At 45.4% G+C, this 72,089-nt stretch overlaps 1 protein-coding gene across 1 annotated transcript; it reads left to right on the top strand.

Annotated features, from left to right (window-relative positions):
- Nucleotides 1-36,874: 36,874 nt before the first annotated feature.
- Nucleotides 36,875-47,362, top strand: LOC125945690 (uncharacterized). The gene is made up of 4 exons (XM_049667932.1): nucleotides 36,875-36,952; nucleotides 38,062-38,278; nucleotides 43,801-43,992; nucleotides 47,172-47,362. The coding sequence occupies exons 1-4, from the start codon at nucleotides 36,875-36,877 to the stop codon at nucleotides 47,360-47,362; spliced, it is 678 nt and encodes a 225-aa protein (XP_049523889.1).
- Nucleotides 47,363-72,089: the final 24,727 nt, after the last annotated feature.

Below are 72,089 nucleotides of genomic sequence, written 5' to 3'. Positions count from 1 at the left end.
AGATCACAGGGTGAGGCCTTCGTCCTGCAGTGGACATAAATATATGCTGATGATGATGATATTCCCTTACATCATACGGAGCTGCGTTCCATATATGTTATATGGGAATATCATCATCGTGATCATCAGCTTTGATAAGGGTTTATGGCGGTCGAATCAGGTTTTATAACATTGATAATGACGCCGGGCTGCCTGGAGATGAGCAAGTGGCACAATGCTGACCCATATTAGAAAACTCCCAGAAGAGTACCAGCGTAAATTATTCTACGTCAATCTTTAACCCCTGTATTCAGAAATGCAAATTACCTTGAAACCCACACTTGACTTTATTTAAAGGACGCCTGTCGTGAACGCACCAACGGAATCGCAATGAGCGTCTTGGGAACGTTCGCGCCAGGCCTCATTTACGTCAAGTCAAGCATGGGCTTCAAGCTAAGACGCATTTTATTGCGATAGCAATTATATGGACACTCAAAAGCAGATTTCTGCCGTCGGCGTCGCCGTCGCCGTCGGCGTCGCCGTCGCCGTCGCCGTCGCCGTCGCCGTGAGGTTCCGTATGACGTCAATGGAGATGAAATCGTGGCCGCGCGCCGCCGAACGCTGTATGTGCGAGTGAAAGGGCGCGAGGGACGCGCTCTTTCACGGGGAGTGAACGCACGGCGGAGAACAAACGCGCGTTCTGCGCCGTGCTTCCTTAAGGGCTGCAGAAGTAGGCGTCTCTTTCCTCCTTTACAATCACCATATATGTAGAGCAAACGCGCCTTCTTCAGACGCGCGAGAGGCCGTGGGGGAGGGGGAAGGAAGGGACGCGACGTTTAGCTGCGGCACCAAGTGCCTATTTATATGAGAGGCTCCAGCAACAGTCACCAACGCCGCACGCATTTTGAGCTAACGCGGGCAAAACGCCGATGGCGTCGACAACAGTTCTGCGTGTTGTTGCTCCCAAAGCCGCTCACCTTACTTCGTATGACATTGCTGTGTTGCTATCGCATTCATTGCTTCGCCCTTAGGGCGAAACTGTGACATTTTTCTGAATACGGGGTAATTCTCAACTTTCGGTACTCATCAAGAGCTTCAATGCCATAGCTTCCGCTTTATATATCTACCCAATATTTGTTCACTCTCGCCTAAAGGATACAATGGAAGTACGAAATATATCATTATTACATCCCTCTGGTATAATACTCTACAGTGGTAATGAATATATTTAGGCCTAATTCAGGAGAATAGCCAAAGCAGTTGTAGTGGCTATTCAGGATAACAGGTAAGGTGTGAGTAGAAGCATTTGGCTCCATCGACACTACTTTCTGCAGAATTTTGGTTGTCCGTGCGAAGCTGCCAAGTATGCATGTTCTCCAATTTCGCCTGTGAAGTTGAAACCGTCCAAAATTACCTGTCTCAATTACTTGGCGTTTTCAGTCCAGAGTTCATCATACAAATAAACATTAAGAGGCATCTTTAACCCGCGCCAACTCCAGAATGCCTTGTATATGCTACTGACTTCATATTTAGCATGCAGACCACAATGAGGTAAATTTAAGATCGCGGAAAATTTTGAAACTGGTTCACTATCTGTACTCAACCGGAGGAAAAAAAAACTTCATTAAAAATGACCGAAGATTACAATACTCCCTAAGGCAAAAGTTGAGGGCAGCTGTATACGTGTTTTAATTTCGTGATATATTGGACGCAAATAAATTGAGGCCGATATTACCGCACCGACTGGCAGTGGGCAATTGCCATCGGCGCCTTTGCAAGAGGAGGGGCAGTACGGGAGCGCTAGCATGATGAGCGGCATCGGAGCCACCTGTGGAAGAAGACGACGACGAAGGCGAGAGAAGTGGCACGGCGATGCTCAGCCGAGGAACGGGTGCCTAAGAGCTGCGCCCTAAAATGCAACAGCGTGACATTGGTCTAAGAAAAGCTGACGAACAGACGAGGGCAAGCGCTTCTACGTTTCTGTTCTGCAGTTTCACCACGTCCAATGTCACGCTGTTAAATTTTGAATGATTACATTTATTTTACCCTCTCATCCGTTCGGATTTACATAGGAGAACGGGCTTGTCAGCCACACAACATAAATGTACATAAATATTGCCGCCAGCATTGCGAGAGCAAAAACGACCGCCACATCCTAACTGTGTTTCAAAGAACCACCACACCGCAAGCGTCAAGCAAAGCACCGCAAGACAACGCTGGGCCGGTACCGACCGACCGGTGGCTCGTGCGCGAAAATCGTACGACTGGCACGCGACAGGAGGCGACAAAGAGGAAAACGAGGTTCGAAAAGGTGAAGCTCGAGGGACGCTGTAGTTGAGTGTACAACCTATAGTTGACGGGCACAAGTTCGCCCAGAATAAATTAGCTTTTATAGAAACGGCTGTCGTAACTGTTGGTTACAATATTCAACCTTATCTGCTAAAAATCGCAATATGAGACATTAGAATGTAAACAATATTAATACTTGTGTGACGCAGCATAATTATTGATATACAAACTGTTAACAACGCTAACGTGCTGAACCAGCTAACCCAATATTTGACGGTAGTAAACCAAAACTTACTTTTGCATTTTTTTAGTTGGCATACAGTGTTTGGTACACAACACATGGGATATTCAAAATGACGCACAAAAGTGTTTACTGTAAATATAGCAAATATAATATTAATGGAAAATGAAACAAAACGGTATAGCTGTCATGTGAGTCAGCATAAAGCACCTAGTTCTGGATGCCATCCAATCAGTAGAAAAATATGTCACATAGCAATCACTAAACACGTAACGATAATTAACTCGTTTACAAAATAAAATCAGCCAATAAAAAGCAAACAATTAGGATACATAGAGAAATACACTTTTGCATTTCATTTTTAGACATAGAGACTTTTGTTCACTCTATATTTATGGAAGTTATTAGGTTGTTTCGGTTATGTGCGTTTTCCCATATGGTTCCTACAGGTCAATTTTTCTATTCAACTATATTTGAATAATGAACTTACCCTCATCAGACAACCACAAAATCAATTCTGCCCTTCTAAGGAAGACCCATATGTTACATTACATAATCCCATACATAGGTTTGTACGGGAACATACAAGCTTTCGTACAGAATCCCATGTGGACATGTACGATGGTGCAGTGTGCGGTGAAGATATTGTTATTCCACCGGCACTCATAGTGTCACCTGGAATGTAGCCGCTGCTGCGGCTTACCGCTGGTGGATACAAGGAACAATTCACATCTCTACCTAAATGTCACTTAAAGAAAACGCAAGGTGTGACTTTTTAGACAATCTTCTTATGATGGACTTCTTTGCGACTGTTCAGTCGTTGAATTATACATTCTCTTTATTTAGCAATACTTCCGATCTCACAAGAGATCACAACAGGAAGGGCATACATATAAGTTCAAAACAAGTACAATCAAATCATTTATGCAATGCAAAATGCTGAAACAATCAATACATGAAGATCAGTAGTAACAATGCGACAAATCACGACAAGACTAGAAATTACGACAGTTACAATGGTAGGGTGTGCAATGATGCAACCAGCTTATGAAACACAAAATTGGGATACAGGTTATAAAAGAAATTGCACAAACTGCTCAGCCTGTTCATCCATTTCCACCATAGTTAGGAACATATATAAAGATGAAGCGTTAATAATGCAAGGACTAAGTTGGATACTGGATGCGGTATACAAGTAGCGATTCGACTTACTGACTTTTTTCTCGGAGCAGCTTGCTCTAGAGGAATGCGCACGAATACGAAACCATTACTACTTCTGTCCTGCTACCAGTGGCGCAACGAAGGGGGGGGGGGGGGGGGGGGGGGTTCGGAGGTTGTAACCCCCCCCTTACGCCCACCCTATCGCCAACGTGTCAATAATAAGTGAATGGGCGCACACATGAATCAATGTGCCGAAGCATGAGTGACCGCGACTACACCGACAAGACACGAATGTTGGAAGCTGAACGTTTCGTGACGGTTCACAGAGTAAGCGAGGGACTAGCGATAATACGTCTTTGCTACAAGCTACCGCAAAGTACAGAACATTTACATTCCAAGTTTTGTGCACAGCAAGAACAAATCTATCGCAGCAGAGCACACCCTCGAGCGATTAGGCTGAAAATAAACAATCAGATAGTGGCCGCACCTGGGAACCAAGGAACTTTGCAGAGTCAGAAACATGACAAGGCGCTGGTTCAAAATGATTGTCAAATAAAGAACGAAGAGCGCACCGATCCTGATATAATTCATAGGCGGAAGGATTGTACAGCTTGAAATACATTTCTTGCCCTGCTTTTAGTACAAGCACCGTATACGCTGCTCGCTCCATTTGGACAAGGCGTAATGAGCTCTGAAAGCACTTGCATGTCCTCTAGCTAAAGCTGTGGCCTAAGCTTCGTGTCGTGCACACAGTCGCCGTCTGGGATATGCGTCGAAACGGAGGTTTGCTGCGCCGCACTGGCGTCAAGCGCTTGCATTGTAAACGCGGAGGCAGCTGAGACCAGCAATGCACGCGTCACCACGTGATCAAACATGGCAGCGCTCACGGGAGTGCCGCAAAAAGGGTCAATACAGTCATCTGTACGATCCTTACCATGCGCATGATAGCCTTAGTTGCTTACGTGCCATTAAACCATCAACAACAACAACAAAATCTTTACCAAGGTTCCGGTGATCGACTTCGTACTCTGCAGTGTTTTGCAGAGAAACAACATACAGCTCGTGGATATCTTCACTTCAACTAATGTGCGCCTTGAAATGCGTCACGCCTTTCTTACAGCTAAGCTTCCCTTGCCTTTCCCCCAGGTGTTTGACACGTCTTCTCGGTAGGTTCCTCGTCGAATAACGCGGGCCGATCCCGGAGTCAGTGTAAGACTAAACCGGGGCAATCCTGGAGACAGTGGAATCCACTGTCGAATGAGTCACATGGTGTGGTCACGTGGTCTAGATACTTTTTGTCGCGCCAATTCCTTCCCACGCATGTGTGACGTGCTTCTCCTTCTTTTTTCCATTAGGTGTCTTATATAAATTGCTGCTCAACGGTATTCCGCAGTAGTTAAATAACGCTAAGACTGTCTTTGACAGTATATTCTGACAAATAAAGACGTAACAATATTACGGATGCTTTCTGGCACAACTTTTTCGCGAGAAAATCGTGGAGAGCTGGTGAGCTCAACGACAGTGGGCACGCTTGTCGTAGCCTGCACTATCATATGCAGTAGTACTGGATCAGTAGCTTTGCATCAATGAGAAATTAAGGGTATGGGGCATATTGGTTTCTTAAAGCTACATTTCTTAATCGTATCGAGAAAGGTAAATTCGCACGTATCGAATGCGAAATGCAAAATTTGGTTTAATGGAATAATTTCTCGCCGTTGTCGAGAATTGTCAAATTTCCAAAAAAGAATACGGCGGCTAGTTTTTCATGGCGTTCCTGTAGCAAGGATAAAGGCACTGCGCAGCTGTATTTTCCCTTTTTCGATGGTTTTGCTAAGGTTTTGCTATACATAGTTTTCACGGATGTCATATCCGGGCCGTATGGGATAGGTGGCCGCCATTGCGGAGAACTACTGCCGTGGCGCCGGCCTTTGCTGCGTGTGCTGGGGGGCCATACTTTCGCGTTATGCGTGTTCTAACGACAAAGCGTCGCAATGCCGCGATGTGTGCCATGATCGGCTGCAGTGCGAGAAGCAAGTCTGCCGCACAGAAAACGAGCATGGAGCCAGGAACCGGGCTGTGCTGCTTGCTGAAAGTGATAACTCGGCAATGCGAGCGCACGAAAGTGTTGTCGGAGGAACGTCGGCGTCTCTGGCTCGCTCGCATAAACAGGAAAGGTGCAAAGAACCTGGATTACGTCCGTGTGTGCGGTCGCCATTTCGGTTCAACTATTCATTTGCTGTGTTTCTTAAAATGTGTACACAGAGCCCACATATATAGTCCCGTTTGTTTAATTTTAACCGATTATCGGAACAGCGAGAAGCTCTGTCTGGCACCTTGCTGCCCACCATGCCCGAGTAACGCTGGTTTTCACAGTGAAAAAAGGAGTGAAACGCTATCGCAGTGGGCTCTACTTTTTATGCCTACATTTACCCAGAGTTGCAGAAGGCCGTATTTAGTTAAGCGAATAGCGGAATAAGGTATTTTGCGTCGTACATAATGCCCGGCAGCGTCGAGCATTTGCAGCAGTGCACAGTGCCGTAACGAACAGCTAACGACCTAGTTCATGCAAATGGGTACCGTGTTAACCACGTTATTCCAGTGGTACAGACTTACAAAAATATTTTTTTAAATGTTTGTAACCTTACCTCGCTCAACACGATGACGCGCTGGAGGGTAGCCGAGGTTGCTGTCATGCCGCTTACTCGGCCACTTGTGAAGTATTTGTGAGCCTCAAGAGACTTGTATGTTTTCATTTCAGTAAGCGATACGTGGTTCGTCGACAGCACCAAATAATTTAAAATGTCAGCATGCGTCGTAACCGGCAGCAAGTCGACGTCAGTCGTACGTGTCGATCCCGCCGCACAACGTGTACGGATCAACACTGTAGCACATGTTGATTTTTGCTTCGTAACGAGCATGCGTCGGGTCCACCAGCTCGACAAAATATGATGGGTAGGATTCCTTCCACCTGGCCATCAGTGAACACGCGATAGTTCGCAAATCGCAAAATCAACGCCGACAGACTGCACAGACGGCGCTCAAACACACGCGCGCATCGGTTACAGTGATCCAACATGGCGGACGACCGCTACCAGACGGCGCTGTGACGTCACGTGAAAACTATGCATAGTTTTGCTAGGTTATGCTATATCAAGTTTTCGCTCAGTTCGGCGAGCCATATCAAGCTTTGACGCTGATATTATAATGGTTGGCCTACATAAAGCTAGACAATGTTTATCCCTCTTTCACCCTTCTAATACATGCTTCATCCCCGAATTTACCCATGTTTTATCACTGTATACCCACAAGCTAAACTAGGCTTCAACTCTGCAACGCAACTGCAAAGTTCCTTCGCCACATGGCTGTGCGCAGCTTCTTCCTCAGGAGTGTGCACTTTTTGGCTCTACCCATGGCGACACCAAGCTCGAATCCGCCACACGGAGGTCAGCCTTTATATACAGCTACTCGTGTAGCCACCTTATTTTACTACTAAGTGGTTCGTTTGGAAAAGGAAAGGATTGGCGCTATCTTCTGCAGCCCTTGAGGGAGCACTGCTCAATCCTTATTTTTTGTTAGATGCGAAGCAGCTTATGGTCGGGGCTATGTCACTCTCTCTCTTCCTCCATCCGCCGTGCGGCGTCCACACCCCTACTGTGCATGCGCATCCTCCTCCCCCTCCTCTCCTCTCCTTGTCTCATCTCCGCTTCTTGCTCCTACCCCTCCTCTCCTCTGCTTGTCTCATCCCCTCTCCTCTCGCCATTCCTCCTCTCCTCTCCTCCTCTCCTCTCCTCTCCGGATTGCGCATCGAATCCGGATTGCGCTCCGGTAGGCGCCCCAGAGGCACCGGCAACAGTCACCAACGCCGCGCGGGTTCTGTGCGAACGCGGGCAAAACGCCGACGGCGTCGACGACAGTTCTGCGTGTTGCTGGTGCTGCTGCATGTCCAAGTTTATACAGCTGATAAAACTACCTTGAGTCGACCCCATGGCTGCTTCGCATACTACTCAGGGTTCTGCTACGGGAAGATGGTGTAATTTTCTTTAACAGCGAAGCTGTTCTAGCCAACCTTAGGGAGCCTACATGCAACGCTGTTTTAAAACGGCGTTGCGTGTAGGCTCTCTAGCCAACCGTAAAAAGTGGCGCCTGCTGTCGCAAAACCTCGCCGAGCTATAACGTGACTGCATCGCCTAGCAACCACCTCGCGGAGCAGCGTGTGCCTCGCCTCCTCTACGTGCCGTGCACATGTTGCCTTGACTTGGGACGTTAAGGAGAAGGAAGGACAGTATGCGCGCGGCGTGCGCAATGCTCGGGAGAGGGAAAGTGAAAATGAGAGCAAGATAGAGAAAGAAAGAAATTGTAGCAGCACCAACGAGGCAACGCGCAGAGCAGCTTCCGAGGCCCTCCGCGTTGCCTCGCAGCGCTTGCGCCGAAGCAGTAGTGATGACGTCACCTCGCGTCCCCTAGTAACCGCCGGCGCAGGTGCGCGCTCGCTAATCCCGACACATACACGGCTCCTGCCTGCATGCCTGCGTTTGTGGCATGCCAGGAACGCTGTCGCTCGTCGGCGCCGACGCGTCCAGCGCTAGTCACGCGAAATGTCGCGAAAGGGAAGGTACAGTCAACCACAAAAGTATGCGGACCACGCGAGCGCGTGCCAGACTGCCTATCCGCGCCACCTAGCGGTACGCCACCTAGCGGCGACAGGGGCGCTCTCCCGGATATGAGCCCTCTTGGTACTCGCCTGCCTGTTAATTTTTTATTCCCGTGCATGACATTGTTAGTTCGTTGTGTTGACGCAGAGCGCTGTCTGCGATAAGACCGCCACATATCTGGCTTGATAGCAGTATCGGAGCAATCACTGCAACCTTTGTCGACTGGTGTGCCAGTGGGTAGATAAGTTTCACGAAGCGCTGCGACGATTTTTTTTACGCGACGTTTACTGGCGCACTTTGGTTGGCAGCATCTTGGTCCAATGAGTGTTGCTGCTTCTGCGTCTTGAGAGAAAGGGTAGGGAGGTGTTTCACTGTCATCAAAAATAAAGAAAAAGCGGATGCATAGAAAATTTTCTTTCACACATAGGCGCATCTTCGCATCAGTCGCTGAAAACGTAGTAGACTTGCTTCAGGCCACGTGGTGATTGCCTATTTGGAAAGATGCCGCTGCGTGTTCCACTTGACGAAAGAAGGCACATTGTGCGTTTATTTATAGAGGGAATACCTCAGCGCGAAATCTGCCGCCGAACCAACAGGAGCCGGACTGCCGTGAATAGGATTATTCAAGCTTTCCGCGACGATGACAGATTCACAGATATGGAGCGCAGTGGGCGTCCAAGGGCCACGACTGAGGAAGAGGACCGCCTGATTACGGCCGCCATCGTGGCTGATCCTTTTCAAAGTGCAGAGGATATCCGAGAAGCGCTCTCGCTCACGGTATCGTCTGAGACTGTAAGAAGAAGGCTGAGTGAGCTTGGCCTGCAGTCTTTCGTAGCAGCACAGAAGCCCTGCCTCTCAGACAGCCAGCTACAAGAACGACTCATGTTCGCTACAGCAATGAAAGATTGGACAACAGAGAAATGGGGCGATGTCATCTTTAGCGACGAGTCAACTTTTTCCACGCGCTGGGACCAACGGAAGCGGGTTTGGCGTCCACTAAACTGCAGGTGTGTTTACAGTGTATTGGCAGTTAATTCACGAAGCTAATTCTGCATCACAACATGTTTCACGTAAAATGAGCTTTTGGACATTACGAGATTTTTCTGTAGTGGTATTATGTTGAAAACATTAACGATTGTTTCATAGTACTACTTACTCTGAAGCTAATTAAAAGCTGCCAGTGGGTCTTTCAGTACTATCTAATGATGTTTGCACGTTTTCTATTGCAACTCTATAACAGCATTATAAAGTTCATACGCAAGAGGAATCACAACATTTTTAGACGCGCCGCTGGAACCCAATTGTATGCTATTTCTTGCAGATATCTGCCTAATTACACACAGAGTGTTCTATCCAGTGGACGGTGTTCCGTGAGCGTGTGGGGAGCAATCAGCAAAGATGGCCTTGGTCCCCTTGTGCGTCTGGAAGGGCCCTTCACTGCGTCACGGTACTGCGACGTCATCACTAGACACCTCGTTCCGTATGCGCTGGACGGTCCCTTCAGCGACGGCTGCTATTTTTTTCAACACGACCGCAGCCCGATCCATAAAGCACGTATCGTCCAGTCATTGCTAGATGAACATGCTGTTTGCCAGCTTGAGTGGCCTCCATGTGGCGCCGACTTGAATCCCATAGAAAATGTCTGGGGCATGTTGAAGAAACGGCTGTCCACACGAGCCAACCGCGGCCGCACGGCCGATACGCTGTGGCAAGCGATTGCACAAGAATGGGAAAGCCTGCGCGGTCGACCGGAGATTACTGAATCTTTGTACGAGTCGATGCCCACACGCATCAATAAGGTGCTAGAAAACGGCGGACATTTCACTTCCTACTAGATCATTGAGAGACCAATGTTTCATGACACTTCTGTAAATGTCTTGTGAATAAATTCATCCCCTTCAGACACGAATTATGATGCACTGTCTGCAAATGCGTCAAATGCGCATGGCATCATTTCAAGACGCTCACTATTACATTCCAAGAAAGAAGACGAAGCAATGTGCTGTTTTGTGCGAGTTTCAGTAAAAAAATTAATTAGCGTATAACTCATTATCTAATTATTCTGAAATCCGTCAGCTTCAATGCTTGCATAAAAAGAATCAACTATTAGGCCCGAAACGCATGCACACTTGCTTTTTCGGTTGTATTCGTGTCGACCGGAGAAAAAAAATACTCTTGACGTTGGTCTTGGAACGCGGCACGTCGAACGATTGTCTAACATGGTAGTGTCTCCAGCAAAGTGATCATCTGCAGCAATACGCAGGACAATGAAGTTAACTGACCGCTAGTTAGTCCCATCAGGAAGCGGACACGAATGTGCACACTGAGTTTTAGGTCATTTGAAGAAACACGTGGCGTGGGACGCGCCTCCGAAGTTCGAGTCCCCAAACGAGGACGCCGTGTCGCAAAGGGTTATAAGAAGAGTCATCGCACCCGATTATTTCTTATTTTTCTAAATGTAACCACTATAGCAGCGCGGTGGTTCGGGCTTTGCGCAGCAAAACCTGGGCGCAGGCGATCAAATCCCGGCCGCTACTGTCACTTAGCGATGGGGGAGGAACGGAAAAATTCTGCCTACTGACTAAGCATCTGTGTCCCATGGCTGCCTCACCGCTCACTCACGCACTCACGAAAAAAAAAAAAAACAGCGTGGCTACGCGAAAATAGAACTGATAACAGCCGAAGAATACGCTGTCTCATTACTTGTACTGATATTCTGCTCTCAAAATATAAGCAAGTAGCCCTGGCTAACAAAGAGCGCGTCACGTTGAAAGAGATAGGTAGAAAATATTTGCGCACAGTGCGAAAATAGACAGGCCATAGATTTAAGGAGGGATGCGTCTTCAACGTAGCGCTGCTGTCGATCGCTGGTGACGTAGCGGAAGTGTCGCGAAGAGGCTCTTGGCCACGCGCTCGCGTGGTCCGCAAACTTTTGTGGTTGACTGTACCTCCGAAAATGATCGCTCGAGAACACCTTCCCTACTTGCGTAGTTAAGTTAAACCAAGTCAAGACCTCGCAGCAACCAAGTTAATACCTAGCCGTAGCAGCCAGTAAGACTTGAGGATTGACAATTTCGCTGTGCCTAAGCTTTGCACGACTGAGTGAAAACACTTGCCGCTTTTTTTTTTTGGCACGGCGACACGAGTAGCTATTGGCGGAGTCGATCACGTGGTGTGCAATGACGTCACGGCTTGGCGCGGCAGAGAAGAGTTCGGCGCAGCTAGGTATAGCTAGGTAGGCGATGCGTGACATCACGCAAGTTGCATCCGGTTGTCATGGCGACGAACTCATCGCTCGGGGAAGGTTCTTTTTTTTTTTGGATTCAGCAGACAGATTGCGCCCGGCTTAAACAGCTCCGCTGTTAAAAGTATAAAGCGCAAAGTTTATTGCTCTGTTCCTCTGTGTCAAAAACCAAATATCGCAGTTCTATCAGCACTACCTGCTATAGATTGCATAAACGGGCAATTTTTATGAATTAGCTGGCAGCTACCGCACTGTGATTAGGCAAATCAGTCAACTGCAGATTATAGCCAGCGGCTCAGGCGCGAACATGCAACAGCCCAGTCGCAGAGTTCTTATGCATCTTCTGTGTGATGAATTCTTTTCTTGTGGTATACAATAAGGAGCAGAGTTTTTCTCGGGCGTGAAAGGCTCTGTGTCTCTCATGCTGACCCTGGAACGATGGTTCGCATACGATGCGTTCCAGTCACTAGCCGAATGTTCCATACCCGCCATCTAAATGTGGAAAAAGGACTCGGAGGTAAGCGAAGTGAATGCAAACATCTGCCAAACTGCGTCTCCAGAACTGTGCCATACTATATTATGAATGTTGTTCTTTAATCGGAGCATTGATAATTGCTACGGACGATGTCAGGGCGCGCATTGCATAGATCATTTGTTGGGGTCTTAAGTTCTTGGAAGCTTTACCGCTAACAGGAACAATTCGAACACACAGGAGAAGCTGAAATGCCTTGCTTAGGCCAAAGCTGATGCAAATCGAATCAAACATTATGTGTTTAAGAAAAACGTTGAAGTTGTGGCAGTGTAGCAGCTGGTTCTAAATAATTTTTTATTGTCCTGCGATAAATTTTGGGACTTTGGATGACCTTCCGTGAATAATTACCAGGTCATATGGCGATCTATTATCTAAATTACACTAAATTATCTAGACTGAACAGTCGTCTGTTGTTTAACTTACGTTTACTTGTTCATTTTACTTATTGCGTCTTGCTTTTTGAAATTCACTACTTAAAGCTTTTCGATCTTTTTTGTGTGTGTTTGCTTGCCAAAACTTTGCTATTCTTTTTATAAGTAATGCCTTTCGCTATATTTCTCGCATCTGTAAAGCTGAGATCATTTTGCAACACTCTGCTGTAACACTTCATGCTGCTTTAATTGAATCAGTATATTACTATCTGGCTTGTTTGTCTTCTGCTATAGTTTATGAAATGTTGGTATACCACGTGATCTATGTACCGCTCTTGTAATGACCTCGGGGTCATTACGGCACAATCAATACAACGAAATGAACTCAAGCTGCAAGGGTGAGGTGTGTAGGCCATCAGTAAATATCGGAAATGCCAATAAATTGATTTATAGGACAGTGCAATTAAATTAAATACCTTACGTAAGTAATATGCTAAATCAGCTAAATCACTGAAGTTTTATGCGTAAGCCGGGAATTTAATATGGATAACCAGTTTATACACGCTTTGACTTCCACCTTGAGAACATTGTGGTATCTATATTGTGTGCGAATATTCAGTTAAAAAATTGTTTCCTTTATATTTAAGAATGTTTCGCATTGGAGAGCAGAAATAAAATGAGGAATGAAAGCAGTGCTTTGCATTAAGGAATATCTTCAAATAAAAATGTCAAATCTCCTTAGCAGTTGTTAAGGAAGCAAAACATAAGGCCGACGTTATTTCGATTAGTATCTAAAAACGCAACTTCGTTCTTAACGAAAGCTTTGTACGAAATGAAAGGGTAAACTTTCAGCTTAAACTCTGCAGTCGCGATTTGAAGAACTCAAGAGTCTGAGGGAAAATGATGTCAACGTAGAGTGCATCTTGTTTCGTCAACACCAGAACTCGGCTCCACATAGTGATGTTCTCGTTAATCATTTCAAGCTGACACAGCCAGATCTTCTCCAGTGCATGCTGGAAATAAAATTCGACAAAGGAAAGATAGACGTGAATGGATTCTACTGGTCCAAGAAGCAACGGGAAATATGAAAAGGTGCGCCCTTTAACTGAAGCTTGCGAGGTTACACATGTCATGAGCTCTATGCTCCCATAACTGTTTTTGGTGGCATAGCAATTATGCATACATCATCGTCATCAGCCTATATTTATGTCCACTGAAGGACGAAGGCCTCTCCCTGTGATCTCCAATTACCGCTGTCTCGCGCTAGCTGATTCCGAACTTGCACCTGTAAATTTCCTAACTTCATCACCTCACCTAGTTTTCTTCCGTCCTCGACTGCGTTTCTTTTATCTTGGTATCCATTCTGTAACTGTAATGGTCCACCGGTTATCTGTCCAACCCATTATATTGCCATTTTTTCTGCTTAATGTCAACTAGAATATCGGCTATGCCCATTTGCTCTCTGATCCACACCGCTCTCTTCCTGTCTCTTAACGTTATGCGTTATGTCTCTTAACGTTAATTTTTTCGTTCCTTCGCTCTTTGTGGGGTCCTGAACTTGTTCTCGAGCTTATTTATCAACCTCGAAGTTTCTGCCCCTATGTTAGCACCGGTAGAACGCAATGTTTCTACACTTTTCTTTTCAACGACAGTGGAAAGCTCCCAGTCAGGATTTTGCAATGGCTGCCGTATGCACTCCAAAACAATTTTATTCTTCTGTAAATTTCTTTCTCGTGATCAGGGTCCCCTGTAAGTAATTGGCCTAGATAAACATACTCCTTTACAGACTCTAGAGGCTGACTGGCGATCCTGAATTCTTGTTCCCTTGTCAGGCTATTGAACATTATCTTTGTCTTCTGCATATTAATCTTCAACCCCACTCTTACACTTTCTCGGTTAAGGTCCTCAATCATTTCTTGTAATTAGTCCTCATGGTTGCTGAATAGGACAATGTCATCCGCAAATCGAAGATTGCTGAGATATTCGCCGTTGATCCTCACTCCTAAGCATTCCCAGTTTAAAAGCTTGAATACTGCTTCTAAGCATGCAGTGAATAGCATTGGAGAGATTGTGTCTCCTTGCCTGACCCCTTTCTTGATAGGTAACTTTCTACTTTTCTTGTGGAGAACCAAGGTAGCTGTGCAATGCTAGCAGATATTTTCCAAGATATTCACGTATGCCTCCTGTACGCTTTGATTACGCAATGCCTCTATGACTGCTGGTATCTCTACTGAATCAAATGCTTTTTCATAATCTATGAAAGCCGTATAGAGAGGTTGATTGTACTCCGCAGATTTCTCGATTACCTGATTGATGACATGGATATTATCCATCGTAGAATATCCCTTCCTGAAGCCAGCCTGTTCTCTTGGTTGGCTGAAGTCAAGTGTTGCCCTGATTCTGTTGGAAATTATCTTGGTGAATGTTTTATACAATACTGAAAGCAACCTAATGGGTCTATAGTTCTTCAATTCTTTAACGTCTCCCTTCTTATGGATGAGTATAATGTTGGCGTTCTTCCAGCTGTCTGGTACACTTGAAGTAGTGAGGCATTGCGCATAAACGGCCGAAAGCTGTTGAAGCATGATATCTCCTCCATCTTTGATTAAATCGACTGTTATTCCGTATTCTCCAGCAGCTTTCCCCCTTGTCATGTCATTCAAGGCCCTGCTAACTTCATCGCTAGTTATAGAAGGAGCCTCTGTATCCTGTTCATCACTACTTCGAATGGAAGTAGCTTGGCTGCTCTGGTAACTGTACAGTTCAGTATAGAATTCCGCTGCTTTTACTATGTCATCGAAATTGCTGATGACATTACCCTGCTCATCCTTTAGTGCATACATCTTGCTTGTCCTATGCCAAGTTTTCTTCTCACTGATTTCATGCTGCGTCCATATTTTACTGCTTCCTCAATCTTTTCCACGTTATAATTTCGGATATCCCTTACTTTCTTCTTGTTGATCAGTTTCGACCATTCAGTGAATTCTATCTGATCTCTCGAATTTGACACTTTCAAGTTTCGAGGTTTCTTTATTAGGTCCTTTGTTACTTGGGAGAGCTTACCTACTGGTTGCATTGGTGCCTTACCTCCCCCTTCAATTGCGGCTTCTGAGATCAACCTAGTTACGGTTTCGTTCATTACCCCTACGTTGTCTTCATCTTCGTGTTCTAAAGCTGCGTATTTGTTTGCGAGCACCAGCCTGAATCGGTCTGCTTTTACCCTTACTGCGTCTAGGTTGGCCTGTTTCTTCTTGACTAACTTTATTCTTTCTCTCTTCAAATTGAGAGAAATCCTAGACCTCACTAACCCATGGTCACTGCAATTTACCCTATAGCTAACATTCTTACATCCTGCACTATGCTGGGATCGGCAGAGAGTATGAAATCTATTTCATTTCTTGTTTCTCCATTAGGGCTTTTCCAGGTCCACTTCCTGTTACTGCGCTTCCTCAAGAACGTATTGATTATGCGGAGACAATTCTTTTCCGTGAATTCTACCAACATTTCTCCTGTGGCGTTCCTAGAATCGATGCCGTAGTTGCCAATTGCTTGCTCACCAGCCTGCTTTTTCCCCACTTTTGCATTGAAGTCGCCCATGACTACAGTATACTGAGTTTGCACCTTTCTCATTGCTAATTCAACATCTTCATAAAACTGTTTTATTTCATCATCGTGACTGGAGGTTGGGGCGTCGGCTTGCACCACCTACATTCTATACCTCCTATTCCGCTTTATTCCGACGACTGCTACCCTCTCAGTAATGCTGTAGAATTCATCAATGTTGCCCGCTATGTCCTTATGGTCTAGAAATACCACTCCGAATTCGTTCTTATCTGGAAGACCTCTGAGCAGAGGACGTGGCCGTTAGTCAGCACTGTGTAAGCCTCACCTGTTCTTTTAAGCTCACGAATAATATCCCAGGCAATACCTGACAGTTCTTGAAATAGCCCTGCTAAGCTATAGCCTTACTCGATAGGGTGCGCGTGTTGAACGTTGCCAGGTTCAGTTTCCAGTGGCGGCCTGTCCGGACCAAGAGATTTTATCCCCTTCTGCCGCGTCGCAGGTCTGACCGCCGCCTTGGTCAGGCACTCCGCAGCCACTGGGGACTGAAGGCCGTGGGCGGAACGCCAATGCATTTCTCCGCAAAGTTCGGGAATGAATATATCGAAACTGGTGTCAACCCGAGAATTCGTTCCAAGTGGATCCGCCTTGCGAACTCCACGGCTACAGTTTGTAAACTGCAATATGGGCCATCAGGTAATTAGTTAAAAACTTAATTAGTGAATTTTTGTTAATTATTCGATTATGCATTTCAATTTTTCGTGCAAGTAATGTCCGCCTCTTCGAGTAGACCAGTTCATTAACTAGAATTGGCCTACCTGCCACAGGCAACCTTAAATAAATTTTGAAAGTGTTCGCTGAAACACCCTGTATATTTACCCAATATTTGTTCACTCTCGCCAAAAGGATACAATGGAAGTACGAAATATATCATTATTACATTTCTCTGGTATAAGAACCTTCAGCGGTAACGAATATATTTAGGCCTATTTCAGGAGAATACCCAAAGCAGTTGTGCTGGCTTTTCAGGATAACAGGTTAGGTGTGAGTGGAAGCATTTGGCTCCATCCACACTGCCGCGCTCAGTGCTCTCCGTTGAACCTGCCAAGTATTAATGTTCTCTAATTTCGCCTGTTAATGTTGTGCCGACCATCCAAAATTACTTGTCCCAATCACTTGATTTCAGTCGGAAGGTCAACCTTACATACAAATAAGCATTAAATGGGCCCTGAACCACCCCTCGACCTTCGTGAAATGACATAGTCCGCGGGTAGCATACGCTGTTGTGAACATCTCAGCCAAGTTCTGCTGTCGTACGCGGGGCATGGAGCTCGCAAGCGGATTGCGAAGTCACCTTTTGTAGCGTGAGCTACACTGCCGAGGTTGAGCAGTTTCGCGTGGCTCCTGGAGAGCCGTGCTGCGCAGGCGCGAGGAGCAGTGACGTCACACGGGGCACAGCTGGCGTGCCGGGCGTTTGCCCGGCGTTTGCGCTGGGCGTTTCATCGTTAGCGCTGGGCGTTGGCCAGTGTGGTATAGCCATGGAGAAGGAGAGCGAAATTGGTGCTCAGCGGCGCAGAAGAGCGGAGAAGCTTAACTCATTGGATCCCGAAGTAGTTGCCGAGCAATTAGCGGTTGAGCGTAGGAAGAACGAACAGTAGAAGACAAAATGTGCTGCGGAGACAACGGAGCAAAGGGAGGAACGTCTAGCAAAGCGGCGTCGCCAGGAGGCTGAGCGACGTGCCCGAGCATCTCAGCAGCAGCAACAACAAGACGCCGTCGATGACGTCAAGGCTCGCTGATTGACTGACTATACGGTGAAACTTAGCAAAAGCGCCAGTGCGACTCGGACTTTCGAGACGGACTTCGTAAACAATCCGTTTGGATATGTGTGCAACGTGTGTGAAAGAGTTTGGCACATGAAAGACTTGACGCCGGTAAGTAGTGCCATGCGTGAAACGTTGAGTTTAGCGGCGCCGCCTGAGTGGGGTGAAACCGTGGTGCGGGTTTAAAACATACAACGTGAAAGAACTTTCTCCTTAAGCAGAAGATTCCACTCTTTAGAGTTACCGATGGGTATCGTTTAGAGCACTGCACGGGCCCATTTTTACGTTGGGCTGCCCGCCCGAGCCCGACCAAAAGTTTTATGGCGAGACCCGCGCCCGGCCCGGGCCGCCACCCCTTTATCTTAGGCCCGAGCCCGGCCCGAGCCCGGCTCGAAATCGGCCCGAGACCGAAAAAGACATGTTTTTCAGAGTCGAGACGCGCGAGGATAACTCGCTGCACGTTACATGCACACCACCAGAAAGTCCAAGCCCGACCCGGGCCCGCGTCAAAAAACCCGAGCCCGGCCCAGGCCCGGGTCGAAAAGCACATGCTATGTGCTTTTCCCGGCCCGAGCCCGTAAAAAAAGTGCTCTACCCGGCCCGGCCCGGGCTTTTGGGTAAGCCCGAGCCCGTGGAGTGCTGTAGTATCGTTACCCTCTCATGCCACCAGGTCTACCGGTTCTGAACGATGTGGCCGACTTCGCTAACGCTACGTATATCGTGGCATTGTCGAGCTAAGCCACTGCTATTTTTTTTTCTCAAACGCTCTCGTTTCAAAAACCCCATGATCCTCGCTCTTTTCTGTGTGCTTTATATCGTAACAAAGCACACTACCATACGCGGCTGCTATTGGTCGCTACAGTCGGCTACACCACGGCAGTCGCGAGATGCCGCTACTGGTCCAGTGGCCAAGCGAACTGCGGCTGTTGACCCTTTTCGCGGCGATCCCGTGGGCGCTGCCATGTTTGATCACGTGGTGACGCGTCCATTGCTTGCCTCAACTACCTCCGTTGCCTCCTTGTTTACAATAGAAGTGTATGACGCCGGCGCGGCTTAGAAAACCTCTGTTTTGGGAAATATCGTAAACGGCGACTAGGTGGACGACACGAAGCTTTGATTACAGCTTCAGAGAACATGCAAAAGCGCTTTCGGAGCTGATTAAGCTATGTCCAAATCGCGCAAGCAGCGTAAATGGTGCTTGTTCTAAAAGCGGGGCTAAATATGTATTCCAAGCTATCCAAGGTTCCGATTATGAATTCAGTCAGGATTAGTGTGTTTTGCTCTTTGTTCTTTATTCGGCAAATATTTGGGAGCAGTGGCTTGTCAGTTTCTGACTCAGTGAAGTTTCTTGCTGCGGCCACTATCTGATTATTTTCTGCCTAATCGCTCGCGGGTGTGCTCAGTTCCGATAGATTTGTTCTTGCTGCGCACAAGGCTTGAAACGTAGCTGTCTTGTACATTGTAATACCTTGTAGCAAATATATATTACAGCTAGTAACTCGCTTACTCTTGTGGACTGTCACGAAAAATTCAGCTTCGATGATTCGTGCGCGATAGGTGTAGTCCATCATTTATTGTGCGTATACAGTGCGCATATATTCAAGTGTGCGCCCATTCACTTATTCTTGATACGTCGGCGATAGAGTGGGCGTAAGTTTTCCTGCCATTTCGGACAGATTTGTATAGATAACGTGCGCGAAAGTTACTATGACAGGAAGCGGCGCTATTCCCTTTGTCATTGTTTAACGAGTGGTACTCACTCTTACCGACGTTCTGGGGATGAAGCCCTTTCTTTGAAGGTTAGCGATACAGTGCTGGCGGATGAGCAAATTTCTGTATCCTCGAGGAAAGCCGTACATCTCGAAGTGCCGGTAACACGTTCGGACAGTTGCAACAGCGGTCGGCGAACTTGGCCACACAGATTCATTGCATTCCTTAACATGCCAGTCACTATTTTTGCAGCCAACTACTGCACACGTCTTCAATCCACATGATTCAATCTAGCATGATTGGAGCACACTTTGTTCGCGAAAACTCAGTTGCATTTCCGACAGCTGATCGCACAGAAGCAAGGTAGAAGCGGTAATGGTTTCGTATTCGTGCGTGGTCGCTGAGGAGAGGTATGGCGCGCCGCCGGGGGCGCCATCTCGTTTCTCTAAAACAAACTGCTCCGCGAAAAGGGTCAATATGAGGACAGCCGCTTTTGGGTTACATTTAGCGCGGCGCCGGCACCAAATCGTAAATTTGAACTGCACGCCATGGTGACGTTCGGACGTCACGGTGACGTCACGGATGAGGGAGGGGAGCACAATGGAGGCCGTGTTTGATTGCCAATAACTCCGCTTCTGCTGAACGCAATGAAGTACTTTTTGCGGCGAAGTGATTCTGAAATCGCCTATTTTCACTTCAGGTATCTTTCTCCACTTCGATAAAAAGGGGTTCAGAGCTCCTTTAAGAGGAATCTTTAGCCAGTGCCAACTCTAATGTCTTGTGTAGGCTACTGACTTTATTTTTAGCTTGCAGACAACAATGACGTAATGATCGAGGAAAAGCTTGAAACTGGTTCACTATCTGTACTCAACCGGAGGAAAAAAAAGTTCCTGTGTAAATTATTTCACATCAGTCTCGTACTTTAAACCCTGCATTCATAAATTCGCATTGAAGAACACGCTTGACTTTATTTAAAGGACGCCTGTCGTGAACGCACCCAATGGAATCGCAATGAGCGTCTTGGGAACGTTCGCGCCAGGCCTCATTTACGTCAAGTCAAGCATGGGCTTCAAGCTAAGACGCATTTCTGAATACGCGGTAATTCTCAACTTTCGGTACTCATCAAGAGCTTCAATGCCATAGCTTCCGCTTTATATATCTACCCAATATTTGCTCACTCTCGCCTAAAGGATACAATGGAAGTACGAAATATATCATTATTACATCACTCTGGTATAATAACCTACAGTGGTAATGAATATATTTAGGCCTAATTCAGGAGAATAGCCAAAGCAGTTGTAGTGGCTATTCAGGATAACAGGTTAGGTGTGAGTAGTACTATTTGGCTCCATCGACACGTCGTTCGCAGGACCGCGTTCGTCGTACGAAGCTGCCAAGTATTCATGTTCTCTAATATCGCCTGTGAAGTTCGAACCATCCAATGTTGCCTGTTTCAATTACTTGGTCTTTTCAGTCCGGAGTTCATCATACAAATAAGCATTCATAGGAATGTAACCAGCGCCAACTCCAATGTCTTGTTTAGGCTACGGACTTGCTATTTAGCATGCAGCCAACAATGAAGCAAAGATCAAGGAAGAGCTTGAAACTGGTTCACTATCTATACTCAACCGGAGGCCGAAAACTTATTTAAAAATGACTGGCGATTACGATACTTCCTAAGGGGAAAGTTGAGGGCAGTATGTTTACGTGTTTTAATTTCGCGATATTTTGAGGCAAGGAATTTGAGGCCGAAATCCCCGCACTGACTGAAATCCCCGCCTTGACTTTGCAAGGGGAGGGGCAGTATGGGAACGCTGGCATTATGAGCGGCATCGTAGCCACCTGTGGAAGAAGATGACGACGAAGGCGAGAGAAGTGGCACGAGCGCGTTCGCGCGGTTGCGCCGAGGGACGGCGACGCTCAACCGAGGAACGGGCGCCCAAGAGCTGCGCCCTGAAAAGCAACAGCGTGACAATGGTCTTGGACAAGCTGAAGAATAGACGAGGGCAAGCGCTTCTACTTTTCTGTTCTGCAGTTTCACCACGTCCAACGTCGCGCTGTTTTATTTTGAATCATTACATTTATTTTACCCTCTGATCCGTTCGGCATAGCATAGGGGAATGGGCTCGTCAGCCGCACAACATAAATGTACATAAATAATGAACCTCATATGTTTAAAATCGCAATGTTAGACATTAGAATATAAACTGTAATACTACATGTCTAACGCAGCATAATTAATGATATACAAACTGCTAGCAACGTTAATCATGCAGAACCAACTCGTCCAATATTTGACGGTAGTAAGCCAAAACTTACTTTTGCATTTTGTTTAATTGGCATGCAGTGATTGGTACACAACTCATTGGATATTCAAAATGACACAGAAAAGAATTTGCTGTAAATATAGCAAGTACGATATGAATACAAAAGTCAAACAAAACAGCATAGCTGTCATGGGAGTCAGTATAAAGCATCTAGCCGCGGATGCAGTCCAATCAGTAGAAAAATATTACATAGCAATCGCTAATCATTTAATAACTACCTCGTTTACAAAATAACATCAGCCAATAAAGAGAAAACAAGTAGGATACATAGAGAAATAATTTTTTGCATTTCCTTTTTTGACATCTTTACTTTGTTCACTCCATATTTATGGAAGTTATTAGCTAGTTTCGGTAGTGTGCGTTTTTGCATATGGTTCCTACAGGCCAATTTTCCTATTCAACTATATTTGAATAATGAACTTACTCTCAATAAACAACCACAAAAATGATTCGACCTTCTAAGAAAGACCCATATGTTACATTACATAATCCCATACATAGGTTTGTACGGGAACATACAAGCTTTCGTACAGAATCCATATGGACATCTGTGATGGTGCAGTGTGCGGCAACGACCGTGTTCTTCCACCGGCGCTCATAGTTGCGCCTGCAGAATGTAGCCGCTATTGTGGCTTACCGTGGTGGATACACGGAACAATTCACACCTCTACCAAAACGCCACTTAAACACAACGCAAGGTCTGACTTTTTAGACAATCTTCTTGTGATGAACTTCTTTGCGACTGTTCAGTCGTTGAATTCTGCACTATTTATTGGTCCCTGCGAGCACTTGAGATCCTTTATGCGGTATAAAAGCAACGCTTCGACTTATACAGTCATCTGTACTATCCTTATCAGGCGCATGATAGCCTTTGTTGCTTACGTGCCATTAAATCCATCAGCAACATCAACAAAATCCTTACAAAGGTTCCGGTGATCGACTTCGTACTCTGTTTTGCACAGAAACAACATGCAGTTTCCGGATATCTTCACTGCAACCAATATGCTCCTTGAAGTCCGTAACGTATTTCTTACAGGGAAGCTTTCTTAGCATTCCTCCCAAGCGTTTGACACGACTGCTCGGTAGGTTCATCGCCGATTAAAGCGTGCCGATCCCGGAGGCTGTGGAATCCGCTCTCTACTGAGCCACATGGCAGTTCCACGTCGTGTAGTTACTGTGTATCACTGCAATTCCTTCCCGCGGATGTGTGGCGTGCTTCTCCTTCTTTTTTTTTTCTTTACGTGGCTTATATAAATTTTCCACTCAACGGAATTTCAGTGTATTTCAAAAATGCTAAAGCTCTCGAATGCTAAGGATGCTAAGGCATTGACAATAATATTATCGATGCTTTCGACCACACTTTTTTTTGCGAGAGAAATGGTGGACAGCTCGCCAGCTTAAAAACCCCTTCATGAGCGAATTAAATCTGGCAATGAAACAACTTATCCTAGCATCATTTTCGGCTCTCCATGCTTCAATAAAAGAGCCATTAATAGATGGAAACGTATATTTCATTTTTTCATTGTTTTCCGTGGTGTCCACATTTGTGGACATGCCGCCTTAACCCGTAAAACTGTTGCACTGTTCGCTTAGCTAGGTGTGTGGGGCGAAACATTCTTCCTGTGATTCTTCCTTGATTTTCTAAACATTTGCAATCTAGTTTGTGTGTTAAACATGAAAGCAATGATTCTGAGCCGACAGGCACAAGAACACGTGACATTTTCGGCAGAGCATTCGGCTCTTCGCTGCGCATCCGTCACGGCGACAACGCTGTGCATTTGGTATGCACACGTGCCAGCGATCGTACCTGTCATACCTAATGGCAACGGTTGGAAGTGAATGCAGTGTGGCCTTCTTGACAACGGGCTTAGAGCTGTCATTTCTTGGCCTACCACGCTTTTTTGGAGCATTTCTTTTGCAAGTGATCAGGCTGCTCGCAATGTCTGTTTGGAACGCCATCATGTGCAGGGTCGACCACATCTAAGGTGAACACCTCATTAGTATTCAAGCCGGTAAAACTACAGCATTTATTCTACATCACGAATGAAATGTTTCTTATATGATGTGTAATCATGGTGTCGATAAACACAATAATGATTTTTCGAATTATGTACTGAACATCAGCTTCTATGATGTCTTGAATACTAATGAGGTGTTCACCTTAGATGTGATCGACCCTGTACATGGTGTTTCTCTGCCGGAGCTTCTCAGCGCTTGCGTTCCTGAGGTACTCTATCCAGCTGTTGCTCAGCGCAAAACACATGAAATGAAAAATCACCCTCACGGGCCACCGTATGCACTAAGTCTTGCTCCGCGCATTCATCATCTGATAATTTCTGGGGAGGTATTCTGTAAGAGTCCACCTAGTGGACTTGTCCATTTCGTCTGCTGTTGAACTTCTGATTGGCTGGGCGGAGCTCGGCGTCCGCAGGGGGCAGGCGCCTTAGTCAATCAGCACTTCAGCAGCAGACGAAATGGACAAGTCCACTAGGTGGACTCTTACAGAATACCTCCCCTGCATCGGATGCGTCGCCATTTTGCATTTTCGCTAAACGTTCGTCGACATTCTGTTCATAGACCTTTCATCTTTCTACCGCACGCTTAGAAATGCTGGAAAAATAAGAGGTTTTGATTATTTTAGACAATGGGCGTCTTTTGCTATACAAGGCAGCTCGCTCGGAAAGGCGGCTTTGAGGCGCCCTGTCCACAAACGTAGGCACTAACATTCGGTAGTTGCGTGCGGCACTCATACACTTGGTACTCCAAGAAAAGATAGTATTTGACAACCACGAAACATTGCTTTTTGCAAATAAATGGCTTTTGGTTTTTTAATAACGTTAATACCACGAAAACGAAGAGCTACTTACGGCTCGCGCCGTAGAAGCTTGAAGCGGCCATTTTCCGTGCTCTCTGATAATTATTTCGCATGTCTTCAGGGCGATGGCGCCACTTGTCAAATAAAGAAAGGAAAGGCGCGTTCGCCCGCGCTTTTGAAATCCGTTTTTTCAATCTGTGTTTGGAACTAAGGGAATGCAAAGTTTGTGTCCACATTTGTGGACACAGCGCCAGAAGAGGTTTTAACGACAGTGGCCATGCTTATCGTAGTGGCCATGCTTCACTTTATAGGGTTCAGTAGCGTTGCATCACTGAGAAATTAAGGGTATGGGACATATTGGTTTCTTCAAGCTACATTTTTTTCATTTTATCGAGAAAGGTGAATTTCCAAGTATCGATTGCGAAATGCAAAAATTTGGATTCATGGATTACTTTCTCGTAGTTGTCGAGAATTGGGAAATTTCAACAACAAAAAATACGGTAGCTAGCTTTGCATGGCGTTCCTGTTGCAAGGCTAATAGCACAGCGGAAGTTTATTTTCTGTTATTCGATGGTGTTGCTAAGATTTCGCTATGGTTTCGCTAGGTTATGCTATATCAAGTTTTTGCTAAGTTTGGCAAGTCATATCAAGCTTTAACGCTCATATTACAATGGTTATGCTAGATAAAGCTAGAAAATGTTTATCCCTCTTTCACCCTCCTTATACAAGCTTCAACCCAGTATTTGCCCATGTTTCATCAAAGTATACCCACAAGCTAAACTAGGCATCAACTCCTCAACGCAACTGCAAAGTCCCTTTGCCACATGGCTTGGAGACGCCGTTCTCTTTGCGCAGCTTGTTCATCTGGAGAACGTACTTTCTTGGGTCTACCCATGGCGACACCAAGCTCGAATCCGCGAAATGGAGGCAAGCCTTTATATTGACACTTATACATGTTTATCTTTCACCGGTGGCCGCTTTCCACCGGCTAACAAATGTTAAACGTTATCGCTCGGCGCAGGTCGCGCCTGCATCTCGAACATTATTGAGCATCTCGAACATAGTGTCTCGAACATTATCGATGCTTCTATCCGTCATCTGCGGTCACTGACGCTCATGTTATCTGATTGTATGAGCGATGATTGTAGCGGTAAAGCTTTGAAGCTTTACCGCTAACACCAGCAATTGGAACACACAGGAATTGTATTGATATACACAGTATATCGGTACAATGCTTTAAGGCCACTGTCGATATTCCATCATGCCCAGTAGAATGTTTGAATGGCATGCCGTTAACTACGGACACTATCTCTTCCGCTGTAATGTCCACAAAACCAAATGACTTTGTCGTCATTTCCGGGTAAATAATAGAAGAAAGAAGAGGTACATTATTAGATATTGCTTGACGGATTAAGTGACGTTAGTAAGGATTCCACAGATATTACTAAGATTTTAAGTCGGGCATCGTATATTCTCTAACCGGTGGCCTGTCTACTGAGTTGATAATGCACCATGTAGCCTTTGAATTACCAGTGTTACGGAGTATTAAATTTGTGTAATCCTCTTTTCCGAGCGGTACGAAATTTCCGTTCATACTATTTGCTAAATCTATGTGACTTTAACTTAGTGTGCCAAACGTCCTTATCTTTAATAAATTTTACACTCCTTTTGTCATCCAAGGACAGGTAGGAATGTTATATCTTTTTTCTATGGTGTTTGACGATTGCGCTAATGCATCACGCAACGCTTTGCTGAAACTGCCAAATTGCTCATTTACATTTTTCTGTGGATCTACAGTTAAAGAACAGAGACGCTCGCGTAATACTGGATAGTTAACTCGATGAGAAATATGAGAATGGCCCTGAGAATGAGTGGAGCGAAGGAAAAGGATGCCGGTAGCAGAATGATCCGTTACAGCCGAATCATAAATATTACACCAGCTTGAATCGGTGTTAAAGTTGCACAAGATATGGTCTATCATTGTGGAAGTCATTGAAGTTATACGTGTTGGGGTTCTAATGACGTTATGGAATCCATATGATGTTATAATATTGAAATATTCACTGCCATGTTCCTTTGTAGCATCAACATTAAAGTATCCACATATTATTATTCGTTTATTTAAATTGGTTAAATATATTTAACCAATTTAAATAAACGAATAATAATAATATTTATTTATAAATAAATAAGTGTTCGAAATGTTGCATAAAAGTTTATTTTTGCTTGTTTGGAGCACGATAAATTACCGCTAGAACAAAGCATTGGCAATTCACAACAAGCATATCAAATTCATTCGCGTATGAGTAAGAGTACTACTTAATGACAGAGCACGATATCGAAGACCTCACAAACAGTGCCACGACACCTGTCCTATTTACCTTACTTCGAGGAGCGGGAAAGAATGAATACCCGGGTATATGGTGCAATTCGTTTGAACGAAGCCATGTTTCTGAGGTAGCAATAACATCTAACGAGAAAGTATGCAATGCCAGAAAGGAGCAAAAGCTGTCAATATTTTTGTGCAAGCTGCGCACATTACAGTGAATTAAAGTGTAACAGGAGGAACTGTTCACAAAGTCGTTAGCAGAGTGAACTATGTTAGCCATCTTAGTGTTAAAAAACTAACAAATAAGTGATAGGTGCTTATCATTTCTAATATTGACAACCCTTATATTCTCAGCCATTCGGCAAGAATTCTTTCGTTTACAACTCAGACAAATTTCCAGTTGTTGGCCTTTTCATGTCGATAGCTTTTCCTAATAGTGTCTTCATTTCAGGACCGAGATGCTCGTTAATGTAAAAATTCGCTGAGCCATTGTATCCGAAATCCTGCGGGCTTAGTTTTTTTTCTTGTGGATTCATTTTATTAAGCGGTCTCGAATAGAACGAGACATGCACTTGACCACAAGATTTGGCCGATCTTTATCGTTACTAGGAACATGGCGAATCACACCAAAGTCTGTTGCACAAATGGAAATTCCTTCTTTCTGGTGTTTTACGTGCCAAAACCAGTTCTGATTATGAGGCACGCCATAGTGGAGGGCTCCGAATTAATTTTGACCACCTGGGTGGTGGTCAAAATTAAAGAACCTGGGGTTCTTTAACGTGCACTACAACGCAAGCACACGGGCGTTTTTGCATTTCGCCTCCATCGAAATGCGGCCGCCGCGGCCGGGATTCGATCCCGCAACCTCGTGCTCAGCAGCGCAACGCCTTAGCTGACTGAGCTACCGTGGCGGGTAAAGGGAAATTCCATGCTTTTGACAAAACGATGTCAATACTTCGACGAGGTTTTTGTTTTGTTTTGAAGGAAGCCCTTGATGTCCAAATTATCCTGTCGTGTATATTGCTTCAGCTCAATTATTTCACTGTGAGTGCTTTGAAGTTTACTTCGTAGTTCATTATTTTCTTTATCATCAATCGTTGTGTTGAAACTTTCGAAGTGAGAGCTGAGAAAATGAAGCGACTGCCTAATCTCTTCCATCTCATATCTCAGAATAGATCCATGAGAGTCAACCTTGCCCGATAAATCAGTAAGCAACTTTGCAAATTACTTAATCGTAGTCGGTGGCTTCTCACTCATTATTAAGACTATTCCCAGTGGACAAACAAATATTCAAATAATGCGCTAAAAGAGCAGTCACGGTGCAATCCAGGCGCTTATTGTGCGTTATTGTGAAAAGAGGCAAGTTGATTTACCTGCACGATTAGAAGGAAGCGATTAACGCTTGCCGATGCTTCCAGTTGCCTGGACTGCTCCATACTGACGAAGTTCGCGCTTGTTACAACCCTTTTAAAGCTGATGGGTGGTGGCGTTCGTCACTTGGCGATCACAACACCGTTCTATGACGCAAGCGCAGTCGGTAGCTACCACGCTGGCAGTCTTGAAGATGAAGGCAGATACAGTTGGTCCGATGAAACAGCAGGGCGTTTTTTGGTTGAGAATCTAGCAGCAATATAGGTGACCTGTAAAACTAGCAATCACAGGGAATTGTGGGGCGCGCCGTCTTCAAGCAGCTTCCAGTTCGACGGACGACGCGGTGGTTCTACGTGGTTTCAACTGCCAGTCATGCGAAGCTTTCCGTCTGCTTTGTCGACCAGCAACGTCGTACCATTCATGCCGCTGATTGCTAGGTTTCATTTCACTCTGGGCGCTCCGATCACACGCCAAGAAAGGCAAGGATACGCTTTTAATAATAAACGAACTCTAGTTTTCGTTTCGGCAGCCTTTTTTGTTTCTGCCAGGTTTAGCTCTACGACATTTGCCGCTGCTTGGACGCGCCGTCACTGACTGCTCTACCTGCGGGTCAGTCAGACAGATGAAAAAGCTATCTTTATCCGGGAATTTATCAAGCGTATAGAAGAATTATTAGAAAATCGGGTGCTGAGGCGATGGCAGCCTGGTAAATACTGCCCTGTGATCGTCGCTGCAACTGATATCGTCAGTAACGGCGCAGCTAGCGTAATTAGAAAATGAAGTGCTGAAAATGTTTGAAAACTGCGCGCTGTCAACGGCATTTCTTGGTCGAAACTCGAGGTTCATTTGAAGTGGTACGTAGTTAGAAGTTCTCGCTTTTTTGTCAACAAGTTGGGGAAATGATCGTATCACCGACATATTACGGCTGCGTATTATCTCTATCTGTTTTCAAGGAACTAAGATGGTTACGAGTATTATGTATGTACCTGGCTGCGCACCGTTTACATTTGCGCCGTAAAACCATGTTTCATAACACATCTATATGTGCATGCGAGTACTGAAAAAGTTATAGCTGCTTGGAGTCAATGTTAGAGAAAGAAATATCTTGGGAAATCATTCCTTGTCGGCCCTTACACAGCTCATCGCCGCTTGATAAGTCCCACTGTACTTTTATTTTCTTTTTGTTCACTGGTGGTTCAGTTTCGGAAGTGGCAGCCATGCCTCTGATGCTTGTGCAGAGCTCACTCAGTAAGGGACACAGCAAGGCAGTAGTTACATAAGTTACATTTATCGCTTGAATTTGAGCAGCCAACGGCTGAACAGCCGACCATAGTTTTGCTAGGCGCCTGCCATCGGGTAATCTTCGAGTGTGACAAAGCCGGACTGCAAGCGCATCAATAGGCTTCAACGGCGAAGCGGTGGCGGCGGCTGCGCTTCCTGGAACCGGAAACAGCAAGCAGACGGCGCCTCCCAGAATCCATCGCTCTTTTACGGGTCACCTATTGGCCCCGGAATCTGCACGGTTAGAAGAAAGCTATTAACGCTTGCCGGTGCCTGGACTGCTCCGTATGGGCACGTCCCACTGTTATTCCTAGTTAAAACACGAACATATCATATCGGCTCACAGATATACCTAAACACATCGATATGTTAATAGAATGGTGATACATATATGTCGGGTTCTTTGATTTACTTTATTGTGTTCGATTTATCTATTCGGTGTGTGCCACTGGGGATGTGGCCGTTCTTCGCCAATGCTTCAGAATAGGTATGCTTCACTGTGACACAAGAGGTACCGAATCCCCGAATGTTGCTTGATATGCGTTGTAGTTTTCTGTGCCTACAGCTGTGATTACCATCTTTCCCTCGACGAGAATGACGTAGGACTTTGATTTGGGCGAGTTGGTTCATAGTTAGTTGAGGAACGCAGCGCAAGGAAGACAGGGACCAAGAAAACACGGACTATAGGCAGCGCTCGTCCAGTGTTCCGTGTTTTCCCTGTCCCTGCCTTCTTTGCGCTGCATTCCCTAGCTAATCATACATCGCCTTCGTTCTTTTGATATCGGTGCTTATACTCTCAGACTGTGCATCCACATGATTTGGAGTTGGCATTTCGGCATAGTTTCTGAGCGATGTGGTGCGCAAACATGAAAACTGCATAATGATAACGTTATAACCTTTGTGGTGGATAAGCATGAACATTCCACGAGATTGCACGTTGCATAGCATGAAAGTAAGCAATATTGCACGCATCGCCGTTAATCGTAAAGCATTTAATTCACCGCTTCGCTTCTCCTCGATTCCGACTTGTATGTTGGATCTGGACATCATTTAATTTTTAAAAACTTACAGCTGTTTTTGTTTAATTGTTTGCGCTGACAGCGCATAGAAGGCGAAGATAGAAGAGCACACGACAGAACAAGCGCTGAATTCAAACTAAGGTTTATACTCGACGAAAAGCCCTTGCTCGTCGTCTGCTTTTCGTCGCGAATAAATTTCAATTTGAAGTTAGGGCCTGTCCTTTCGCTCGTACAAACTCGCCAAATCTCAAGTTTTTGTTTTGTTCACTGTCGTGTGGCTCTCTCGTTCTTAATATGTAATTATATGCGAAAAAAAATACCCCGAACCACTTAAAGGCTCTAACATCTCCTAGATATCACGTATTTCGAGCAAGAAGTTCAAGCCGCTAGTTTCTGCACGCATGCTTCAAAATTCCGGCCTGCTTTCACCCATAAAACCAGAACTGCACTACCGAAGAGCGCAGCTTTCACACCCTTAGCGGGCAACCATGAGTGACGTCACTGTTTTGACCTTAAAACTCGTGTAAGCATGAAGCGAGCGTCCTTATCACTCAACAATCTCACTTGCTTCGTGCTCGCCCTGTGGTTAGGCGTGAGCATTCAAGTCATACATGTACATCTCCTAAGGGGGTAACAGTTGCGGTCTTCGGCAGTACAGTTGTGGTTTTCTGTGGCAAAGTGGCCACAATTTATAACACCGACGAAATTAGCAGCATCGAATTTTGCATGCCTGGAAACAGTTATCATCTTCCGGAAGGACAGGCTGCAAATTTTCCATTGGGATAAATGGTTGGCTCTCCCGGGTAAAAAAAAAAAAAGAATTGAATGTGGAGATGCACGTGGAGATGTTCCCGAAGCTTGCACCACGTTCTAGTTGGTAAGTGTGTTCCCCCGGTGCACAGGAAAAGATACTCGGGCTAGTTACTCTATTATAACTTGCTGTACTGAGGGAAAATCGCAGGGACACCACGCTGGCGGAATGTCACGCAATGATGACTTCCAGAGCGTTGTGTTGTCCCCACTGCATGCGTGTATTGTGCTATCCGTGATGTACAGTGAAGCATTGTATTGGGTTCCTGTTCCACTGGAAACAAACATTTATTGTACAGTATCATACAAAGATACTTTTAGAAGGTAATATAACGGTATCAGTTATTAATATTATTGGTATTATAAATAATATATAAGATACCTGACAAATACGTAACATAAATAAGCATTGGATGGTTGCGAAGATAAAATCCTTCCATTGCTTATGTGCGTGGGTTCTATTTTGTTTTGCCGAAGCAGCGGAGCAAACTAAAAAAAATAATGCTCATAAGGTTTTATATAAAGGTCATAAGACAAATCTTCACCGTCAGCAATCGGGTCAACATTGGAAGACTCCAAGCAGAGAGCCACTCAAGAGGGCCACCTGAGTGAAAAGAGCGCCCACGCATTGCTACACATCCACTTCTTTTTTTTTCCTCTCTCGTTCTTTCAATCGGTCTCCCTCCGCGGTCTCAACCCCCAAGAAACAAGGGGAGAGAAAAAAGCTGGCACGAAGCAACAGCTCATCGACGGCTGTGTCTGCACTGCCTCGGTTGCTGTTGACAACCGCACCGCCTTCAACCAACGAACCTGTGGTTCGTTGCTGACGTTACTTTTTATTTTGTCCGTTTTGTTTCTCCTCCCAGTTCGATTGCTTGTTTCGTTTCGTACCTGCAGGGTGTCCGGACGAAGGTGCGCGTCTATCGCACACCTACGCACGGCGCTAGATCTCGCGGACCCTGGAGAACTGGATCGATTGAATCCAGCGTGTAGTCGCACACAACTTGTTTTCGTAGCGGTTTGCTGACAGGGACACGTGCTGCTCGAAACACACTAAAAGACCATTCTGCGGGCAGACGACGTTCGATGGGATATGTCACGTGGTGAGTATTCTGCAATATACGTATCCCGGGGTCTCCACCTCTGCAATGGTATGCTCTCCTAATCAACAGGTGAAGCCACACTCATTGTGCCATTATAGATGCTTATGTCAGCTTTATTAACAGTTTTTCATATGGTATCGCTGGTAAACGAGAAAAGGTGCACTCTTACTCATCGATTTCTGAACACATGGCTGAGTTTTGTCAACATGTTCAGCAGCCAACACAGGTGTTCCATATGCCGAACTCGAAAAAACAACCATATTTCTTCGCAGGTTTACCACTCAGAGCTGAATTTTAAAGTTTACGAAACCAGAATCAAACAGACATATACCAATACTCGTACTGAAAACTTCTCTGAGCACACTAATTGAATGCGGTGAGACCAGAGTCATGGTGATATTTCTTGACACTTTCGTCAGCTCACACAGACTCAACCGCAAGAAATTTCAGTGCCCGAAATCTGAGAAAACTTTTCGTCGCAACCGAGGCGTCTAATTCAAATCAAAATGTTAACTGAATGCTTGGCCCTCGGTTGACTATCCTTTTACCTATATATCAAGATGAGTAGAAAATTCACCAGGAAATTAAAGCTTTTTCGGGACTCCCATTTAATTAATGCTTTTGCTGTCGGCTGCGCATGTTGCATGCCTAGACCGAGACAGTCCATTCGCATATCTAGACTTCTTGCATGCCTAGAGAGAAAAATCTAGCTTCATCGTGGCGATGACATTGTTATTATCCTTTTAGGAGCGTGTGCAAATGCCTTCATGTCCAAGCAGATTAACTTTGTACTGAGCATTTCATTGTGTGTTCATCAGCTTTCTGCGCACATAGCAACCCCGATAACGCTGGTTCTCTTTTTTTATCCTAGCATGATGATTGCTGCTCTATGTAGCTTTATTGCAATGCGACCTATTTAGATCTACGTTAAAACTTTGTTTGTCGTGTGTTTCAATATAATTTGCTGGTTTCGTGTCGTTAAATGTTGACTTGTGGAAACAGAGGCAGGAAACCGGCCCACGCGTGATTCATTGACCTACCGAACAAGTTCTCCCGGCTGCCCACTTACACTAGTATTTTGCCATGTGGAACCTTATCTCGAACTAAAAAACAGAATGTACTTCTTACATATACGTAATTATGACTTTGATAGTGGGCAAATGAAATCTTTAAGAACCGTGTTTGTCCACGACAGGTTACTGTTGCCTATTATGCTGCTTGGTGGCGCGCCCTTCCTGCCTTCTGGCTATCATACTTTATCGGTGAGTAGTTTCCAATCATGCTCTGTAGCACATTTTCTTTTTCTCACAACACTCATATCTCCTCACTTCTTCACTTACTACGTTTAAAATTCGTTTTACGTTTTTTTTTTCTTTTTTTGTAGAGGTAAACATCAAAATGCAGGCAAGATTAAGCAGAAAGAAAGTATGCGCTTTCAACGTAGTCATTGTGCCTCAAAGGCCTTAGAGAGTATTTTGTCAGGACTAAACTAAGTTTGGGGGTCAAGCCTGAGAATATAGTTGCACTAAGCGATGGGCAACTGCTTCGGGTCGTGCTATTTGTCTAAAGCTAATTTTGAGTTTGTTTAACTGGCTGCAGGCACTGCGACAGGCGTCCGACACTAGCAAGTCTTCGAGTGCGTGGCCTTGTTCTAAATACAAATTTGCCCCGACCGGCCACCCTGACTCGCCGAGGCTCTCATTGAGTTCTGCAGCTGTCGCAAGCGCGATGCCAACAAACTTGAGAAATCCAAGTAGTTTTCTTCGAGCGTTCGCGGAAAGACTAAAGAAGGCTCACGCGAAATCAAAGCCGTCACAAGCATTCCTTCTAAGTAATAAGCAAATTCAGACGAAGCAAGAAGTCAGATCCACGAAGGAAGGCTACGGAACGAGTTTATCATCCGCCTCCGCTAGGCTTCTTAGGGAACCCACGCTCGCGACCTTGGAAGAAAACGAAGCACCGACAACTGAAGCAAGCGTCGCGAGACGGATGAGTTCGACAAACTCACCGGACTCGCCGGAGGAAAGTTTCCCCCAAACGACAGCTGTCCGCCGAGGACTACACTTTCAACGAGGGCTGCTGACAACGGGTCGCGGTGCCCAAGCGATGGCTCGCATGTTTCTGCGCGAAGAGACGGTCAAAGCACAAGTAAACGTAACAGCAAACCAAATAATTTCCGATGGGAATGAGCACAAAGCCCTGACCGCCTCGGATGACACGGATGACACGGACATCAAACTGGTAGCGAGTGTTTTGATGCTACGTTCAATCGGAAGACGAGACACCAGCATTTTTTCGGGAGTTGTCGATTTCGCCACGCGGCCGCACAAATGTTTGCGTGAGCTCACAGCGGCTGAAAAACCGAGCGCGTTGGCGGCGGATGTTGGGGTTTCAACAGTTAGAGGGAGCATTCTAACTGAAAGCTCCGAGACAAGTACAGGGAGAAACATGCAATCGTCTGCGATGGACACTGAAGTTTTATCAACACAGGCGGCCGCAGCAGCAGGAAACTTTATAAAGCCTCAAACTTCAAGTCATGTTCAAGTTCCCTTTGGTTTCTATGTGACTTCTGTCACAGCTAAGCGTCAGATATATGAAGCATTTGACGTGCTTTCTGGTGCAACGACACAATCAACAAATAGTAGCATCGAGATCAATGACATTACAGAGACTGATGAAATGTCGAACATACTTTCGGGAGTAGTTCTAGCTTCTCCGGTAAATGTGAGCGTCGAGCTTTCGAGTGATGACACTGCTTCGGAAGACGGTAACAAATGAAGTCAGCAGAAGCATCAACTACAACGCCATATGCAAAAACTTTGCGTGATAGCACATTGAATGAATCTAGTGAACGTCGAACTTTTGAACTGATAACACGTCCTTATGGGACAAGGACAAGAAAACTCGCAAGAAAAAGCAAAGGTTGTTTCTTTGTATCTGATAAAGGTTATGAAGCTTCTTCATCCACGACAACGTTACATGAAATAATGAACTTTACGAAAACACTAATGGAGACCAGCAATAGGACATATCAAGCACTTAGTAATTTTGATAAAAGCACTGCTAAAATAACCACGGCGGCTCTTCCTGCTACGCCAAACACTAGGGGATTTGAAACGGAGCCAGTGAGAGAAATAAACCTCGGGAGCACAACAACGGAAGACAAGGATACAGAAAAGAAATTTCTTAGTGCGCTGACTTTCTTGGGTGCAGCAAACTACGTCGACTACGAGCAGATCGCAGATGGTGAGGTCCCCGATGGCCAAGGTACGAGGCTGCTAGCCAGACATCCGAGGGCGGCAGAATCATTCAGGACCATCACGGCATCAACTACTAACTCTAGCCCTCCTCAGACTGCTCTTGGCACAAGCACCATGTCGAGACCTTCAAAACTACAAAGTGAGCAGCCAATTGAGAACGGAAATGCTCATATATTAACTCCTCTTCGTCTTGTAGAGAGTTCTGAAACACAAACGACGAAGGGACAACCAATCGCAGGTTCCACGATCACGATGCTCCCTGCGGAAACCGAACATTTCACTTCGACCAACTTGCCACAGACAACAGAAACTACCCAGCCTTCGACTTTGCTAGGTAGTGCCTCACCTGCTGGCACTCGTTTCGCATATGAGTCACGCGTGCCTCTGATAACGGAGCAAACGACAGAGCTAAGCACTCTTACAGTATCACCAGGAGTGGCCACTAGAAGCATCAAAGTGCATGAGGAGTTGCCCACTGAGCCTTCCCAGTTGATGACATCCGGAGGTGACGAGGTGACGGAGCTGTTTAAAGGAAATTCAGAATCAGAAGTTTCTACGCTGAAAACAACTCGGACAGCATGGTCAACACCATCGCACGACACACCCGAGAAGCGAGACAGTGACACAACTCAAGTGGCATCGCCTGTAAACGTGCACCCGAGTGGAAAATCCGCCGATCGTAGTCTAACACTAGAAGAGACCACAAGTGTAATGCCACTACCCACAGCATTAATAACAATGCAACCTGCCTCACTGCCAATCACATCGGCAGATGTACCATCTACAGAACGAGAGATCAGTGGTGTAATCTCAACGCATACGCAAAGTTCATATCCCATGATGACGACAACCAAGAACGTGCTCCTCACTGTCGAATTAACCCCACTAACTCAAGACGCGGCCGTAGAAAGGACAACGCTACGTACCGCATTATATCTGACGTCACAACAGACGGCTGCTGCCACTCCGGGTGGAAGGGACGCTGTGACCGTCGACATGGGGAGATCTTCGTCTCCATCGCAGTCTTCGACGTCACAATCAGGTGGTCCGCCGAACTCCGGCATTGATCCAAAGGTAAAATTTCTGCATAACTCGTCACGGCTTCAACCTAAAATATTGTTCAACCTAAACAATATCAAAACTAAAATTTCAACATTCACTCGGCCCTAGTTTCGCCGTCGAGAAAGATGGTTTCTAGCAACAAAGAGCTATTGCGCCCATTCAATAAACAATAGCCAGCATGATATCACACAGAAGCTGCAATGCCTGGAAACATCTCAATAGTGAGCAGCCCACGAAACAAATGAAATCAACACAGTCGATAAAGAATTCGCATAGAAGAGTTGTAAACTCTTCTATGAGAGGGTGACTGAATGCATAGGTTAATAAAATTGTGTCCGATTGGACTAATTGAATGTCGTTAGATGGCACTACAATTTGAAGATGGAGTTAAATAAGGAATCACTCCTGCAAATTTATTAGAACACCGTAGATTCCTACTGCAAAAAAAATCCGCAAAGCTAGATGCAGTGTTATAGCTTTTGGCTAGTAACTTCGTTCTCGTATGAGTAAAGTGTTGGCACACTTCTACAGCTCATAGACGTTCAGTATCCTGAAACTTCTAAAACGTCAGGACGAGAACTGAGCACTCAGCAGTCGCTTTCGCAATGGCTGCAATGCGCTGCCTGTTGTGAGTGAGCGTTTTCACGCGGGCGTTTGTTGTTATACTAAGCGTATACATGTTCACATCACATGAAACCAGTCATATTTGTGATGAACGAGAATAAGGGAACCGAGGGTCCCGATTTTTATTAGTCATATCATAAGAAGCCAACAAAGACACCAAGAACGGCATAGGGGAAATTACTTGTACTTGTTAATTGAATTACAGAAAGAATGAATAATGGAAATGAAAGCGGATGTAAAAACAACTGGCCGCAGGTGGGGCACGAGCCCCGGTCGTCGCATCACGCGTGCGGTGCTCTTACGACTTGAGCTACCAACAGTTTTTTATGGACTTTATTGCCATTTTTTATCATTTCTTTATTTCAATTAATAAGTTAATTTCCCCTATGCTGTCCTTGGTGTCTTTGTTGGCTTCTTATGATATCAGTCATATTTGTAGTCATTCATGCCTAAAACTAAGGTCGGTATAACCTGCTTAGCCCATCCCAATGCTGTAGGAAACAGGAAAGAGACAACCGGAAGTGACACATGTCACGGAGCCACCGGAAGCTTACCCCAGCGTCAATGGCGTCCGCGTGCGACTCGGACTGGACGCTGACTACGGCGCATGCGTCCGGGGCAGGGAGCGGCAGTTCCGAGAGCACATCCGGCGTCAACTGAGCGTCTTGCTCAGAGTTCCTCTTCCGGGAGTTAGAAACGTCCGCATCCTGCCCGGTGAGAGCCCATGTTACTTATGCTATAACACGGGATAGCGTATATGTATTTTTTTTTCGTTCATTTGGCTGTCTGCCACTAGTAACCCTAATTCAAGAAGTTACTGGGAGCAAATGTGCACGTATCAGACTCGTTCCAATACTGCATCAATAATGTGCCTTCAAGGGACACCAATGCAGCATTCTGGTATCCTCACTATAAACCTATTTAGGTGAACTAAGGAGGACGCAGCCTCCTCTCAGAGATCGCCAGTTAACCCATGTCCTAACCTTACGTTACCTCATTGCTCTGTCTCGCCTTCTGCAGCTGTCAGCCGCAATTCTACTTCTGTGGCCCAAATTAAACGCTTACATATGCATGTTTAATGTAACGAGCCACATTCAATCATAACAGTGGACGAACAAGGAAAGCTTAAGCCCCGTCTCAAGGTTTTCACAAGGGGACTTGTCTTTCCCAAGGCGCTTCTATAAACTTAGTCCCTTAGTTGAAGCCTGTACTCCACACTGAAGCTTTTATTGTTGACCCGCTGTTAAAGACTCCACCTTCCTGCAATTTCATCGTCTTGTTCAATTTCTAAAATAGTAGCGCATGAAGCCAGAGCGATGGTCGAGTGTCACAAAGAGGAATTTGAAACAAAAAAAATCCTGTACATCGAATCATTTCCATGCTTTGTTTTTTTTTTCGTTTACTATATTAAAATCAACGCGGGCAGCAGAGCCAGATATTTCTTTGTCTAGATAGACGCAAATACAACGCTGGCGTTAAGTTGCAATTAGTTATGTTAGTAGGATTGTGCAACAACCCTAGAAACGTAAGTTCCGCCGGAGTTATGCTTCGAATATGCCCTAGGTCATTCTAACACTTCGCTCCAGCTCACAAGGAAGGTTTAAAATGCGATACATCAATTATGTTGCTCGTTTCACCATCCCTTTAAGGTCTATTCAATAACTTCATTTTATACCGTCTGTCTTGGCTAACATTTGCCAATCTGTTCAACGGGAAGAATATTTAAAATACATGGTGCAAGATGCAATCAAAAGACCTGCCGTGTTCGGTCGTCGTATGTCTGACGACCGAACACTGTAGGTCTTGAAATAGTGTCTTGCACTTTGTTTTTTTTATATATGTTTTTCAGTTGCTCTGCTTTCCTAACGTTAGCTGGGACACCCTATATATATTAAAGCATTAAATAGCAAGCAATTGGCAACAACATCGATTCTAGGAACACTAGAGGAGAGATGTTGGTAGAATTCGGGGAAAGGAATAAGCCCCGAATAATGAATACCTTGTTCAGGAAGTGCAGCAACAGGAAGTGGACCTGGAAAAGCCTATTGGAGAAACAAAGAATGAAATAGATTTTATACCCTCTGCCGATCCCAGCATAGTGCAGGATGTAGAAGTGTTAGGTAGGGTAAAGTGTAGTGGCCATACCTTAGTCAGGTCTAGGATTTCTCTCAAATTGAAGAGACAAAGAATAAAATTAGTCAAGAAGAAAGAGGCCAACCTAGACGCAGTAAGGGTAAAAGCAGACCAATTCAGGCTGGTGGACGCAAACAAATATGCAGCTTTAAAACAGGAAGATGAAGACAGCATAGAAGTAATCAATGAAACTGTAACTAGGTTGATCTCAGAAGCAGCAATTGAAGTAGGGGGTAAGGCACCAAGGCAACCAGTTGGTAAGCTCTCCCAAGAGCAAAGGACCTAATAAAGAAACGGCAAAGCATGCAAAGTGGCAAACTCAAGAGATCCGATAGAATTTACTTAACTGTCAAAACTGATCAACAAGAAGAAAGTAAGGGATATTGGAAATTATAACGTGGAAAAGATTGAGGAAGCAGTAAACTATGGATGCAGCATGAAATCAGTGAGAAGAAAACTTGGCATAGGACAAGCAAGATGTATGCACTGAAGGATAAGCAGGGTAATATCATCAGCAATTTCGATGACATAGTAAAAGCAGCGGAAGAATTAATTTAAGCACCAAGAGCAGCCAAGCTACTTTCATTCGAAGTAGTGGAGAACAGCATACAGAGGCTCCTTCTATAACTAGCGATGAAGTTAGAAGGGCCTGAAAGACATGACCAGGGGAAAAGCTGCTGGAGAAAATGGAATAACAGTCGATTTATTCAAAGATGAAGGAGATATCATGCTTGAAAAGCTTGCAGCCCTTTATACGCAATGCCTCACGACTTCAAGTATACCCGAAACCTGGAAGAACGCCAACATTGTACTAATCCATAAGAAGAGAGATGTCAAAGAATTGAAGAATTATAGACCCACTAGCTCGTTTTCAGTATCGTATAAAATATTCACCAAGATAATTTCCAATACAATCAGAACAACACGTGACTTCAGTCAACCAAGAGAACAGGCCGGCTTCGGAAAGGGATATTCTACGATGGATCATATCGATGTCATCAATCAGGTAATCGAGAAATCTGCCAAGTACAATCAACCTCTCTATATGGCTTCCATAAATAATCAAATACATTTGATTCAGTAGAGATACCAGCAGTCATAAAGACATTGCGAAATCAAGGAGTACAGTAGGCACACGTGAATATCTTGGCAAATATCTACGAAGATTCCACAACTACCTTGGATCTCCACCAGAAAAGTAGAAAGTTGCCTATCAAGAAAGGGGTCAGGCAAGGAGACAATCTCTCCAATGCTATTCATTCCATGCTTAGAAGAAGTATTCAAGCTCTTAGACTGGGAATGCTTAGGAGTGAGGGTCAATGGCGAATATCTCAGCAACCTTCGGTTTGCAGATGGCATTGTCCTATTCAGCAACAATGGGGCCGAATTACAACAAATGATTCAGGACCTTAATCGAGAAAGTGTAAGAGTGGGGTATTATATGCACACAACAAATTACATAATAATTACATAATTACATAATATGCACACAACAAAGTTATCTACAACGGCCTGGTAAGGCAACAAGAATTCAGAATCGCCAGCCAGCCTCTACAGTCTGTAAAGGAGTATGTTTTTCTAAGTCAGTTACTCACAGAGGATCCCTGATTATGCGAAGGAAATTTACAGAAGATAAAATTAGGTCGGAGGGGATACAGCAGGCATTGACAAATCCTGGCTCGGAGCTTACCACTGTCGTTGAAAAGAAAGGAGTGCAATCATTGCATTCTACCGGTGCTGACATGTGGGACAGAAACTTGGAGGTTACCAAAGAAGCTCGAGAACAAGTGAAGGACCTGCACAAAGGGCGATGGAACGAAAAATTTTAGGCCTAACGTTAAGAGGCAGGAAGATAGGATATGTGGATCAGAGAGCAAACAGCGATAGCTAATATTCTAATTGACATTAAGAGAAAAAATGGAGCTGGGCAGGCTATGTAATGCGTAGGATGGATAACCGGTGGACCGTTAGAGTTATGGAATGGTTGCCAAGAGAAGGGAAGCGCCGTCGAGGACGGCAGAAAACTACGTGGGGTGATGAAGTTAGGAAATTTGCAGGCGCAAATTGGAATCAGCTAGCGCAAGACAGGGGTAATTGGAGATCGTAGAGAGAGGCCTTCGTCCTGCAGTGGACATAAAATGTGGGACTCACCTCCGTATGATGTATGGGAATATGACATCATCAGCAGCAGAATATATTTATGTGGGAATATCATCATCATCATCATCATCAGCTTTGATAAGGGTTTATGGTGGTTTATGGTTTCATAACATTGATAATGACACCGGGCTGCCTGGAGATGAGCAAATGGCACAATGCTGACGCATATTAGACAATTCCCAGAGGAGTTCCTGCGTAAGTTATTTTACGCCAGTCTCGTACTTCAACCCTTGTATTCAGAAGTGCAATTTAACTTGAAGCCCACGCTTGACTTTATTTAAAGGACGCCTGTCGTGAACGCAATGAGCGTCTTGGGCACGTTCATGACAGGCGTCATTTACATCAAGTCAAGCATAGGCTTGAAGCTAAGATGCATTTCTGAATACGTGGGTAATTCTCACCTTTCGGTACTCACCAAGAGCTTCAACGCCATAGCTTCCGCTATACATATACTCAATATTTGTTCACTCTTGCCTAAAGGATACAACGGATGTACGAAATATATCATTATTACATCGCTCTGGTATAAGAACCTAGTGAGGTAATGAATGTATTGATGCCTAATTCTGGCGAATAGCCAAGGAACTTGCGGTGGCTATTCAGGATAACAGGTTTGGTGCGAGTGGAAGTATTCGGCTCCATCGACACCATTGCAAGATCGCGATGGACCTCGGCGTGGTTGGCCAAGCAATCATGTTCGGGAATTACACCTGCTAATTAAGTTCAAACCGTCCAAAATTACGTGTCTCAATCACTTTGTCTCTGAAGTCGGAAGGTCATCCTTACCTACAAATAAGCATTAAGAGGAATCTTTAACCAGTGCCAACGCCAATGCCTTGTGTAGGCTACTGACTTTATTTTAACGCGTGTGGCAAAGAAAATCATCTCCAACCACCCCGACCGCTGATGGCTGATGATGATGATATATTAAAGAAGAAGCGTTTTTCAGAAATCTACAATCAATTCTGCCCTTGGTTGACCAAAAAGTTTCCAAGACCATGATTCCCTAACATAACTGTCGATGCTCGCATGTGTTTCCGTTCATTTCGAGGGTAGTGCTAATCAGCACAAGGTTCGGTAAACAGCATCGAGTATAATTATAATCAGTTTGAAAAGAATAAAAATGCAGATTCTCAGCTCTGTTTTTAATTTTCAAAAGCCACGGAAGACACGTCAAACTACTACACTCAATGTGCAATATCACTTGTAAAGCTTGATCAATGACCACAGGATACTGACAGCGACTGTCGTGTATTCTTGTGTCTCTCCACTTTTTCCTGATCCGTGCGCTGCTTCACCAACACGGTATGATGATCAATCACCAGCTCGCCCAACTTTCCACATTACTGACCACAGCACACATCCTTGCGTAAATAATGTCTGTGCACCTATAGACGGCATGATTTAGCAATATCACTGTTCACAAATTTCGCTGCCTGTTCACCAGTCACAGCACCACAAGCGTACAAGTACGTAGATTTATCAAAGGTTTGGTTGGTAGTTTAGTTAAGTTGTGCGCTACAGTCGGTGTTATCCTGGTAGTCCGGTAGTCTGGCCTGCCCATTCATCCGCCCCCGAATGTCCCCTTCCGCTGTTCAGAAACGTGTTCCCGCATCTCGACCTTGCCATTGTATAAAAGTAAAGCGCTGGAGATTTCGCTTTGCCTGAGGTCCTCGTTCCTTGGGGAAACCACATCATCTGCGCACACGCATGTGGAAACCTGCTTTTTTTTTTGTCAGTTGTCAAACGAAGTCCTTCTTTCGACGCAGAATCACCGGCAAGACCAAATAAAGCATTTCGCGTCGCGCATATTTTTTTTTTCAATGCTGCACATGCAGAAAGGTCATCCAGTTTTGAATACCGAAGCTTGAGAGCATACGAACCATGTTTGTATTGCGTCCTGCACTTTTGATACGATGTTGCTCGCATGTCGTTGCTTTCAGGTAGCATCATCGTGGAAGCCGACATGGTTCCGGTAAAGACGCCATCGCTGGATGTGGATAAGTCCGCGCTTCTGGCGGCGCGAACGGACCTCCAGGATCGCATCGACCGGGGCACCGCGGTCATCACGGACCTCGACGGCAACCGCCTTCCTATCTTCACCAGCACAGTCTACTCGCTCCAGCCGCCGCGCGGTGGGTGCCTTTATAAGCACACTATACAGTACATACCATATTTATTCGAATCTAGGCGAATAGCTTTCTTTTAACACTGCAGCTGTTTAAGCCGAGCGTTAGTCCGCAACACGCGAACAGAAATTGTGGGCCGATCCTGGCGGTCGTGCAGAAAGGGTCCAAGCGCAACAGCAGATACCCACTGCGAACTAGCGAAGCTGATCCTGGCTAAGTCTAGCTCAGCATGATTGGAACTACTTAAGCTTAGTCAGTCATCGATAGCCAATCGACAGCCAATGAATAGCTAATTGATGATCTATCGAATAATCAATAAATTTCGGAAAATGTTGGGGATGACTTGGTAGTGCTTAGCCTAGCCCAAATACGTGGCCAATACCTTGCAATAGCCAGTCGATAGCCAATTAATACCTAATCGATAATCAATAAATTTCTGAAAATGTTGGGGATGACTCGGTAGCGCTTAGCCTAGCCCTAATACGTGGCCAATACTTTGCGATAGCCAATCAATAGCCAATAAATAGCTAATCGATCAATAATCAATAAATTCCGAGAAATGCTGGGATGATTGGTAGTTCTTAGCCTAGCCCAAACACGCGGACAATACCTTGGGATAGCCAATCGATAGCCGATGAATAGATACTCGATAATCAATCAATAAAATAAATTCCGGAAAATGCTGGGGATGACTCGGTCGTGCTTAGCCTAGCCCGAAAGCCAGGACTAGCTAGGTGCCCATCAGCTTCGCTGTCTTTTTAGCATTGCGCCTCCAGTGCAAGCTACACTATTTTTTTTACATTAGTTGCTAAACTATAGGATTGGCACAGATTCGAAGATTTTCTCAGCAACCATGAGGAAAAATGTCGCAGTTTTGCTCGAAAGGCGAAGCATGAATTACGATAGCAAATTAGTAGAGAGCTACATGGAGTAGGGATAGTAGTTTTATCGGCTGCCTAAATTTGGACTCATTCGCTTACTTACTGAATTAACTAGCGCGGTGTCGGCGCGCAGAAGCAAACATGAATAGATCACATTCGATGACCACTGACAACCACTGTGAAAACGCTGGCGTGAGCAAGCGCGGCCGCCGCAGCGACCGAAGGTTCGTGCGGTCTATCTCTTCAACGGAAACTGAGCGGCGAAAGCACAGCGCATACAGAGGTCAGAGCCGTGTGGAGATCGCTTTCAAGACACGGTGCGCTCGAGAGCCCACCCCGGCGCAAATGTACGCAGTTGTCAGAGTATAAGCCGCCCCACCTCTCTCCCGCGCTGCCTTTCGCTTTCCTCCTTTCGCGGGGGAGATTCACTCGCCAGTTTCCATTGCGCCCGGTTGCAAGATACGCATTTGGTGGCGCAGCACAGCGTCGCCCCTTCCCGCTCCCTCCCGTACCCCCGCGGCCTTTCGCGCGACGGAAGAAGTCGCGTTTGCTCTCCGCCATGCGCTCGCTCTCCGTGAAAGCGCGCGTCCCCCGCGCGCTTTCACACGCACATATGTCGCGCGGCGACGATTCAATCGCACTTGTACTTTATACGGAACCTCACTGCGACGACGACGGCAAAAATCCGCTTGAAGTGTCCATATAATTGCTATCACAATTATAAAAAAATGACACTAGCTAAGGTAATCAAGAAAGGCAGTATTGTAGCCACTACTAGCCGCTGCCGCGCACTACTGCAGCTTACTGTAACTTTCTTTTTTTTCACACTAATTTGATGAGAAGCTTACACCGAGCACTTGATGTCAGTATGGTGGTGCCTATAGTGAACCCTAGCAATCGTGTGGCTGGCGCTGGAAATTGATTATGAATGTCCTATGGATTTTGTGGCTTTTGTCGATTGCTCTTATGAACTTGCATTCAAGAAATGCATTTCCTTTTTCTTTTTCTATTCTCCGAAGTTTGGGGGAGTCGGCTTAGAATCGAGACTGGCCTATATTGCGAATAAATACTGTGCGTCAGAAGTGTGTCAGTGGAGGCCACTGGGTGTGGCACTCTCAAGAATACAGCAGATCAATAATACACAGGACAGGTCTGACGAAACAACACGCGCTCGTGTGGTTTCGTCTAGATTTATTTGTATGTAGATTGAGCTATTTTAGTCTTGTAAATGATAAGATACAACTCGCCGCGGTGCGCTGCTGCTGTGTGTTCAATTGTGGGTTCGTCGATGTCGTTGCGATGAAGTTGGAAGGCAAAAAAACAAGCTTGGGTTAAAGGGAAACTGGGACATCCACCGAAATGAAGCAATTGCTACAATGAAAACCCAACCGGTTTCCTCGAAAGAAAGCCTCGCAGTTGAAGAAAAATTCGTCCTGGTCCGGGACTCGACCGAATAAGTAAGGGGAACCCTCGACATCGTGCTTAGAAGCAGGACACAATTGCCACTGAACCACCAAACAGCGTAAATATGCTATCGATGAGTAATGGCATCCTTATTTTTTTCGTTACAAAGAAATACAAGAAGATGGTGAAATAGGCACTTTCGCGGACAAATATAGCCGGAACTGTACAATTTAAACAAGAAAAAAAAGATGAAGTAATTGTATTGGTCAATTTTTACATTAGAGAATTTTAACTTGTCTGCAAACTTCTTACCGTCTGCGGATAAGCGGGTTATCGGATGCGTAAACGTGAGCACTCGTCCTGGTGGCACCGCCTGGCTGCGCAAAGCCCAACCAGACAACACAGGGCTAATTGCAGTAACCAAATGTATTCTACTTCGCTGCCGTGTACATTTTCGGCAGTGCCGTAATCGTGAACGCGTTGCCTTTTTAAAGGTTTTTGACAACGCTTATGGAACACGAAAACTTGTCCATAAGGCATTCTGGTTAGAATATAAGCGTCATAAGATCTCCCTGCCAGCGTCCGGTAACCCGGTTTGCCAGCGTACGGTAACCCGGTATACCACGCAAACGCCATTGCGTATACCGGAATAGCGGACACGCTAAACCTATCTACAAGTGCGATTCATTTTTTTTTTCATACAACGGCGTACAGCGCGTCCAAGTTCCACTCGAGTCCTCCTAATGTGTGCGTGCTTCACGCCCAGCGTTGCGTATCTGTTGTTCCAATTTGATGTTTTCCCTCTCCAACATTCAGTTGCCTAGGACGGTATACAGTGACGACATCAGTATTGCGGCAAGTCGAAAACTGATCCGCGCGCGTTGTGCTTGCATTCTCCAGGCACGTCCTATTCTCCCGCACTTCTGGGTGCGCTGACTGCGATGTTCTTTGGCGCCACATCGGTCATTGTGGCCTCCGCTTATCTTGTCAAGAGGCACGTGGGCGAAAGGCACGTCTCCCCGTCGCCGGAAGCGGTGAGCCAACTTCCGGTACTGTGGACGCTCGTCAGCCCACTGTGGGAAGTGCCCTAGCAGCACGGAGCAAGAAAGGGACTAGGAAGGGCAATTGCCGAATTTATTCCATTATAGGTCAACCTGTATTTGGGAACAAAGTTAGCAAAGCTGCTGATTTAATGGAGTATATATTGAAAGTGTTTCAGCAAACACTTTCAAAAGTTCTTAAAGGTTGCCTGTGGCAGATAGCACAATTCTAGTTCATGAGCTGGTCTACTCGAAGGCGCGCACATTACTTGCACAACAGATTGAAATGCACAATCGACTAACAAACAAAAATTCACTAATTAGGTTTTTAGCTAATTACCAGACGGCCCATATTGCAATTGTAGCCGTGGAGTTCGGAAGGCGGATCCACTTGGGACGAATTCTCGGGATGACACCAGTTTCGAGATATTAATTCGCGAACTTTGCGGAGAAATACATTGGCGTTCCAGTTAGTTTCGAAACAAAACGTCGCTTTATGCATTGAAGCACAAAATTAACTGCAACGCCAATGCACTTCTCCGCAAAGTTCGGGAATTAATATCTCGAAACTGGTGTCATCCTGAGAATTAATTCCAAGTGGAACCACCTTGCGAACTCCACGGCTATAATTTGTAAATTGCAATATTGGCCATCAGGTAATTAGTTAAAAACCTGATTAGTGAATTTTGGTTAATTAGTCGATTATGCATTTCAATTTTTGTGCAAGTAATGTCCGCCTCTTAGAGTAGACCGGCTCATTAACTAGAATTGGGCTGTATGCCACAGGCAACCTTAAATAAATTTTGAAAGTGTGCACTGAAACACCCTCTATATATATATATATATATATATTATATATATATATATATATATATATATAAGAAGCACAATTTGGCGGTTATCTTAGGTTTATTCACCAAACAGTTTCGGTCGGTGGACCGACCTTTTTCACGGTCGCTCCACCGACCGACACTGTTGGGTAAATAAACCAAAGATAACCGCGAAGTTGTGCTTCTCATTTTTCTAAATGCGCTTCGCCCAATGAAAAATCCATTTACTATATATATATATATATATATATATATATAAATGAACAAGAAGAATGGCACTCAAGAGCCCCGAATAAAATTTGTATACATGATTGCTCTCTATATATATATATATATATATATTATTGTTTACGTGTTCAGTTATGATCCGTATTGCACTCGCGCTGTTTATGAAGCGTCTGTTTTATGTAGTGGAAATTCTAGTACAACTATATATATATATATATATATATATATATATATATATATATATATGTGTGTGTGTGTGTGTGTGTATGAAGGAGGAATAATCCGTTTCTGTAAGTACACCAAGAGCTATAAAAACAGGACAACGGACAAGGAAGGAAATTGTTATGCGGTTGTTCGTGACGGCACTTTTTTACATTTAATCTGCTACATAAAACTAATATAACATAAAATGAATGTGCTTTGATCGAAAGGCTCTACAAGGGTGTTTTGCATAGTCACGATCAAGAATTTTTAATGAAAACGCTTTAAAAAGTACACCAAGATTACCGTAGAATGTGTCGGAAGTGTGTACGGTGGTTTGTAGGAGACCGCGTTATTCAGGTGTCCTCGAACAAACTGTGTAGATTCATTGTGCCCTTTCTATCACTTCCTTGGAAATGACCTTATTCGGCCAAAGAACGAAGGAGAGTCGCCGTCCCTGAGTATGAAAGAACTCCAGCTGACATCTACGGCAAGCGAAGCATTATTGATTTGATTGGCTCATGAACGATGTCTGTGTATATGATGTGTGGTTTTCATGGTACAAATATCAGTATGAAAGAGCAACCTACATGGTGTACGACGAAATGATTTTACTTGCAGTGAATCATGGACTGTAGGCTGGCTATTATATACACATATGTGCATGTATACGTCACACACACACGTACGCACGCACGCACACGCACACACACACACACACACATATATATATATATATATATATATATATATATATATATATATATATATATATATATATATATATATATATATATGTGTGTGTGTTGTGTGTGTGTGTGTGTGGTGTGTGTGTGTGTGTGTGTGTGTGTGTGTGTGTGTGTGTGTGTGTGTGTCTCAACTGTCATGCACAAAGGTTTCAAAATGCAAATGCCACGTAGCTGTACAGGAACCAAGGTAACCTTGTTTGCCATCGTATGACGATACTCGGATAGTTTTTTTATTGTCTAATTACATAATTAATCTTAATAAATTATTTACTTCTAAAATATTGTAATGACATGGCAAGTGTCATTGCGAATATTGTACAGCAACCTGAAAAAAATTGGAGGACGCTTAAGCTTCACCTTTAAGTGTTGAACGCGATAACGTTCAAAGATCCCTGAGTGCTTGTCAGGCTTCCGGGCAACTGCAGCTTTCTTTTTTCTCCACCTTCGCCTCTGCGCACCGCTGTTAGTATGGTAGAAATGCTGGAAAAGGGGTTTCTGTTTCAGTTTCCTCGTAACAGAATTACTTTCTCTCGTATATGCAAATTACAACCCGACGCTACCACCTCTGTGGGTTGTGGTTAAGTCGTACTTTACGATTTTTCTGACGGATTTTACTTTGAGAAGCTCAATTTTGTTCACTGACGCCTTGCGCCACGCGGAGGGCCAGCGCGGTCGGGCTGGTTCGGGATGATTTTCTCAACCACCCAACGGCAGATTTTATGCGACAGGCGGCGCTTAACGCTGTCGCGTTAAAGCTCCCGATACAGCTTTCTGTTGCTTAATACGTGCTACATACGAGGGACGTTCTGAAGGTAAGTTTCGTCATTTATTTTCGCATGGAAGCTTTATTGCCAAAACCAGATACACCATGGCATTATCAACTATACACCTTGCAATATTTTTCCACATACTCGCCACCGACATTGAGAGATTTGTCGCAGCGTGTAATCAGTTTGAAGACACCACCCTGGCACATCTCGGTGCCCTTCGATGCCAGGAATTGTCGCACAGCCTGCTCCACCTCAGCATTTGACGGAGACATGACCTCTTCAGAATACACGATCTGGAGGCGTTCATGGATGACGGTGGCACCAGTCCAACATGCCCATTCATACCGTCTAACAGCACGCACTTCCATTGGCGACCACGTTGTCAGCACACATGTGTCTGCCATCATGATTTGTATTCGAATAACCTGGGGCGCGCCGGTCTGCTGCTACTCTCTCTTCTTCGGCGCTCTGCGCATGCGTCACTCGTCCTACGCTGACGCGCCTTCCGTCGTAGAACCAGCAACGGGCGTGGATTCTTAATGCGATTGTTCGCTTCACGTGGTGCACCATGTTCTCTTTAAAAAAATGGCGAAACTTACTTTCGGAATGTCCCTCGTAGAGGTGTTTTTCCGAGTGTGGAAGAGGCTCGCGAATACATGCAAAGTTCCTTGAGCGGCCTGTCAGATCATGATATAATAATAATAAATTATGGGGTTTTACGTGCCAAAACAACGATCTGATTATGAGGCACGCCGTAGTGGGGGACTCCGGAAATTTGGACCACCTGGGGTTCTTTAATGCGCACCTAAATCTAAGTACATGGGTGTTTTCGCATTTCGCCCCCATCGAAATGCGGCCGCCGTGGCCGGGATTCGATCCCGCGACCTCGTGCTCAGCAGCCCAACGTCATAGCCAACCTAAGCTGCTTCGCATTATCGCGCGCGCAGCCGCAGGTGTTGCCATTCGTTGCGCAATCCGGGGAGGAGAGGAACATCAGAGAGGAGAGGAGGAATGCCGAGAGGAGAGGAGATGAGACAATGAGAGGAAAGGAGGGGGAGGAGGATGCGCATGCGCAGTAGGGGTGTGGACGCCGCACGGCGGAGGGAGGGAGGGAATGACATAGCCCCGACCATAAGATGCTTCTCATCTAAAAATACATATAGAAATTTTGAGAATTGTCTACTCAAGCGAAAGGCATTGTTTGGCTCGGCTGTGACTTCGTTTTTGCTTAGTTTTGCTTACTTGCCTTTCCTAGCTTATGCACGTCTACCCATGGCCTTTCCGGTGGCAAAGAGTACTTAGGCTTTAAATAGGTAAAACCCCTGGAAAGTAGACAGTTGTCCGATTTTTCTCGCCGCATCATACCCCTTCAGTGCAATTGTACCAATTGAGCTGGAACGCCGGGCACGAGCGCGCTTCGACGCAGCAGAGCGCTTGAGGCGTTGCGTGAGGGGAGAGTGCATCGCCTCGATGCCATGTCACCCTCGCCGTCGCTCTCGCAACACTGTGTCATGCGCGCGTTCCTTGTCCACGCAAGCACTCGCCTACGTTCTGACTGCGCCTCGGTAAGGCCCAATGAAAACGCGCTTGCGTCTCAACGCGCTCGCTTGCCCGCGAGGTGTTCATATAACTCGAAGGACGCTCAGCAGCGTTCACTTGGACATTGGGCAACCACAGAATCTCAAGTAGGCCCACACCCAAATTTCAAGTTTACCCACCCCGGAATTTAAGTTGGGCCACCCTGAAATTTCAAGTTGACCCGCTCCCTAATTTAAGTTGGCCCACCCGCAAATTCAGTTGGCCCACCCCTAGATTTTAACTTGGCCGGCCCCCAAATTTAGGATTGGCCCGCCCCCAAATTTCAAGTTGGCCCACCCCCCAATTCAAGCTGACCCACCCCCATATTTCAGTTGCCCCACACCTACTATAAGCTTCCCCAGGCATTTTCTAAGGAGCCCTATGTATCTCTATGGGTATTCTCTTATTTTATTTTCACTCTTTAAATTGTTCCTTATCACTTACAAACCTACAAGTCATCTACATTTACACTCTCATAAGGATTAAATGCCTTAACTTTGCAAATTACGCATTTTTGTACAGGTGCAAGGCGTTACACGTTTCACATGACAGGTTGGGGAAGTTCGCCAACGAAAGCTTATGCTTTAACACATGTTCGCTAGCAACCCTATAAGAATTTCCTTGTCCGTTGCCCTGTTTGTGTAGCCCTTGGTGTACTTAAATAAAATGTGTCGCGGTTGAACGCGGTTAAACCAAGTTGGTCGAGCGACAGCACGGCTTTGCTTGCTTTGGGAAAGGACACAGACACTCCTCGGCGCCTTCAGCAACTACCGCATCTACAATTTCACCACCAGACAACACAACGACGCTGTTCGGCGTGGCAGTAGCAGCGAGCGAATTGACTTTCTTACTGCGTCTCGATTCAACGCGAAGTAAGCATCCAAAGCATGGCGCGTACGAAGCTACCAACACTCGGCGCACTCCCACCAAAGGTCGTGGGTTCGAGTGCATTAATTACCTCTATATTAATGTACCTTAATTAACTTTGCCTGAACGCCAAAGGTGGTGAGTTCGACTACTACAGAAGCTCGAGGTTTCGACTACCACCGAAGGTCATAGGTTTGAGTGCCTGAATTAACTCTTTCCTAATTAACATGATGACGAAGGTGACCCGCGCACCATCAAAATTGTGGCGCGAGTGTTCCGCCGGAAGCAGCAGGCTAAGTCCCAGTTTGACCTTGGTAGAGCTTGAAGGTCAGATTTACGGAACCTGGCATTTTCTGGATTTGTACCTGGATTAGAAGAGCTTACGCTATAAAAGTGATTATTTCTCTAACCCCCCCTCCCGCAATGTTCCAAATTGGAAGCTCCCTGGGATGTATACGAATAAAAAAATTGAGAACAATTTTCGCTTCCGATTATGTAGCCATGCGTCGTGTCGAGGGTATGCTCAAGGCAACCCAGCACAACGCAGCATTTCCAGCAATACGACCGCATATACGAGGATGTGTGAAACAAATACTTATCCACACTACGATTTCGACCAGGCTGACAAAGCGCATCTTTAGCGTAAGCGAAAAACTAGGATTTTTGTTTATTCATAATCGTCAAAAACAACGTTTAAAACGAGGGACGTAACGAAGAAATTTAAAGATATCAGTATGCCTTAGTTCAGCATTCGCAGCTATTAACAGCGCAGCTGTTTAAGGCCGAGGTTGATCCTTACGGAGAGAGAGAGAGAGAGAGTGAGATTGTGGTTGTGAAGAGGAAGAGGCGCTATTTTCTGCAGCCCTTTAGGGAGCACGACTCAGGGTGTTCGCAGTTTTGAACGAAGTGGAGAGAGTGTGAAAAGAGGAGAGGAGGTGCAGAGAGAGAAAGAAAGAGAGGCAGGCAGAGAGCGATAGAAATAAAACAAAATAAAATGTCCTGTCCGTGCGGGATTCGAGTCCGGGTACCCACGGTCCGAAAGCGAGCGTCATAACTACTAGGCCATACAAACTTTTTTTTTCTTTATTGCCGGTTTATCAAGTACAGAAAAATACAGGAAACATGTTCATACTAAGAAATTATAAGATTGATAATGCTACAAAAGGCATACCAGCAATTATTAGCTGGCCTGCTGGAGTTAAAAGCTCTTCAACGACACCAAGTCTTCCAGCATACTAATCCATACTGGTGGTTTATTTTGGTTCCTGCAGATTCCTCTATGTACGTGTCATTTTCGATGAGGTACTTGCTGGCGCAGGTCGGGCATCAGCATATGCATTTCGAACAGCCATTCTTGTTTTCCATAGTCTGTGCGTGCACATCAACATAACCATGTCATAGGGCAAGCCCTCCCGTTTTATCTATCGAAAGGAAGCGAATTCCATAAGGAGTGACCGGCAATTCTTTCTTTAACGTTCCTTTGAGGATGTCCCATAAGAATACTTCATTCCAACAGTCCAGGAATATGTGGTCGATTGTTTCTTGTTTGTGAGAAATTATGCAGCTTATATTCCAAGAGGCTATACACACACGCTTGCAGATTTATTTATTTATTTATTTATTTATTTATTTATTTATTTATTTATTTATTTATTTATTTATTTATTTATTTATTTATTTATTTATACAATACTGCAGGCCTTGGCGTGGCCCAAGCAGGAGTGGCATAGAAATGATAATAAGAGATAATAACATTAGCAGACGTAAATTAACAGTGCGCAGAATACCAACCCAGTCCCTCAGCTGCGAGTACAAAGCACGGAAAAGAACACTTACTCATGTAATGAAGGAATTCCCAAAACAAATAAAATAAAGAACATATGTAGAAATGAATCATAAGTACAGTTTAAGCGAAGTAAAAGAGCATGCATTTATGGGAACCATGTGACTGCGTTGTTCCGACGATTGTAACACAACTTGCTATCGGCGAGAAAAAGAGAAAATAGGAGCGATAGAGAGAGAGACACACACAGAAAGAGAAAAGGAACGAGAGAAAGAGAAACAGAGAGAGAGAGGCGGGATTTGAACCCGGGTTCTCACGCTCCAAAGGCGAGCGTCACACCCACTGCGCTATACACCCACGTTTGCAGAGCTCCGCTGGGTCATCAGATTTCCCAAGCATGGAGCTGGCTTAAATTTTGTGTGCAATAGCTGCGTGCCAATTGCGGGAAAACTGCGGACGCGATTTGCTTGCGTCGTCAAGCAAATTCCTCGTTACACCACTTTTCGTAGCAGGTTCAGTAGGCGTTGCGGTGTGGAAATTGCGCAGCGAAGCTGTTGAGCGGAGTTTCGCAGCCTTTGTCGTGTGGCGAAGGCCGGCATTCTCGGTAGCTATAGCAACGCAACCTGTGCCGTAGTCTAGCATATGCATTGAAACGTAATCATCGTAGGTTACAGAATATAAAGTTAGCTTGCGTATACTTCCCTCGAATACAAAGCTTATTTGCATTTTTACCTTAGCCCAGTATTTCGTAATTTTTAGTTCCCCCATCGCGCTGAGCCAATCCACTTTCGAGGTCAGCCAGCTGGGATCCAAATCCACAACCATTTTAACGGGCATCGCGTCTGGGCCTTTTGGCGAAGATCAATTGTAGTTTGGACGGCACATCCAGCACCTCAGTCTTCGTGTTCCCAAGCGACCAACGTCTCATCGGAGTTGGCTTTCGCTTCCACGCGCCGGCCGGCGATCCCGCCTATTCAGGGGAGCCTCAGCCCATCATCGCTTGCTCTGCCGTGGGACTTGCGGGGGTGACATCGAGACCTGCGCCCCCAAGGGGCATTGTTTTGCATTCGAAAGCTATGATTACTCCCTAAGACAGCTTCGCTGTCCTTGACCTATGCCAAATTTATGTGGGGGCAAAATGCAAAAACCCCGTGTTCTTACAATTAACTGCACATTAAAGAACCCCAGGGGGTCCAAATTATTCCGGAGTCCCCCACAACGCCGTTACGCAAAATCAGATCGTGGTTTTGGCGCGTGAAACACCATAATTTATTTTTTTTATTTAATGAACAAATATTTTATTGCGAATAGCATTATTTGGCTACCTCTCTATCTGTCTATATATCTGTCTATCAATCTATCTGTCTACCTACCTAGCCTCTTACGCTCACCCAGTGGCCAAAGTTGTCAACTTTCTTGGGCCACTAGATATGTGGTCCTGGTCGTGGGGCCGCCATCGACTTTCCATCGCCGTAATTCGAGCTTCGTGACCGTATTCTCGTCATGCAGTCGTCGTGAAACCTTCTACCCCGACCCAGTGGCCCACGTTGCCTGACAGCTTGGGCCACTAGGTGTCGGCTCATGCTCTTTATGCCATCGTGGTCATTACATCGTCGTGATTCCAGCTTTATCATCCAACTCTCGTCATGCGTGCCGACAATGGCCACAAACTGCAGACCCTAAATTAAAATTGTCCTAATAGGCCTCTATACGCACTACTCGAAGCACGGCGTGTACACTAAAGAAGCAGAGTCACTAAGAAGCGATCCAGCTACGCTCTCCGCAGCTGGATCACCTTCTGACCATGTGACTCGCCGCGCGCCTGGCTAAGAGGAGTGCCGCGCTCGCCTAGTCAGTGCGAGCTTTGCAATGCATGAGAGCGAGGCCGGGCCATCTTCTCTGAGGGTTGCGCGGGAGCGGAAGGCTTTGAGCCGTCGTCGGCAAGCGGTGTCTGACCACCCCGCGGATAGCGCCCGGCGAGCTGCTTCACTGGAGAGCGTCCGGAATAGCAAGCCTAATCACAGTCACGTCTAGCCACCGACCTAGGCACAGCCGTCACAACTGGCTTAACGATGAGTGTATACCTAAGTGTACTAATAACAGCTAAATTATAGGCTAAGTGAAACCAAGGCTTAACCAGGCTAAACCAAGCTTTCGCTATGCATATCCAGGGTTAGCTGAGCTAAGCCGCAGCGATGTTTTTGTCGTACGTATCTGAGCTTTAACGCCGAACGCTTCTAACGGGATGGTGGCGCCACCTAGCAATGTTGCAGTGTTGAAGTAGTTTGCTGTTTCAAGCATAGAGTCTCACACTGAAATGAGAACCCTGGCAGCTGCAAGCAGGGTGATTCAACCAGCATAGGAAAGATAGTTCATGTATGGATTTGCCGACAATTCGTCCTTTTGGCTACAAACGCCTTTGTGACTTAGCAAACTCATCATTTTCAACAAAGCACAGCACTATATTACTCCCCCCCCCCCCAAGGTACATAAGCCAGTTAGCGGAGAAATTATAGTTGTATTTTTCTTGATGTGGGCCTTCTAAGCAGTAAGGGAACACTTTTCAAAAAGATTTTTATGGTAGCTTATACTTTATTCTCTGACACTTATGTGTTCCTTTTTACCTTAAGGGAACCGAACAATGCGTGAGTGTCTTGGCTGCTTCCACCGTAAAAATCCATGAAGCAATTTCTTGCGGTTACGAAGCAAAAGGGGAACATTGTAAATGTTGCAGCATATGGGATTTTCAAGCTTTGAAGTGAAACAATCCGTGCACCCCTTTCCAGCGGGAGAGCTTTTGTAGTTTTGTGCAAATGTAATGGAAACACCTGTGCGTTGCAAAATTATTGACCAGTCTTTAATAGGAGAAAATAATACGCGTGTTTTGTGTTTTAAAAAGCCGGCAGATCCCACGCCCTGTGGGAATCGATGTTACGCGAAGCAGTGAGTGAGGAGCCTACCAAGTTAACGAAACGACCATGAGAGCACCAAGACGTAGGCGGCTCTTTCATGACCTACATGACAAGCATGTCACGACATTCATATCATGAGTCCTCAGGAGTCCCCTTAGCTACACCTAAGAGACCTTAGGGCGAAAGCCTTAGTCATACTCGTGACTATGATATCTACCAACATCCTTTAGTGTTTCCTTCACTTAGTACCCACCTGCGAACTCATTTCAATGTTTTTCAGTGTTAATGGTTTTTTGGCTGAGTCATTGACGTTTTTTTCTGAGTCATGCTTATGACTATGACTTCTACAATCATCCTTTAGTGTTTGTTTCGGATGTACCGACGTCCGAAGCCATTCCAGTGGTTTTTGAGTGTTAATCTTTTTTAGCTGAGTCATTGCCATTTTTGCTGAGTCACGCTCATGACTGATTTCTACCATTATTGTTTAGTGTTTCCTTCTCTTAGTGCCATGTCCGAACCCATTCCAGTGGTTTTTGAGTGTTAATCTTTTTTCGCTGAGTCATTGTCATTTTGCTGAGTCATGATCATGACTATGACTTCTACCAGCATCCTTTAGTATTTGCTTCCCTTAGTACCCCCGTCCGAAGCCATTTCAGTGGTTTTTCAGTGCTATACTTTTTTTCGCAGAGTCATTGTCATTTTGCTCATTCATGCTTATGACTATGACTTCTACCAGCATACTGTAGTGTTTCCTTCATTTAGTACCCTAGCCACGTCTGAACACATTTCAGTGGCTTTTGAGTGTTAATATTTTTTCGCTGAGTCATTGTCATTTTACTGAGTCATGATCATGACTATGACTTCTACCAGCATCCTTTAGTATTTGCTTCCCTTAGTACCCCCGTCCGAAGCCATTTCAGTGGTTTTTGAGTGCTATACTTTTTTCGCAGAGTCATTGTCATTTTGCTCATTCATGCTTATGACTATGACTTCTACCAGCATACTGTAGTGTTTCCTTCATTTAGTACCCTAGCCACGTCTGAACCCATTTCAGTGGCTTTTGAGTGTTAATATTTTTTCGCTGAGTCATCGCCATATTTGCTGAGTCATGCTCATGACTATTACTTCTACCAGCATCCTTTAGTATTTGCTTCCCTTAGTACCCACGTCCGAAGCCATTTCAGTGGTTTTTCAGTGCTATACTTTTTTCGCAGAGTCATTGTCATTTTGCTCATTCATGCTTATGACTATGACTTCTACCAGCATGCTGTAGTGTTTCCTTCATTTAGTACCCTAGCCACATCTGAACCCATTTCAGTAGTTTTTGAGTGTTAATATTTTTCGCTGAGTCATTGTCATTTTGCTGAGTAATGATCATGACTATGACTTCTACCCGCATCCTTTAGTATTTGCTTCGCTTAGTACCCACGTCCGAAGCCATTTCAGTGGTTTTTCAGTGCTATACTTTTTTCACAGAGTCATTGTCATTTTGCTCATTCATGCTTATGACTATGACTTCTACCAGCATGCTGTAGTGTTTCCTTCATTTAGTACCCTAGCCACATCTGAACCCATTTCAGTGGTTTTTGAGTGTTAATATTTTTCACTGATTCATTGTCATTTTGCTGAGTAATGATCATGACTATGACTTCTACCAGCATCCTTTAGTATTTGGTTCGCTTAGTACCCACGTCCGAAGCCATTTCAGTGGTTTTTCAGTGCTATACTTTTTTTGCAGAGTCATTGTCATTTTGCTCATTCATGCTTATGACTATGACTTCTACCAGCATGCTGTAGGGTTTCCTTCATTTAGTACCCTAGCCACATCTGAACCCATTTCAGTGGTTTTTGAGTGTTAATATTTTTCGCTGAGTCATTGTCATTTTGCTGAGTAATGATCATGACTATGACTTCTACCAGCATCCTTTAGTATTTGGTTCGCTTAGTACCCACGTCCGAAGCCATTTCAGTGGTTTTTCAGTGCTATACTTTTTTCACACAGTCATTGTCATTTTGCTCATTCATGCTTATGACTATGACTTCTACCAGCATACTGTAGTGTTTCCTTCATTTAGTACCCTAGCCACGTCTGAACCCATTTCAGTGGCTTTTGAGTGTTAATATTTTTTCGCTGAGTCATCGCCATATTTGCTGAGTCATGCTCATGACTATGACTTCTACCCGTATCCTTTAGTATTTGCTTCCCTTAGTACCCACGTCCGAAGCCATTTCAGTGGATTTCAGTGCTATACTTTTTTCGCAGAGTCATTGTCATTTTGCTCATTCATGCTTATGACTATGACTTCTACCAGCATACTGTAGTGTTTCCTTCATTTAGTACCCTAGCCACATCTTAACCCATTTCAGTGGCTTTTGAGTGTTAATATTTTTCGCTGAGTCATTGTCATTTTGCTGAGTAACGATCATGACTATGATTTCTACCAGCATCCTTTAGTATTTGCTTCCCTTAGTACCCACGTCCGAAGCCATTTCAGTGGTTTTTGAGTGCTATACTTTTTTTCGCAGAGTCATTGTCATTTTGCTCATACATGCTTATGACTATGACTTCTACCAGCATACTGTAGTGTTTCCTTCATTTAGTACCCTAGCCACGTCTGAACCCATTTCAGTGGCTTTTGACGTGTTAATATTTTTTCGCTGAGTCATCGCCATATTTGCTGAGTCATGCTCATGACTATTACTTCTACCAGCATCCTGTAGTGTTTCCTTCACTTAGTACCCACGTCCGAATCCACTTGAGTGGTTTTTGAGTGTTAAACTTTTTCGCTGGGTCATTGTCATGACCTACATGACATGCATGTCATGATATTCATGTCATGACATATCATTTATGTTCGTCATATACTCTTGTCATAGTATGTCAATTTTGGTACGTACCAAGTTAACGAAACAACCATGAGAGCACAAAGTCATAGGCGGCTAGATAGATGGATACGGTCAAAGTAGTAGCAAATGTTCGCCAAGAAATGCTTTGCATTTTATAATTTCTTCCTAAAACACGCTTGTCTTTAATAGTAATATTTGTACCTCGAGAGCCACACATTATATACACGTCCATGGCTTATGAACCATATTGCTTCGCTTTACGTAGATGTCAGCAAGTGGCATCGGAGCGACAGACTGTCTTCGAGCCAACCTCAATGGTGCGGTCTACAACAAACCACCATATACGCTTCCGACTAATTCTATGGTTATCTTGGAGCACTTTACGAAGTATTTTCACTGAATATGGTTGGTCGTGACGTTGAAAAACACACTTGTAGAGCCTTTTGATCAAAGAGCATGCTTTTTTTACAGTATTTTTGTGGTGCAGATTAAATCTCTAAAATGGTCGCTAATAACCGAATAACAATTTCCTTGTCCGTTGCGCTGTTTTTCTGGCTATTGGTGCATCTAATAAACCGAGTTTTTCTCGACCCCCCCTCTTCCCCTTATGCAATGTTACCAAATAAAAAAAAAGTTAAAACAATTTTCACTTCCAATTGTAGGCATGCGTCGGGTCGAGTGTATGCTCAACGCAACCAACCACAACGCAGCATTTCCAGCAATACGAGCGTGTATAAGACAGTCCTAAGCAAATACTTAACACCACTCCAATTTCGACCAGGCTGACATTGTGCATCTGTAGCATGAGTGCAAAAATTGGGCTTTCTGTTTATTCATTCTCGTCAAACATCTCATTGGAGCAGACAAGTGCTTACAAATACCTTGGGGTAATTTTTTCATAAACACCTGCATTGGGAAGATAGCATGAACAGCGTCTGCTCTATTTAGCATCTAGTTGCTATCGCTTGATTCTAACCCGCGAATGCTTTGACACCTCATTTTTATGACTCAAGTATTTTGCTTTTATTGAAAGTCACTTGAGGTATTTTGTAGGTCGATGCTTGAGGTAGGTAGATGCACGCGTCGCTGTCGCGTGCATCGACTCGTGGGGATGGGCGTGTAAAACTTTGAGGACGCTTAAGCTTCGCCTTTAAGAGTGGGACGCGATAGCGTTATCAAGCTCCGTTCGCATCGCATTTTTCTTTATGAGTGGGCTTCACTGCAAGACACAACGTGGGAAAGCCAGCTTATAAAGATCAAGCTTACACTGATCGCCTTAAAGTCGGCTTCACTTTTGAACACAAATGCATTGCTGGGAACACATTTTTACGGGAGCAGTTTAAGCCATCTTATATCAAAATGTAAAGGCCCTAGGACCTTTTTTTTATTACTTTATTAATTGTTTGATGTTACCTCGAGGCGCGTGCGTGTCCAAAATTTAGAAAGGCTCGGTTACAGTGTACTAACTCTAGTACACTGTAGCTCGGTTTTCAACATTCCCCTCAATGTTTCCTAGAACCAAAGTACAGCGAAACACCATCATAATTGGAGATCGCTTAAGCTTCGCCTTTAAAGCGATGCAGACACAAAAGTTGGCGGGTGTTTTTTTTTTTTTTTTGCGTCGAAAAAAAGTTGAACTGTTGACAATAACGAATACAACAAGCTGCTTTGAAAAGAAAGAACGAGAAACATCTTTTTTTTTCGATTTTCTGTTGCCCCTTGCCTCCAAGCGGCCGCCGGCAGAAGCTGAAATTTGACGTCATAACCACCACCCGCGCGCGGCCAAGGTCGGCCATAGCCGTCGCAATGTTTCCGGGTGTCTCGGTCCCTTGCAGCGTTTGTTTAACCCCTTTCGGCAATCTTCGCACGTGGTCCGTCTCAAACATTATCCCCGTCGGCGCTCCACGCAGGTGGTGCGTCTTACATGCGCCTTCCCGCGGTCGTCGCTCGGTATTGACGCGTTCGTCGCGGCGCAGACCCAGACATTGCTGTCTGGGTCTGCGCCCAGACATTGCTGTTATAACAGAATCGTCGGTCGTGACAAGCCGTCGCACACGTTTCCCAGAGACTAGAAGGTGCATAAACGTTGGACACCTGCCTGTCAGCCATCACGCCCAGCCTGGAGACCTCTACAAAATGACTATATTTGCGCGGACCACTTCGTCGACGATGATTATGTGACTAGCCCAGCTGTGCTGAAAAGCCCTGGCATGCCGCTCAAAAGGCAACGCTTAAAGCTGGACGCTGTGCCATCGGATTTCTCACAAAAACGCAAGGCAGAAATGATCAGCGGCGCGTTGGAAAAGAGGAGGCGAAAAGATGTCAGTACTGTTTTCGTTCACTTGCAGCCTTTTTGTGCAGTGTGATGGCAAGGCTGGGGCGAGATGCCTGAGGCAGGGTACGAAGGCAGTAATGTCTTTAAAAATGTTGGCAAAGCATAGTGATGATGATGAAATAAACTTTGATTTTCGAGACTGTGTTCACGAGCATTTGAGCTGTGGATCGCTCTAGGTAGGAGGAGCCCTCATTCCAGGAATCATCTGACCACGATAGCATCCCGGGCTCTCGCGACAACACGTAGTTGGTCGTCCAGGGCCGGAGATCTTGGCCTCCCACGTCTCAGCGAGGAGGTTCACGTCTTCGGTCGTTGTTGGCTTGGTAACGGGGTCTTCGGGGCGCCACGGACACTCGAGTAGTAAATTAGCCAGAGTGTCTGGTACGACACAGATCGGGCAGTTGTAGGTGTGTAGTGTGGGGTGGATGTGATGCATGAGGATCCCGTGGGTGTACGTGTTGCTCTGCAGTCTTCGGAATGCGGTGCTTTCTTCTTTGGTCAGTGGAATGCGATAGCATTCAAAGATCCCTGACTGCTACTCATGGTTCCCGATGACTGCAGCTTATGCAACCGCAATGGTTACTGCCAAACACTGGCGGCGAACGCTATGCACGTAGGCGAGCTTTCTGGTGAAAACGTGGCCTCTTGCGTGGGCTGATCCCGGAGATAGTGCACAACCGCGCCAAAGAAATTACATCATTTTCAGGTTTCCGTATTTGTTTCGCACTTTTAATATTTAAGTCTTGGAAGATTTAACATAAAAGTCATGCGCTGTGGGTGTTTTGTTTCATGACAATTGTTTGTGGATTTTCATTCGTCATTCTCAAAATTCCGAGGAATAGCTTTGCCAAGCATGCGGGACAAGGTATGAGCAACATTAATGATAGAATGTTGTGGCATATCGAAACGTGGTTGGGGATGATTCTATCGGCCGCGGGCGCATTGGCAATGCCGACGCCGACGCCGGATTTTCTGCGACACGGGGCTCTAAACGCTATCGCGTTAATACAAGGCTAGCGAGCGCGACTCACGAGATCAGTCCTACATGGCAGTGGGGCAGACACACGCACAGCACTGCTTCTCCACAGGCTAAAAGCAGGAAAAACTAGAGATAACGCCAGACAGGTGCTGCCATCTGTCGGGCGGCTGGCGAAGTGGACGTGAGAGTCTCGGAGGTACTGGTACCTCACAGCAGTTGCTCACGCCGACGGCATTAACTACTATTCAGTCATCCACGCAGTGCTGAAGTACCCCGCCGCTGCCTCGCCTGCGTGCGCTCTTGAAAAAGCAAGTTTACAGAGGAAATGACAAATAATTCTTGCACAAGTGTCAGTGCAGAGCGAAATCTTCGCGCTACGGTTCGCGAAAACCTGACCGGCACTTCCTCGGCCGCCTGCTCCTCTTCGTCGCTTGATGTAGAAGGCTCGTAACCGTAAGCGGCAATATTTCTTGCCAAGTTTCAATAGTCATCGTCTTCAGACGTGTACTCATCGCTGGTAGACGCGCCAGAACTCGAATCCATGCTCGCGATGGCGGCGTCGGCGCGCTTCGAATGACCGCGGCTGGCCGGCTGGCTATCCGACGAGACGAGGGTGTCGTGACGTCATGCCTTCCAACTCCCGCGGGTCGGGCGGCGAGGCGTGCGCTCACAAAAACGCCAAAAATAAAGCCATCCGCTCAAAAATGAGCTAGGTGACTACTTCTTTTCGGTGTAACCACACACTGAGAAATCATTTTCAGCATTTTCGTAAAATGTTCAGATTTTGTGTCCGTATCTCTTTAAGAGAGGAATGCGAAATAATTCAAAGATCTCTGGCTACTCATCAGGCTTTTTTCTTGTATATTCAACTTACAATCCGACGCTATCACGCCTGTAGGTTGTGGCTAAGCCATACTTTACGATTTTGCTGAGGGATTTTACTTTGAGAAATACGATTTTTGTTGAGTAACGCCTTGCGCCACGCCGAAGCCCTGTGTGGTCGGGTTAGTTCGGCATGATTATTTCCGCCAGACACCGATGATTAACTACGACGCCGCATTTTCTGCGACACGGGGTCCTTAACGCTGTCGCTTTAAACCCAAAGGTTGCTTAAAACAACGCTTAGAACGAGGGACTTAACAAAAAAAAATTTAAAGCGCTGAGTACGTCTTAGTTCAGCGTTCGCAGCTGCTGCGTACGTATTAGACAAGGCCGTTGTGCGTCCGCAAGTAAATTCTTCGCCAGGCCACTTTTCGTTGCCATTTCCGTATGCGCCGCGATGTGTAATACTCTAATGAAATTTTACAGTGAAGCCGTTGAGGGGATTTTCGCAGCCGTTATTGTGCGGTGAAGGCCGGTGGGCTCGGTAGCTAGCATCGCAACCTGTGCTGCAGTCTCGAACATATGTATTCAAACGTAATCATAGTGAGTAACAGAATAAAAAATCCAAGCCACTTTCTTAATGAAAGATGGTGGAGTGCAAAGCTTTCTCCCACGCAAACTGAATCTCAGTCCAAAGCCAACAACCAGGCAACGAACCCAAGAAATTCTGAGCGACCCAATGCGATGCATGTGTGATTTGATTGCTTGTTTAGGTTTGTATATTTTGAAAGTTGAAGATGAATGAAAACACATTTCATTAAGTTGCATAGCCGTTATTTTAGATCATGTAGCCGTTGTTTACACGCACACACTCACACTTTCACGGACGACTCTACATTTGCACAGTACTGCCTTGTGATCGCTGTGGTAGACGGTCAGAGGCTCTGCCGTTGCCGATACAGGGGAGCGGCCGTACGAGCACGATCGCGATCGCGCTCGCGCTTACGTTAGCGTGCGGCAGCCCCTTCTTCTGCCGTGCGCTGCACCCGCGACCTACCCATGATGACCGCCAGGAATGCATTGCGTGACGCGCGTAATGCAATGCAGATACATACAGTTCGTCTGGGTAGCGTGGCTCTGCAGTTCCCATTGTTCTTATCGGTACAACTGCGAATGTAAACTGTAGTGTTCTACGATACGTATGGGCCATCGTTCTATTGTGTGCGCAGATGCGCATATAGTTTCATTGTGTAAGTTTGCTTTCTAGCTTGCAGTGCGTTTTCGGCGTTCACGGACGAATCAGCGAGACATAAAAAGCTTCGCTTTAAAGGTTACCTTGCATATACTTAACTCGAATGGAAAACTTATTTGCGTGTTAATCTTAGCCTGTATTTTATAATTTTTGTTTCTCCCATGCCGTTAAACCGGCTCCACTTTAGAGGTCAGCCAAGAGGGACCCAAATCCGCAAACATTTTAACGGGCATCGCTCACGTCGGGGCGTTTGACTGAGGTCACGACTGAGGTCCTTCCGCTTACACCCGCGGGTGTCCGCTGGATTGTCACCGCCGTGGACAACCTCACTCGTTACGCTGAGACGGCAGCTCTTCCTTCTGGTGTGGCCTCTGATGTCACCGAGTTTGTCCTGCACGCCATTATCTTGCGCCACGGTGCGCCTCGTGTTCTTCCAAATGACCGTGGCAAGACATTTATTTCCCATGTTCTTGCTGAAGTCATGCAGGCCTCAAACACCAACGATAAGACCACCTCAGCGTCTCATGCCCAAACCAATGGTCTTACCGAGCGTTTCCATCGAACTCTGTCCGACATGATTTCCATGTATGTTAAACGCGGCCATACAAACTGGGACACTATATTTCCTTTCGCCACGTTTGCTTATAATACTGCCGTTCAACGCACAACAAATTACAGCCCCTGTTTCCCCGTTTACGGCCGTGCACCGTCTTTTGTGTTGGACACCACCTTTCTCTCTACGCCTTCTGTTTCATCCTCATCTCTACCAGAGGAGTTCGCCGCCCGTGTCGCCCACTGCCGCGAAATTGCGCGCGCCACCACCGCGACCATTCAGAACAAGAGGAAAGTTCGTTGTGATGTGACCCGTCGTGTCATTTCAGTTCCGCTCAGGCGACGAAGTGCTCCTGTGGACACCGGTTCGAGTGCCGGGGCTCTGTGAAAAATTTCTTCACAGGTATCGCGGCCCATATACCGTGCTTGAAAGAACATCTGCCGTGAACTATCACGTGGCTCCTGTTACCTCGGTTACTGACCACCGTTGCCGCAGCACTTAAATCGTTCACATCGCTCGCCTGAAGCCGTATCTTCGGCTTTCGTACTGTTTCTGACTCACTGCCGTGCCGACGGCTGCCGTAAGGGGGGGACTACTGTGAGCGCTAACTGTGTAGGTCATCATCGTGCTCATCTGTATACACCCATCCTCATAATCATCATCATCATTTGTCAGTTTGGTGCTCGTTGGTCGTCTCCCGCTGTGTTGAAATACAAGCGCTCTGCCTTCGTCCCTGGCGTCGTCTTACAATATATATATATATATATATATATATATATATATATATATATATGGGGTGATCAAAATTAAGTGTACGGTTTTCTTAAAATTAGGCACTGGGAGGTACGTGAAGCTCACCTATGCAAATCAGTTATTTGGCCAGGGGGACACAAAGCGAGTTTATAATTATCGCTTTCTGCTAGCCAATTAACTAAAATTGAATAATGAACTTTTCAGTGATTGAAGCAAGGAGGCATGTTTGTATTGCAAAGTTAGAGGCAGTCGTGATTCTACACAGTTCCACTTGGCAGAATTCTTCTATCATGCCCGTGTTCCGAGGTATCCGGCTTCAAACTTTCATTTCCGTTCGCATGATTGCGTGTACAAGACAGTGAGGGTCAGCGCGAAGCTCCTCCCTGACGTGACGCGGCTATTGCTGGCGGCATTTAGTCTGAAACGGCGCGGAGGCATTGGCAAGGATGATAACTGCTCCCATTTCACTCTCGGCTGGCGAAGTCAAGGAATGACTGCATGGGATGGTGCGCGTAGGACGCATTATCCTATTAAGGGCGGTCACGGAAGATAATTTTTTCAGCACGTTATCGTACAACTTCAGATCGCACCGGAACACTACCTTATGAATGCGTTAGCTTCACCGCCATCTTCTGGATTGCTTCAACCATAGCGGTGGCTCTGGAAGGACAATTAAGAAAAAATACGTTGGGATCCACTGGCGCTGATATGGCTGCTTCCACTGGGACGAGGTATTCTAGCAAAAAAAAAATAGACGTGTTTGTTGCTATGACTGAGATGAATGCCAACGCCTCATCAGCGATGCGACTGTACGCAGCTCGCCACCCAGACCATTCACTTCCAACTAAGCCAACCTTCATAAACATATTTCGGCACTTTCGCACAACAGGCTCAGTCCACCACTAGAAACAGACCAAGAAGATAACTGTCGATGAAGACTTCGAAATTGACGTTCTCGCGTGCGTGACGTTGATTCCAGAAATAAGTATACGACAGATTGCCGATGAGTGCTGACGCAGCTTCGCAACAGTCGCAAATGTGATAAAGAAGCATAGGTTCCATCCTTCCCATGTTTGCCTTCACCAGGAACTAAGTAAGACAGACTTCGAAAGGCGGCTCGACTTCTGCAATCGGGGCCTGATCAAAATTGATGAAGAAAAGGAGTTTCTACAAAGAGTAATTTGGACAGGTGAGGCTCAGTTTTGCAGGAATGGCACCATGAATGTTCATACGCCCATTATTGGCCCCAGGAAAATCCACACTAACTGCGACAACACAAGCACCAAGTTCGCTGGAGTGTAATTGTGTGGTCTGTGATACTCGGAGACAAGATCATTGGACCTTACTTTTTTCAGGAAAACCTGAACGGAAAGAAGTACACGCAAGAAATACTATGTATTGTCGTCGACATCTTTGTCTCCAATCTCCCCCTGAATGACCTGCGCCAAGTATGGTTCGAGCATGATCGAGCGCCACCACATTTCTCTGCCTCTGCAAAGAGCTGCTTGGACAGTCATATTCCACGACAGTGGATTGGGCGCGCAGGAGAGATGTTTTGGCTATCGAGATCCACTGACCTTTCTTCGCTCGACTTTCTTATTTTGGGCAATGTTAAACATCGAGTTTATACAACAGACTCCACTGACGTTAACGACACGAAGAACAGGTTCATAACTGTCTGTGCGAGCATCAGCCCAGAAGTACTGCGCAGAGTTATTCTACCAACGTGAGAGTGGCTTATGCTTTCCGTTGCTGTCGAAGGAAAGCATTTTGAACATTTTTAAAAGCCAGATATCTTGATGGGTGTCGTGTTTCCATGTGCACGAGCACACCAACCTTAAAATTGCAGAACTAAATATTCGCTACTGTGGCTAAATTTGTTTTTTGTTGTTGATTTCAATAGAAATTACAATGTTTAGAAATTACCAGTCGCTTTATTTGCGTCACCCAGGCAAGGACTCTGCCCGCTCGTTAAGTCACCATTACGCATGCGCATTGCCCTCTGGCTTCTCCGCTGACTCCCCTATAATGGCGTGGCAGCTGCCGCCATCTACGGGCGGCGCGATTGCGTGTTTCGACAGCGACTTCGGGTTCTGCGATTTTTGATGTCGCCAGCAGAGATTGAAAGGGAAACAGTTATCACCTTTGCCTATGCATCCGACTCGGTTGCACACTAAACGCCGCAAGCAACAGCCTCGTCACATCAGGGAGGAGCTCTGCGCCGATCCTCACTGTCTTGCATGCGTAATCACGTGAACGGAAATTAAAATTTGCAGCCACATATCTCGGAACACGGGTATGCTAAAATAATTCTGCCAAGTTGAACTGTGTGGAATCATGACTGCCTCCAACTTTTCAATACAAACATGCCTCCTTGCTGCAGTCACTAAAAAGTTATTTATTCACTTTTAGTTAATTGGCCGACAGACAACGATAATTATAATCTCACTTTGGGTCCCCCAGGGCATATATTTGCAAAGGCGACCTTCACGTAGCTAGCTCCCAGTGCCTAATTTAGGGAAAACCATAAAGCTTAATTATGATCACCCTGTATATGACGTACTGCATGTAAATATGTGCATATAATATCGAGCCCGTCTATAATTACCTGCAAATAAAGTCATTTATTGCTATACCATGCTGCTCTTTAATAGTAATATTTGTACCTCAAGAACCGCGTATCATATACGCGTATACACACACATGGTTCATGAGCCAATCAAAGCAATAATGCTTCTCTTTACGAAGATGTCAGCAGGAGTGGTTTCATACTCAGGCACCGAGATTATTCCTAATTCATTGATATAGCATAGAGAAAGAAATTCAACAAGAGGGGACACTCGGCAAAAACTGGCAACAGGAAACACGTCACCATACGTCACGCTATAGTATTTATGCCGAACGTTAGCTGCCGCGAACATCGAAAAAAAAAGTGAAATTAAGTTAACAGACATTGATTTATTGTTTAACTCTTTGCCGCGAAAACTAAAACGTTTTGCGTATAATCTTTGCGACTTACTTTTCTTGCCTTACCTAGCGACAGGCCAATGACGCGCCAGATGCATGCGTCTTCCGCCAGACACTCTCCCAAAGCCAGAGAGGACGGATGCGCGCGCGTTTGAGCGCTCGCGCGCGGCGACCCGTCTGTCTCCCTTTTTTTTTTTTTTTTTTTTAATGTAACCTGATTTATTGGGCTCTCGGCGTATTCTTGCGTTCCTTCTGCACTAGGACAAGACACCACTGCACTATTGGACTACGGCAAGGTGAGAAATCTTGTTTCACAGTCTACGACGTAATTAGGCTTACGGCACGGTGCCGAGACTTAAGACTTAGTTAGCGAAAAACAGCTCGGCCGTCCTGGCGCAGTTACTTTGAGTGAATGAATCGTGCTGGGACATGTTTCCGACGCTTCCTAGGGGATTATTGTAACTTATTTCGGTTTTTGAGGCACGCTGGCCGCACAGTGCGCCGTGTCGCAGTTAGCGAGAACTAACTCGACCGTGGTGCGTAGTCTAGTGCATCTTGCTAGGAGAAGTTTGTGCCGCTTTCTCTGACGCCAGACATTACTGAAAAGTAATTTCGTTACTTTCTGGGGTACTTTTGAGGCACGCTGGCCGCACAGCGCGCTGTGACGCAGTTAACGATAAGCAGCACGGCCGTGGTGATATAGTTTGGCGTGTAATGAATCTAAGAGGGACAAGTTTGTGACTTTTTTTGTGGCCCCGCAACAACATATACCTTCTTTCGGTACTCAGGTCTGTTGAAAACGCGATGCGCGATTGCCAAGAGTGATAACATGGGAGTGTGTAGCTGGCGCCGGCAGAACGCGCGAAAGATAACGCCGAGGAACATGTAAGAAACTTGTAATTCAAAAATTCCGTCTTCCAAAGGACTGAAAACAGGCTTTGCACCCACGCATTTGTCTTGAGTGCCTGTTGCGTCCGTCTCTCTGTGTGTAGCGTACCGTCGCGTCGTCCGAGGCTAAGTTTTGCAAACGCGAAGTTGCCCGTGTATTTGTGCGGCTAAAGTGCAGGAAATAATGCCCGGAAATGGGGGAATGCTTGGAAATCAGATGTTTTCGTATTCTGTGGTATTGTTTGGGATGAGTCGTGTATTTTCTACGCCATATATGTAAAAGCGAATTGCTTTTGTTTGTAATGTCGCCAATTCACCGCTTTCGCACGTTTCGCCTCTACACGCAGTATTCCTATATCTAAATACCAAATGACACATGCTTGTAACATGCTGTTTCGTGCTTGTAAATGTAACATGCATGTAATTTACTTTTTTTCAGCTGATGCCGTCCAGTGGAGCTTCATACAGCAACTACTGCTGGTCACAACGTTGGATGAACGCACAAAAAGCCCGGAACGAGCTTTTATATAGAGCCAAATAAATATTTCCGCATTTCACAAGGAGTCTTGCGTCTACTTTGTGAAATTGCACGTGGCACAGATTTGATGGGACTTGACAAGATCGTTCGCAATCATTTTTATCAAATAATACACCGATTCCGCACGAAGACCGTGCGCGGTCGGGCAAAAAAAAAGAAAAAAAGAAGCGCAGCCGGCGTGCTAGCTAGCATTCAAAATGCGCGCGCCCAAAACCGAAACCGGAAGTGATATGCGCCGACCACTTGGTGCGCCGCTGTCAATTCGGCCGCTGGGCTCTATGGGAGTGTCCCCTCCAAGGTATGCTCCTTGGTCCCCTCTCGTTGAATTTATTTCTCGATGGATATAGCGAAAGTTCGTTGGACGGAGCTTCCATGACGCGGTCTGCTACGAACCACCATACACACTTCCGTCTCATTCTATGGTTTCCTTGGTGCAAATTGGGAAGCGTTTTCATTAAAAATTGTTTGTCATGACTTTGAAAAACACATTTGTAGAGCCTTTCGATCAAAGAGCATGCCTTTTATTTCAGAGTCCTTTTGTGGTGCAGATGAAATGTATAAAATGGTCGCTAATAATCGCATAACAATGTCCTTGTCCGTGGCCCTCTTTTTCTGGCTCTTGGTGTATCTAATAAACTGACTATTTCTCTATCCCCCCCCTCCCCTCATGCAATGTTCCCACATAAAAAAAATAATTTCGCTTCCGATTATAGGCAATTCGTCAGGTCGAGGGTGCGTTCAACGCAGCCAAGCGCAACGCAGTATTTCCAGCTATACAAGCGCATATATAAGAGAGTGTGCGAAGCGAATACTTATGCACACTACAATTTCGATCAGGCTGACATAATGCATCTATTGCGTGAGCGCAAAAATTGTTGCGCTTTCTGTTTATTCATTATCGTCAAAAAGAGCGCTTAAAACTAGGG

The sequence above is a fragment of the Dermacentor silvarum genome, chromosome 5 (assembly GCF_013339745.2).
Source record: "Dermacentor silvarum isolate Dsil-2018 chromosome 5, BIME_Dsil_1.4, whole genome shotgun sequence".
In the NCBI taxonomy this organism is placed as follows: domain Eukaryota; kingdom Metazoa; phylum Arthropoda; class Arachnida; order Ixodida; family Ixodidae; genus Dermacentor; species Dermacentor silvarum.
This window is presented reverse-complemented; position numbering and strand designations above follow the sequence as displayed.

Coding starts and splice junctions, on each gene's coding strand:
- LOC125945690 (XM_049667932.1), top strand. CDS start 36,875: ATGGGGAGATCTTCGTCTCCATCGCAGTCTTCGACGTCACAATCAGGT. Junction 38,279..43,800: donor AAACGTCCGCATCCTGCCCG/GTGAGAGCCCAT, acceptor CGTTGCTTTCAG/GTAGCATCATCGTGGAAGCC. Junction 43,993..47,171: donor CTCGCTCCAGCCGCCGCGCG/GTGGGTGCCTTT, acceptor TGCATTCTCCAG/GCACGTCCTATTCTCCCGCA.